This window comes from Garra rufa, chromosome 23 (assembly GCF_049309525.1).
Source record: "Garra rufa chromosome 23, GarRuf1.0, whole genome shotgun sequence".
In the NCBI taxonomy this organism is placed as follows: domain Eukaryota; kingdom Metazoa; phylum Chordata; class Actinopteri; order Cypriniformes; family Cyprinidae; genus Garra; species Garra rufa.
In genome coordinates, this window is record NC_133383.1 from 27,218,256 (window position 1) to 27,290,344 (window position 72,089).

General features: G+C 33.6%; 4 protein-coding genes across 4 annotated transcripts in view; 2 read left to right on the forward strand and 2 right to left on the reverse strand.

Annotated features, from left to right (window-relative positions):
* Positions 1-11,026: 11,026 nt before the first annotated feature.
* On the reverse strand, positions 11,027-28,149 carry LOC141299716 (uncharacterized). Its single transcript, XM_073830103.1, has 4 exons — positions 28,055-28,149; positions 26,853-27,569; positions 19,251-19,329; positions 11,027-12,289 (listed from the first exon to the last, which is right to left on the reverse strand). The coding sequence occupies exons 1-4, from the start codon at positions 28,089-28,091 to the stop codon at positions 12,208-12,210; spliced, it is 915 nt and encodes a 304-aa protein (XP_073686204.1). The 5' UTR covers positions 28,092-28,149; the 3' UTR covers positions 11,027-12,207.
* Positions 28,150-33,547: 5,398 nt separating this feature from the next.
* On the forward strand, positions 33,548-36,762 carry LOC141299667 (claudin-23-like). Its single transcript, XM_073830053.1, has one exon. It carries the CDS (start codon positions 33,648-33,650, stop codon positions 34,413-34,415), a length of 768 nt encoding a protein of 255 aa, XP_073686154.1. The 5' UTR covers positions 33,548-33,647; the 3' UTR covers positions 34,416-36,762.
* Positions 36,763-38,387: 1,625 nt separating this feature from the next.
* Positions 38,388-40,637, forward strand: LOC141299697 (claudin-23-like). Its single transcript, XM_073830079.1, has one exon. The coding sequence runs from the start codon at positions 38,802-38,804 to the stop codon at positions 39,606-39,608; it is 807 nt and encodes a 268-aa protein (XP_073686180.1). The 5' UTR covers positions 38,388-38,801; the 3' UTR covers positions 39,609-40,637.
* A 20,990-nt stretch (positions 40,638-61,627) lies between these two features.
* LOC141298992 (uncharacterized) overlaps positions 61,628-72,089 on the reverse strand; it is a 35,465-nt gene continuing 25,003 nt past the window's right edge. The window contains exons 21-28 of the mRNA XM_073829276.1: positions 71,962-72,089; positions 69,949-70,498; positions 67,892-68,017; positions 67,495-67,602; positions 65,846-66,079; positions 63,738-64,080; positions 63,539-63,650; positions 61,628-61,672 (exon numbers count right to left, since the gene is read on the reverse strand). The exon at positions 71,962-72,089 is cut by the window's right edge and continues 79 nt beyond it. Coding sequence (XP_073685377.1) covers positions 61,628-61,672; positions 63,539-63,650; positions 63,738-64,080; positions 65,846-66,079; positions 67,495-67,602; positions 67,892-68,017; positions 69,949-70,498; positions 71,962-72,089 — 1,646 coding nt within the window. The remainder of the gene's footprint in view (positions 61,673-63,538; positions 63,651-63,737; positions 64,081-65,845; positions 66,080-67,494; positions 67,603-67,891; positions 68,018-69,948; positions 70,499-71,961) is intronic.

Consider the following 72,089-nt stretch of genomic DNA (forward strand, 5'->3'; position numbering starts at 1 on the left):
TACTGTACTAGTGGTCTAAGAAAAAAAATAAAAATGCATTACAGTGTCATTGTGAAACAGCAAAGAAAAAGAAATATGGGCACAAAGGTAAAAATAAAAATTAGAAAGTCTACTGTCAGATTTTGTAACTCCTGCGTTGTCCTCTGTCTATATACAGTATGCTTTCCAATTGAAGGTTCAAGAGATGTACCTTTGAGCTATTTCAGAGAACTGCTTTATCATTGGTTGATATACATTATCTTCATTAGTGAAAGTCAAGATTCACTTGAATAATTCATGGCAAATTTACAAAAAGTCTAATAGAAATTTGTAGAATATATGATTGACAGTTTAGGACAACTAGATCAAAAATTTTGCATTTAGGTAATGACTTATACGATGAGCTAATGACTTGATGTTTTGAGGGGTCAAACTATTGCACAGAGAACTATATCATACATTTTGAGCAACATGACAATAGCAACTGATGATGTGGGAAACCGCAGACAAATGTATCTAATCAGTTGTATGAATGTACCAAAGCAATCACAACTTGATCAGAAGAATGAGAAGCTTTTTATGATGTGCACAAGAGACTAGATGATGTGGATGTTGAACAAGTAGTTTTGACAATTTCATTTCTGATCTGAGAAATGCACCAAAGTGACTGAGAAAAACTGTAAGCTGACTTTGGCTTCTTTTAGGTTCTGATTGGTGTGTGCTAAATTTGGACTCCTAGTGTTTCCACTTGGATTATTGTGTGCTACTTGAGCTCAAACTTCACAGATTGAGTGAACAATGTTGAATGCTTGTGCTTTCTAAATGACCACATGGTGTAAGCACTGAGAAATGTAGGGGTTTGTGTGTGAGGTTTTGCAGTAACAGTTCACCAAATATAACTCATGTGTCAAAGCAGGGAATAGTGTTTATTGTTTAGGGAAATGGGTGTGCTTTTTCAAAAATGGCGTTATAGTTTTGAAATTTTAGTTCAAAAGACTGGTTATAGTGTTTTAGCAATTGAGAAAAACTGTAATGCATCGTGTTTCCTTCTAGAGCATCAGTTTACAGAGCGTTTGAACCTTCTGTAACAGTCCCTCAGTTGTCCTCAGTGTGAAAAGATGGATCTCAAAATCAGTCATTGTTGGCAAGGGTTCAAATACACAAAAATGCTGAAAAACTAAAGAATCTGTGGGACCTGAATGACTTTTCTGAAGAACAGCGGGCAATTTAACTGTTGAACAACTATCACTAAACAAAAAACACAGCTGTGGATCATTCAGGTAACAACAGTTTTAAGAATCAATTGTAGTCTATGTAAACTTTTAAGCACTGTAACTTTTATAAATTCAACTATTATTTTCTCTTGTGGACAACGTTGTGTTAGTTTTTGGTTCCCAGAACATTCCCGGAACATTCTCAGGAACTTCTGGAAACCAAAAATTGTTAGCTGGGTTGCGGTTTCCTTCTTTAGTATATTCATGGGAACAAACAAATAAATAAGTGTGCCAACTAAATACAGGAGATTAGGTTAGATAAGATTAGATATATGTGTTGGTTGGTTCATAAATAAATGGGCTACCAAAAAAGTCAGTTTGTAAGTTTGGTGAGCAGTACAAAACAGTGTTTTCACCATGCCTCAATAATATTGCTGGCACAGGCACTGAATGTAAACAATGCCATTGAACTGAAAGGAACAACAAACTGGGAACTGATTATTGCTGCTGAAAATGGTCAGTTATCGTCATGTTTTGGGCTGTACTAATCGGTTGGACAGAGGAAAAACCTTTGGAGTACTGTATAGACTGCCAAAAGTCATAACAAATCAAAGAGTAGATTGCAAAAAACTGTCTGAAGAACAAAAGGCGTTTGTGGTTGGCCAAACTAAACCAGGATTTTCCAACGTTCATGTTTGTTCTTATCATTTCCAGTCAGGTAGGTGAAATATTAGGCTAATAACTTAATTAATACTGCTAGTATCTACCTTTACCACGGAACTTTAGTTTGTCCAAATATTGCGCCCTTACTAAGTCCTTCTCTATATGATTTAGCTGCTTCCACACGTTTTTTTCCTGTGGGTTAGACAGCATTAGCAGAACAACATATTCAGTAGTAACTTTACATTTACCGTGAAATTAAGGCTGTCGTTTACATCCAAGTATCTCCAATATAGCCTTGCATCCGGGTAACTGACCAAACTTGCGTAAGTTCAAATTGCCTGCGTGCCAATGTGCTTACTATTCATTCTAAATTATATGTGATATTAGTAATTTTCAATACTATTTAGGGCAGATAGGATGGATAGTATGCACATTGGGACGCAGGGCTAATTTCGTGAAAACAGAGGATGGTTTTAAGGCAGCAAAGCACAAAAACACAGCTATCGATGGAAGGTATTGTGATTTCTAACTCACAATTCTGTATTTTTTTCATCGCAATTGCGAGTTTATGTTCACAGACTTTTCTTCTGAGAATTACGTTTATGTCCAGCTATCCATTATAATTACGAGAATGGTATATTTACGATAGTGAATTCCACTCAATTACCTGCAGGGGGCCCTAAAGTCGCAAAAAATACACAGAAAAGTTAAAGAAGGCTAAGAAAAAAAGTTCACTAACATATTTTTTCACTAGTATCTTATTGAACACATTTAATTTTATTAATTCAGTGCTCGCCAAACACAAGTAACTTCCTTTTTTTTTACTTTAATGAAAAAAACATGTCCTCATGGTATTGTTTGTCAACTCTTATGGACAAATTAGGCAATGTGTAGAAAAAACAATAAATCATAAAAGAAAAAGAAAATCCTTGTTTCATTAGACAAAACAGACAAATGCCTGTCTTTACAGAACTGTTCACTAGGAGCAAATATTTTTCATCTGAAAATGTATTAAATACAATATCCAGATATATTATAAGGGTGGAAACATACATCAATAATGTTTATATGATTTTAACCTCCTGAGACCCGAGAGTTTGCCTGGTGTGCATTTTATAATTGTTCTATAATTGTTTTTGTACAGGAAGTAGTTTTTGCATAAAAGGATGTCCTCATGTGAGGACAGTGGGTCTATCATAACTTTATGGAAATATTATTTGCTGTTGGGGCCAGAAGGTCCTAATTAGTCAAAATTCAAAATTTCAGCTTAATACAATAAGTAGTTCTCTCAAAAATGAATGTCCTCATACAAGTACAGTGGGTCTATCTTACTGTATGACACAAATAGACTCCATTGGTAAAAAAGTTCATTTGACACATTTTCACAGTTTATTTGAAAATGTAAACATCAGAGTGTATAGCCTACATAAAATGTAAACAGCCTGAAACATGGCTAATAAAAAAGCTAAAGTGCAAACTGTAACTGTAACAGTCCAAAAACAGTTGAATTCAGCAAAGCAGCCTTTGAACAGTGGCTTTTTTTCTAACTAGCTCCCTCTATCTTTCCAGCCTGTCTGGAATAGCCCCTATTGGTCGGTGTGAAATGCTGCAAAGCAGTTCCGTTCACTTTGCAAGCACAGATGCACATTGCATGTCATGCATCGAACACGTGATTTCCCAGTGCAGCCTTGTACGGTGGCCGAGAGAGCTCAACGCGCTGCAACCTAAGAAAACGCATGCAAACTGAAAAAAACGACAACAAATAAAAAAGAACATCTTCATCAGTTTGACAACACAGGCGCTGCAAATCCTCGCAATGCAAACACAAATACGGAAACGCGCTGCAAACACAAAAAAGCGCTGCAAACACACGAACATGCTGCAAACAATAAAAAAGCGCTGCAAACACCAACAGCCACTCAACAAATAATCAGCTCCCAGATGGGTTATTAAGTTTAGATGGGTTTGTGTGTTTGCAGTGCTTTTTTATTGTTTGCAGCAAGTTTGTGTGATTGCAGCACTTTTTTGTGTTTGCAGAGCTTTTTTTTGTTTGCAGTGCTTTTTTTATTGTTTGAAGCACGTTCGTGTCTTTGCAGCACTTTTTTTGTGTTTGCAGCGCGTTTCCGTATTTGTGTTTGCATTTCGAGGATTTGCAGCCAAACTGATGAAGATGTTTTTTTATTTGTTGTCGTTTTTTTCTGTTTGCATGTGTTTTCTTAGGTTGCAGAGCATTGAGTTCTCTCGGCCACCGTAGCCTTGTGCTCTGCAACGCATGGGGTTTTTCAAGGCCACCATCTCCGAGTTGTCTGCAATTGCCATGAGCAGTCGTTCTGCTCTTGACAATGAAAGTTTCGCTGTAATGATAACATATTTTGTTGTAATTCTAGAATGATTTATCAGGATTCTAGCATGATTCACCTCGATAAACCATATTGTAGCATTATTTACTATGATTTACCATGTTTCAAGTGTGATTTACCATGATTTACTCTGCTCACACACACACACACAGAAAAATGTTGTTTTTTCAATGCTATTGCTATCCATCTAAATATTCCTAAGTTTAGCTAACCACATGGTAGAATAAATAACATTATATAGTCCCAATGTCCTCAAACGAGTGCTTCACATTTACTGATGTCCTCATATGATGCTAGAGACAGTATTGTACATAAATACATTTGTTTCATTCATATAACTTGAATAGATTTTTTACCTGGGTCATTTTTCTTTCGGGAACTGGTGTAGAACTTTTTTGCTGATATTCCAGCCATTTTCTTCTCACTGACAATGGTGTAATGTTGTGATATCACCACAAGATGGTGGGGGCAGTGTCCCTAAATGTGGCCAACTGCTCTAAGATTTACAAATTTGACTATCATTGTGGCAAGAGGCAAAATGTAATGTCTTCATATGAGGTCGCAGGGTCTCAGGAGACAAAATTTTGTTGATTTTTGTAAGATCATATACAGAGTTCACACTTTAAGTAACAGAACTGTAAAGAAAGTCCGGTGAACCTTTCAATTATTTTACCGCATCGTCAGCAATGTTACTCTACCTTACACTCTTAAAAATAAAGGTGCTTCAGGATGCCTTAGAAGAGCCCTTTTTGTCTAACTGATTTCATAAAGAACCTTTAATATCTGAAGAACCTCTGTTTCACAAAAAGTTCTTTGTGACGAAAGAAGGTTCTTCAGATTATAAAACGGTAAGAAAAAGATGGTTCTTTAAAGAACTTTTGACTGAATGGTTCTTTGTGGAACCCAAAAGGGTTCTTCTATGGCATTGCTGTGAAAAAAACTTTTAAAGCACCTTTATTTGTAGTTACTAAACTCTGAGTACTAACAGAGTTTGACGGTAACAGAATTGACCATTTTATTTATTTATTTATTTTTTGCCAAAAACATCACTTTCTAACACAAATGCTATGAGAACATGGCACGAATTTAATCATAATTAAAAGATGTTTAAAGAACACAAAGTATTCTGTTTTCCTTTTGATACTGTGGTAACAGTTTTGACACTTTATAAATTAACTCTTGGTGTTAGTACTTTTTAGAAAAAAAATATTTTTTTTCCAGAGAGAGCACATAAACTTCTCAGTGCTTCAGATCTTATCAGTGAGGGGAAAGTGACATCATTTCCTGTATCTTACATAGTTAGATAGTGGGAGATAATTCCACTAATTTGGGCAAAGTATAGTACGCTAACAGAGTTGACACAAGATTTAAGGACACACATTTTCATAAGGAAAACGTTATTTAAAAAACAACTGTTTTAGAACTAGTGACTATTAAATGACTACTTTTATAAATAATATGAATAAAATATTACCAAAAGAAAAGTACAATAAAATACTTTGATTACACAATTTACTATTTCAGACAAGAAGAAATCATCTTTTTCAGCTATTCAAGAAATGATTATATTGTTTTGTTCTGTAACATCTTGTAATTCATTATATAACACATTATAATAATTACAAATGTAACCATAAATTATAAATTATAGAATCATTCACATACAGGTGATAACGTACAATAGACATAAAAATATGTTATATTTTGGATGACTGTGACTGTAAATATAAAAGTTTAAAAAGTCAAATAGGTAAAAACATCTGATTTTTATATGATATAATATTAGGAGGCATCATAAACACTGAAATAGGCTCAAGGTTATGAGGTGTTAAAGTGGAGTGAATGCTGGGGCTTTGCTAGCACAGTTTGATGCTCGATCATGACAGCAATTAGCTCTCAGCTGTGTGTTAATGACAGGCCCACTTATTATCAGCCTATTACCAGAGCACACTGAAAAACACTTAGCGCTCATGACAATACCATCACAAGCACTGCGCAGCTAAAGGAGAACAGCAGGAGCACACCCTGTCTGCTCATCTCTCGTGGTTTACGTCAACAGACAATCACATTATAAAACTGGTGAAATCAAGGGGAAATTAGGTTTAATGTTAAAATGCTAGAAAACTGATCTGAAAACAGGAAGTTTTCAATTTCACATCTACTAATCTACTGGAATCGCTTTTTTCATGCATTACAAAGAGGAACAGTCAAACAAGCAATTATTATTAAGAAACCACAACTAGACCCTAGTGAGCTGGCAAATTACAGACCCATTTCTAAACTTCAGTTTATGTCTAAAATTTTTGAAAAAGTCGTGTCTGCTCAATTGTGCTTCTTCTTGTAAAAAAAAAAAAAGATCTCTATGAAGAATTACAGGCAGGTTTCAGGCCCCACCAGCAGAAACTGCACTTGTAAAAATTACAAATGACCAAGGCTGCATCTCATTGCTAGTTTTACTTTTTTATGATTTTATGATTATGACATACTTATAGTTCAATTGCAAAACTATACAGGTATTCAAGGACAGGCTTTAAGATGGTTCAGATCCTACCTGTCCAAATGCTTCCACTCTGTTTATTTAAATGGGAAGTCGTCTCTATTATCACCAGTAAAGTATGGAGTGCCACAAGGATCTGTCCTAGGTCCTCTGCTATTTTAATATACATGTTGTCCCTTGGTAATATTATTAGAAAATATGGGATTCGTTTCCACTGTTATGCAGATGGGTGCATCTCAATAAATTAGAATGCCGTGGAAAAGTTCATTTATTTCAGTAATTCAACTCAAATTGTAAAACTTGTGTATGAAATAAATTCAATGCACACAGACTGAAGTAGTTTAAGTCTTTGTTTCTTTTAAATGTGATGATTTGGCTCACATTTAACAAAAACCACCCACCAACAAATCAGAATATTTCATAAGACCAATAAAAAAAACATTTTTAGTGAACTGTCGGCCTTCTGGAATGTATGTTCATTTATATCTATATGTACTCAATACTTGGTAGGGGCTCATTTTGCTTTAATTACTGGCTCAATTCCACCTGGCATCTTTGACAGTGGCCTTCAGCTCATCTGCCTTTTTTGGTCCATCTTTTGGAGCTTTTGGTAGCTGGAAAATCAAATCAGCATTAAAAAAGCTGGTCAGCAGAAGGAAGCATGAAGTGCTCTAAAATTTCTTGGTAAATGAGTGCAGTGACTTTGGCAACTTCTTTGGCAATGAATGTTTGTGGCTTACCCTCCTTGTGAAGGGTGTCAATGGTTGTCTTCTGGACAACTGTCAAATCAGCAGTCTTCCCCATGATTGTGTAGCCTAAAGAACCAAACTGAGAGACCATTTTGAAGGCTCAGGAAAACGTTGCAGGTGTTTTGAGCTGATTAGCTGATTGGCATTAGCCTGGCGAGCCAGACTTACATCAAGATGTTTAGTCTGGAAACTCTCCATAGACGCGGCTTACTCCGAGGGGCGGGATAAACGGTTGTCTCTCAAAATCCCTATGCACGCAATAGGCTTTATGTCGAACGTCACATGACCAACCCCGGAAAACAGGTCTCATTGCTTCCGCTTGTCGGAGAACGTGTTAATAGCCGTAATAAATAATGGCGATATCGACGGACTTTTAAGGTAATCAGTTAAACAAGCCAGCTGTTTATTGTGGACGTTTCATTCGATATTTATATATAAATGTTAGTGAAAAGAATAAAAATTTAAAACTTTTATATATCAATCCACATATGTGATGGACATTGGTTATGATCATTTTTAGTGTCTACTTTGAATGAATCTTGAGTAAATCATGTTCATATTTAAAGAGGGATATGCAAAACGCGTGAACCGGAAGCAACGAGACCTGTTTAGCAGAAAACGGAAGCCTGTTGGGCATAACCCCTATAGGATAGCGCTTCAACCAATCAGACTCCCGTATAGCAACTGACATCGGCCGCTTCGAATGTCCCCCTGGTCGCCTTTGCCAAGTTGCATGGCCTTAAGTCCAAATTTTGTAGCCTCCTTTAACTGGTCCTCTATAAGCGCTATCAATGGTGAAACAACAATCACAAGCGGGTTGTGGCTGAGTCCCATGCGTTTTCCCACCAGCGGAGCTAATTGGTATATTAAGCTTTTTCCGTATCCAGTCGGCAAAACTCCAAACACATCTTCCTTTTTTAAAAATGACTTAAGTGCCGTTCTTTGCTCGTTTCTTAAAGAAAAACTTAACTCCAAGTCCTCCAGAGTCGCGGCCAAAGCCGATTCGAAAGACCGCTGTTCGACAGCTGCAGCCGCCATTCTTTGTTTTTCAAGTAGCAGCCGTCGCAACTCTGTCGTCATATGTTAAGCCCGCCCCGCCTACTCTATACGCGTTGTGATTGGCCTGACCCAATTTGGGTTTTTGCAGCTAGAAGGTCTATTCATGGGTACCAAAGACGTCACTTCCGCTATGCTCGCCGCCATGTTTGTGTCCGATATGACAACAGACACAGCGCATCTCAATGAGATTTAATAATAAATTGAAATAAGAAATTACTTTTTACTACTACTTCCCACACTGTGTATTTGACTTGATTGTATGTTTAGGACAAAAAGTGTAAATTGTTGTGAACGTAGTCGCTCGATGAAGGCTTTAAGACCTTGAAGAATCCTCTGCCGGCTGGTCACTAACTTACTTCACAGCGAACGGGACTCGCGCTGACGGCACTAATTCCCACAGTCCGCGCTTAGGTGTCGGCAAATTAGTTTTGGCGAATGCAAAAAAATGAGATTATTGAGCATAAGCGCAACATCCAGCAAGCCAAGAAAACATAAAATATACCTGAGGGAAGACGTCTTTCACGTCTTGTGTATTCCTAAAACTGGATCTCATTATTGAAGCACAAATTCAAGCACCAAAAGCATGAGATTTCTTTATTTAAAATATGCATTTTTATTCATTCAAGCTATATGGCTGCAATAACATTTTAGTTTAATTTAGTTTATTACACCACTTGTGCAGCCAGTCACAATTCACAATGGTACCATTTACTTGGGACGATGGTTTGTGTGTAACTTGTGTGCCATTTTTGTATGACAAATCATTTTTAGAGTAATTGTACATCAATAGTTTTAGCAAAACAAATATGATTATTTTTGAGAACCCTTTTACATGTATATACTTTACTGCAGGCGTTGCAATGACGAACGCTATGTAGTACAATAGTTTAGCGTTTATTATTTAATTTTCATAATTCACTAAACACCGCATAATCTAAAACACCTTCAACTATAAAACACTCTTGCTCTTAAGCCAAATGAAAACAAATAATTTACGGCATCTGGGTGTACTGTAAGTCACTATTCTCTGCATTAGCACTGTTTTGAACTTGCTCTTTGAATGCTTTCTTGTTTACTAAATCTTTGGACTTACGAGTTGATCGGTTCAAAATGATGTAATCGCAAAAAAATGTTTCTTTTCATTTTAAGGCATTATTTTCGTTATAATGTACTGATTCACAATCTTAGTCAATATTTAATTATTATTCCAGTACTCTTATTGTGCCGAAAAAAAAACCCTGCTTTGGAAAGCACCTGCGTGAATGACACCGGTACGCTATATGCATACCGACCCACTTCGAGCACTGCTGAGATCTAATAAAACTGTTGTTAGTTTTTTTTTTCTGATGACTGTTTTTACAGCTAACTGAACAACATATCCCGGGCATATTGTATACTTGTTGTGAACAGTCTGGGAGTTTTGTTGATCTTCCTCTGGTAGTTGCGGCTGCTGTGACCATAGACTGAAACAGGTAGCGCGGACACAAAAATGGCGGCGATAAACTACAGTGACGTCACATGGAACCTATGGATTGAGAGTGTCTAGACCCACCTGGCTGCAAAATAATTTTTGCTGCCGCTAGGGTGCGTCTAGATTTCTAGGCTAGATTGGCATATCACCATATTCAAATTTGTTGAGATAGTGAATTGTTGGGTTTTTGTTAAATTAAATTACTAAAATAAATAAACTTTAATAAATTCATAAATTAAAAATGTATCAAAGATAACACAAGTGACACAACATGCAGTTTTTAAATGAAGGGGTTTTTTTTTTATGAAGGGAAAACAAAAACATGGCCCTGTGTGAAAATGTGCTCAACCTCAGGCCTTCCATGATGTGAATGAGTTTGTTTCTTCATAGGAAGAGATTTGGAGATTTTTTTTTAGTGTTAAATCACTTGCTCACCATTGGATTACATCAAAATTCACCCATATATATTTATTTCGGACTGCTTTCACTTGTAAACGTTGCTTGATCTTGGCATATTTCTCTCCTGATTTAGTTTAAAAGATGTTAATGATAGATTTGTTTCTGCAAACGCACAGTTTTTTTTGTTTTCACAAGATGTTAATTGATGGACTGGAGTGGTGTGGATTACTTGTGGATTATTGTGATGCTTTTATCAGCTGTTTGGACTCTCATTCTGACGGCACCCATTCACTACAAAGGATCCATTGATGAGCAAGTGATGGAATGCTACATTTCTCATGCACATCTACATCCTAAATAGCCTAAGGGTTTAGCCAGGGGCACCGCTCGCAATTTTGGGCCCTATGACAAAATATAAGTTTGGGCCCCCCCTACCACAGCAAAGTAGATCTCTGGGGGCCCCTAAAGGGCATGGGCCCTTAGAATCGTCCTAACTTACCCCCCCTTAGCGGCGCCCCTGGGTTCAACAGATTTAAATTTTTTGGGTGACAAAATACAAAACAAATGGTCCGAGAGAGCAAGTGCACCATGTTCAGAAAAGAACTGTCAACCTCATAAGGTAAAAATGCATTTTATATGAGCTGCTTTATTCTCCATTCATTTATTTATATGAGTTTTTCCATTTTTGAAACAAAAATTTGGGACAGCGTCTAAATATAGTTTGTCTAAAACATCTTCATGGAAAGTGGCATGAAATATTAACCACACAGGGAAAAAGTCCTTTCATTTCGAACAAACATTCTGTCTAGTATAGTACTCATAATAAGCCAAAAAATCTCTTATATGATATATTAGCGATTTTTAATATAATAACATACACATCAACAGTTTTACACTCAGTTGCTGCTGCTTTAGACCAGTGATTTACACAATGCTCCTGTGGTTTGTACCATCCGTGAAACTAGAGCATTTGCAAAAACAGGAAACAGCGGCTGCTGTTAAACAGGTACAAAAACTAGGAGAGGAAACTAAATAAGTGGTTTTTAACATTCAAAAATACATTTCTGGATGTAGTAAACTGCTGTAGCACGACTAACTAAACCCGATCTCAAACAGGCCAGAACACCAGATGTTTTGTTAATGTGCCTCCATTTGCTTGATGGCTTATTTTTAAGTCTCTAATAACAGTCTTGACTGTTTAAATGCTTAATTGCATGCTGCTTGTGGATCCCTGCCATTACAATGACAAGGGGAAAAAATCTGTTATTGTCGAGGCTACAGAAATGTTAAACGGTCTTCGTGTTAAAACAGAGACTGTCTTTGGATGAATAGTGGGAGGCCACAGCTGAGGACAGAGCTGTAATTATAGTATATGATAAGGTCACTCTTCAAGACCAATAATGATCGCAAGTGGCCTGTTTGAGATCCAAGGCTTTGATTTAGAAAAATTACAGCTAATGTTAATGTGGTGTATTTACAGTTAAAAATACGATCATGAGACACAGCAAGCAACGTGAATAAGTCAAAAAATGTACCCAAGACAATACATAACGCAAACAAACAATCAAAAAAAGAAAGAAATTTCAAGGACATCACTTAAATATTTATTTCGAACAGGATCGAAGTGCCCCGTAACCTGCCTTCATAGTAATACTCACAGGAAGTCTTGCCTGTATTCTAACGTCTTGATGATTCTGGTCAGTGCATCATCTTATTTTGGGGCCAAAATACACAATCTGATGTTATCATATTCATTGCTAAACGACGTGTAGGTTGTTCTTCAGAAATGAATGTTTCTTCATGACAACTTCCCCATTTAGCCATCAAACATTGGGTTGAGAAAATTTCCCACAGAGCTGTGATCGCCATCATCCAACAGGCGTCCGTAAGAAGAGCGTCTGCAACACACACAAATCATAAGACCAGTGAAAATTAGCAATAATGATGAAAAATATAGCTGCAAACAGCAATTAGGGGGCCAAGCACTAGGCAAGGGAAGCATCAGAACAAGTGCAGCAATGAGGAACTGAAGCCATTTTAAGGTGATTTTTGTCAAAATGGCTGAAAAAACATAAAAACAACAACTAGTAATGCAATTTAATCGGTTATCACTTTTGACCACAAGGTGGCCCTGTCTCAAAACGTTTTAAATGCTTTCAGGTCATGGTCTAGATGGTACTTACAAAATTTTGTAATGGTACATCAATGCATTCGTAAAATGTAGCATTTACTATCATAATACTGTGTCAATTTCATGTTTTGTTTAATTATAGCGCCACCAAGATGCACAATTTTTTTTATGTGTCCTTAGAGTATGCCCATACATATGTGTGTCAAATTTGGTCAAAATATCTGATTTTGTGTCGGAGTTACAGATGTTTTTATACGTGAGAAGAGAAAAAATTACCGACGATTGACATTTTTTGCCGCTTACTATCAACATTTTGGCAACTGGGCATTTTTATTCAGAAAGTGCTAAAATGCAACATTGCAGAAACCATAAGGTAAAACCTGGCATGTTTGGTATTGTTGGACTTGGCAAGGATTCAGGAGTCAAAAAAGGTGACTCCTGTGAAAATAAGTCAACCACACCCAAAGTTAAAAGCATGCGAATATTTGGATTTTACCACTAAGTAGCGCTGGCCCGAAACTTCTCAGGCTCTTTCAGGGCATTGTGCTGATGACCCATACCGAGTTTTGTAATGATACGTCAATGCGTTCATAAAATGTAGCATTTTACTACGAAATTCAAAATGGCCGATGCCCAAAATGGCTGGCATGTGAAAATTGGGTATCATTTGACTCTGCATGATGCACCGAATCTAAAGTTTTGTGATTTTTGGCCAAACCATTCAGAAGTTATAAGCTAAAATAGAATTTTTTCCACTAGATGGCACTGTGCTGAAACTGTGCAGGTAGCCTCAGGTCATGCTTGTTATAACACACACCAAGTTCGGTCTCAATACGACGGACTATTGTGGAGATATGGCCTCACATCCATTTTTGCATGCTTTTCGTAAAATTAATTTGTGCATTATTCGAGAATAGGGCTGCAACAACGAATCGATAAAATCGATAAAAATCGATTACTAAAAGCGTTGGCAACGAATTTCATAATCGATTCGTTGTGTCGCGCGACGCAGAGACATTTGGTTGTTATTATATATATTTAAAAAAAAATTGAGCGCAGAGCGGAGTGGACACATTCGGTCTCTCTCCCGCACTGATGCCAGCAGAGTCCGGCACCTCATAAGCTGTGTTTCCATCCAAAAATGCGAATTTAACTTATGCGCAAAACTGGAACATTTGAGCATAAAGCACCGTTTCTACATTATATATATATGCTGCCCCGATTTATATCAAACATGTTTGATATTTAACCCTACTTTGGCTAGCGTACTTTCACAGCAGCCAATGCTCGATCGCAAAACAGCTGGTGTACGGGTCGTTGGATAGTGGAGATGGAGAAAACTACTTCTATAGTTTTTGTAACACTGTCTGTCTGTATAATGTTTCGAAAACATACCACAACCGTAAGGAGAAAGAGGAGCTCTGCTGAGGTGAAATCGTCTCAGTTTTGAATAGGGCTGTGACGGTGGCACGTTGTTTTTTTATATATAGCCTACACTTCAGTCAGCTAACAAGCAGCCTAAAAACGCTAAAATAAATCAAAGAAATAATATATTTAATTAAGAAAGTAGCCTAAGAGTATTAAATAGGTTATTAAACAAACATTCCTTGTAAAAATGTCCGACAGCTCATCAATTTTTGGCCGACTGAATTTCCAGTCCGACTGTCTTTTTTTCTCTTTCTCTTCCTCATTACACAGCTGCTGATTTTAATAGCAAAGTGATTACATTTATTTTCGTTCCTTTAGTTTATAAAGTTAATTTAGAGATATATTTGGAACACTTTTTGTTTGTTAAATTCAAGTTTTTGTTTTTTAAAGTTATACCTAGCAAACAGCGGCAGACAGATCAAAAGCCTGCTTAATTCATCGCGATTTAAATTAAAATCCATTGATATAAAAAACTTAAAACATATCACAATATTAGTTTAATCATTCAATCAATATAAATCCAAAGTTTGTGCGGAGAGAAGCGCGCTTTGCAGGACACGGAGACGCCAGTGCAATGTGGAATTTCTTTTTTGCTCATAAAGGTAAGAGTAATTTACCACCCGGGCCGAAACTGTAAAGGGTCTACCTTAGTTTGTGTGCACTAACAGTATCAACAAAATGTGCTCTTAAAGAAAACAAACAGAATACGCTTGATATCTTTGGTTTAAACAGGAGCGCTTCACAATAATTAACCGAAACCCAGGTAATTGCCTCACAAACACAATATCTATAGAAAGCTTTAAATTATTATTTTACTATAAAACGAAATAATTAAAATCGAAAAGAAAACTCTTTCATTAGCTAATCCATAAAGATGCATTAGGCATTAATGAGCAGATGGCAGGATCGTCAATTTCATCTTTGCAACACTGAATCAGAAAATACTAGTTTATTAATAAGTAATTCGAATATTTTCTTAATTTTTGCCTTGACACATTCATGGTAATTACTTTTGCTGGGGCTTTGAGGCCAGTTTTGCGTGCATTTGAATGCGGAACTCTTCCAGCTGGTCGCTGCTGATGGCAGGACACTAAACACCGCCATGGCAGAATGAATGTAGCAGAAAGTTAGTCAAGTTATCCCGTTCCAGCGTGCAAAGTCACATGACTTTTTTAATGCGCACTGAGGAATTTAATTTGAGAGGCTTCTTGATGGGAAATGCAGCATGTACACCACAGCAAGCCGCTGTCTTGACGGATAGTAATTTTAGTTTATTTAGTCTATATATTTGGCAGATGTAAAGCATACATGTGTATGTTTTTTGTGTTAGTCCATTTTTATTTTATTATTATTATTATTATAACAGTTCAAGGAGCAACATGTTCGTGCACTTTCTAAAGATTTTAGTTCTGTTTTTGAATAAAGGGTTGTAAATCCCTTGTTTTTTTTTATCCGATTCATCGATTAATCGAAAAAATAATCAACAGATTAATCGATTATTAAAATAATCGTTAGTTGCAGCCCTATTCGAGAACTGTTTGATTAATCAACACAAATCAACACAGAGACAATGAGAGACGATTATACTTCATATGCTGATATTAATTTAGTCCCCTAATATTTTCCTTGTGCCCTGAATATGGTGGGAAACGTATAAAAAGAAACGTATATTGTGCAAGGTTTGTTTCAGAAAATCGGTTCTTGAAATAAAGCTCTTAATTTTAATTGAAAACTGCAGTGTTATTAGGGGTTAAGAAAGTATTAATTATGATTTCAGGTGTTAAATGTGGGGACTGAAAGACAAGAAATGATGAAACTTCAAAAGGCTATACATTGAATAAATATGAGCGCTGCACGTTTCAAAGTAATTTGTTGCGCTGCTTTGTATACCAGTCTGACAGCGCCTCCTGCTGGAATTGAAACGCGTAGACTTGTAAATGTGAATTTTTTTACAGTCTATGATGTGATGGATCCAGAAGATAATGTTATAAAAATGTAAACGATTAAACAATTTAAACAAAGGCAGTAAAATATATGTATATGTCAAGTAATAAAATACTTGATTGATAATAATTGTTTAAATTAATATAATTGATTTATTCTTTGAAACTTTAATATTAATGTATGCAATTGCAATGCCTTGATTCTAGTAAGATTAGTACACAGTCATAGCCATAAAAGGAATGGTACTAATAATTGGCATAATTCTTTCGGGGTTTCGGTTTTCGGCCTTGGTTTCCTCTTTTTCGGTTTTCGGTTTCGGCCAAGAATTTTCATTTCGGTGCATCCCTACTTGTCAGTGAACTATGAGGGCAAAAAAATAAATATTATATAAATATAATTAAATATAATTTTATTAATAAATAAAATAATCGTTCATTAATCGTAATCGAGTTAAAATGTTCAATTAATCGAGATTTTGATTTTAGGCCAAATCGCCCAGCCCTAGGTGGCGCTAGAGAGTTTGAGTTAGAGACTCCAAATTTGCTATGGTTAATGTTGAGACTGGTTGAGATAAGTGTGCCAAATTTCACAACTTTCCTGCAAGTGGTTCTATGGGCTGCCATAGACTTAAAAGCGGAATAAACGGAAGAAGAAAAAGAAGAATGCCAAAGGATACAGCAGGTGCCATTCCATCTTCGGTGCTTGGCCCCTAATGAACATGTTCTCTGTTATAGCCTAGTATAGGGATAGTTCAGCCAAAAATGAAAAATTAATTACTCACCCTCATGAAGTTTCAAACTCGTAAGACCTTCGTTCATCTTCAGAACACAAATTAAGATATTTTTGATGAAATCCAAGAGCTAAATTCTCACAGCTAAATAACATTTCAGTTGAACCACTGATGTCACATGGACTATTTTAACAATGTCTTTACTAGATTTCTGTGCCTTGAATGCCTCAGTTGTGTTGCTGTCTATGCAGGGTCAGAATTGTCTTGGATTTCATCAGAAATATCTTAATTTGTGTTCTGAAGATGAACAGAAGTCTTAAAGGTTAAGTAATTAATGACAGAAATGTTTATTTATGGATTAACTATCCCTTTAATTGAACATTTAATTTGACATCAACTCAAGACAAAAATTGCAAAATATTTATTTTGTTTAAAGAAAATAGCATCTATTTTAAAATAATATATTTTTAGATTTTATTTAATTACATAATTTTTTATAAGATTTAGGCACATCTAATCTACAGTAATGGTAGAAAGTTGTCCTTCTGAAATTATAATCAGCAAACATTAGATTCACTTTATAAAAATAAATCCAACCATGTTGTATGTTATAAATATTTTACAGTTAGGCATAATGCAAGAAAAAAATATATGTATTTTTTCACACTTATTTCATAACAAACATAACCTTTAAAAATATATTCTAAATAAAAAAGGTAACAGTCCTATATGTAATTTATATAATGGGCCATTCTACAGAATTGCTGCAAACTGCTGTCCCACAAACAAAAAATCACATTTAAAAATGCATAAGTATTCAAATCTTAGATGTTTAGCATGATCCTTTTATTATCTATTGAAACACTCAATAATATTGTATTCCATTGTTGTTTTTGTATTTTAGTATGTTTAAGTACTGTTTTAGTATGTGGGTTAAATTCTGTAGTGTGATGAAATGGTGCTGTCATGACCAAAACATGGGATGTTTTGTCAAAAATAAAGTGTACTGAATTATCAATGAAGATGTTATGATAGTGTTTGGTTCAATGTACACTACATTGCCAAAAGTATTGGGACACCCCTTTCTAATGAACAGGTTTGACTACCGTTGTAATTTCCATCAGTACAAAACCTAAAATTTAAGCATATAATGATATTTTAAGGAATTGTCTGCTTTTAATTTTATAGCAACAGTTTGGACAGGACCCTTTTCTATTCTAACATGACAATGCCTCTGTGTATAAACCAAGATTCAAAAAGAAATGATTGATTCAGTCAGTGTGGAAGAACTTGACTGGTCTGCAGAAAGCAGAGCAATCTCTGTTGCAACAGTTTTGTAAGTGTCTAAAATGACTGTACCCACATGTACAAGTCATTGGTGTTTGGAGAAGAGTTTCTGGCTCAAGGTCTGCATTTAAAGTCACACCAGAGGTGTTCAGTTGGGATTAGGATTTGGCTTTCTGCAGACCAGTCAAGCTCTTCCACACTGACTGAATCAATCATTTCAATTTGAATCTTGCTTTATACACAGAGGCATTGTCATGTTAGAATAGAAAAGGGTCCTGTCCAAACTGTTGCTATAAAATTAGAAACACAATCCACTAGAATATCATTATATGTGACCCTGGACCACAAAACCAGTCTTAAGTCGCTGGGGTAAATTTGTAGCAATAGCCAAAAATACATTGCATGGGTCAAAATTATTGATTTTTCTTTTAGGCCAAAAATCATTCGGAAATCGTAAAGATCATGTTCCGTGAAGATTTTTTGTAAAATTCCTACTATAAATGTAATTTTTGATTAGTAATATGCATTGTTAAGAACTTAATTTGAAGAACTTTAAAAGTGATTTTCTCAGCATTTTGATTTTTTTGATTCCAGATTTTCAAATAGTTGTATCTCGGCCAAATATTGTCCTATCATAACAAACCATACATCAATAGAAAGCTTATTTATTGAGCTTTCATGTGATTTATACATCTCAGTTTAGTAAAATTTAACCTTATGACTGGTTTTGTGGTCCAGGGTCACATATGCTTAAACATTAGGATTTGCACTCACGGAAATTACTAAAGTAGTCAAACCTGTTCATTAGAAGGGGGTGTCCCAATACTTTTGGCAAAATATAATAATATTTTGTATAATTAAACTAATGAATCCCTGAGTTTGAAATCAGTATGATCAACTTTTTGCCTTTAACAAAGAAAAGTTGGATTCCTTATACAACAAATCTCATAAATCACACTTGAAATATTCTTAGAATTGTAACTGTTATTGATTTACCTCTGACAACTTTTTAATAAAATGGAAGAAAAATATATTTACAATACAGATGTAAGCAAAATCTTAACAGGTCAATAGAACCCTTCCAATTTTTCTAATTTTAGTAGTGACAAATTTGGGGAGATATTCCAAAACTTTCTGAAAATACAATATGAGAATTAACTGCACAATTACTAGAAAGTTGGAACTTACAAAATTAGCGGAAAAAGACATTTTTTCTGACTTTGAACCAATTCTGTAGAATAGCCCATACATAATCAGCTTTTCGAGATTTACCATAAGATGTTTGGAAGAAAATTACAGGAAGGAAACTACAAACGATTGCGCTTGATGCTTGACTCACCGTATTTTGAAGTAGTACGCACCAACAAGTAAAATGATCACAATGACGAGGAAGCTAATTACGATGACAGCGACACTTCCTAGAAAGAAATACGGACAAGATTTAGCTTGATGAACCATACATGACACACTCAGAAATTAAAGATGGTTCGGGTATATTACTAGAAAAATGACTTGCTTGTATTCAAGCAAAACAAAAAAATCATATATACACATGTGAGCCTGGACCACAAAACCAGTCTAAATTTGCACAGGTATATTTGTAGCGATAGCCAACAATACATTGTATGGGTTAAAATCACCAAATTTTCTTTGATGCCAAAAACAATTAGGATATTAAGCTGAGACACTGCACTTATCACCTTACTTACCCAGTTGATTGATTACATTGATAATGGCAAACATTTTTGTATTACAAGTTTTTTAATTTGTTAGGTTTAAATATGCAAATGAGGAATTGTTAAATTAAATATGCACTAATTTGCATACATTCCTAGTACACAAATCTAATTATTACACGGCTCTTTGGAATGCTTGATTCTGATTGGTCAGTTGAGACATTTGCAGGTTCGTTCTTTTCAAATAATCACCGCTCCAAAGTAATAACGCATAGCCGGTACTACTTGTATGTTTAAAATCCCTCCGTGCCAACAAAGATTACCGTTTGGCGCCATCTTGTGACAAACACTGGAAAACCACAATTAACAATGGAAAATTTCAACATTAATCTATTTAAATTGTCTTACTAACGTACATAGTTTGAATGTTAGTCACGTGGTACTATATCGCTCCGCGGAAGGATAAAAATGTTAATTTAAAACAAATATGCCAATAAAAGGTTTCAAATTCATATTCATGTCCAGTTTTCTTCCTTATGTGGCAAGTAGCCGTGTAATAAGCGGGATAATGTACAGGCAGCCTGTAGTTATCGCGAAATAAGCCCCTTCAGTGTGATACAAGACCCTCCGCTTCGCGTCAGGTCCAGATCACACTGTCGGGGCTTATTTCTGCGATAACTGAAAGCAGTTTCAAATTTCTTGTTTATATATTTTTTGACATATTAGAGTCAAATGTTTTTACAGAGGGAATTATCTCATTTTGTCACTCCATAGTTCAGAAAAAAATTAGAACAGACAGAAAACAATATATGTATGTATTTTTTCAAGCTAATTAGGCTATATGTGAACTAATCCCTCTGTAAAAACCTTCAGGATATAGACAGGAATAAAAATGCAAAGTTTGGTGTGTGTAAGTGCTACTGAAGTGGAGATTTATGGCTCAGAAAACTGCCTTTAAAAATATTGTATTGTATTGTAATTGAAATCTACTGACACAAATAGATAAAGTGCTATAAAAGAAACACTTAAAAAGGTCTTTTGGGTGTTTTCTTTCCACTAGTCTGAAAAAACACTTTATGAAAAACCAAAAAGCCCAAAATCTCAAACTTGACAGGTGCATGAAAAAACAGCAGTGTCTCCCCTTAAGTAAAGATCATGTTCTACTGAGATATTTCATAAGTTTCCTATCGTAAAAACTTAGTAATATATGATATGATTAGTAATATGCATTGCTGAGAACTTTAAAGGCAATTTCTTAATATTTAGATTTTTTTGCACCCTCAGATTTCAGATTGTCAAATAGTTATATCTCTGCCAAATGTCGTCCTACATCAATGGAAAGCTAATTCAATGTCAAAAAATGACTCTTATGACTGGTTATAAAAGTATAAAAGCCTTTCTGCTCACATAGAGTGGTCAAAAAATGTATAAGAAATTATTGCATTAATAAAATATCAATTTCACAAAAAGACATTTGTCGGGTTTGAAACAATAAAACATCTGATATAGTATTCAAAGTGAAGACAAAATTTGTTTTAATGTTTGTTATAGTTCACAGCTGTGGTTTCTCTACTGGGACACGTGTGTGAAAATCACTGCAACACTAGTTAACTAAACTTCACTGAGCAAAAATGACTTCTGAGAAAACCTCTAGCATTTATTTGCACTTATTATTCAGTGCTAAGACATTCAAGACAGTTTTAAGTGTGGCTGAGATGTCACTATCATTTTCAGCCACTGCTTTTCCAGTAGGTTCTCACTTACACTCCAGTACATTCCAGAATGAGCTGTCATTAAACATAAGCCATCAACGCAGTACAAAGTGCAAGCGTCACCTATTTTTAAGTGCTTATTAAAAAGGGTGAGGAACATTTTAACCTTTATTGGAAAAGGCTAGAGAACTGTTAATGGTTCAATCTGTATTACATATTAACTTCGGACTCTCTGAAAGTGTTTGGGCATCAGTGGTTTGGATGCGTACACAATAACAAACCCCATTGTGGAAAACACTAACCTGTGACCCAGCTCAGTCCAATCGATATCTAAGAACTTTGCATTCGACAATATAGTTTTATAACCATGACTGGGTAAATTACTGATTTAATTGCATCCGTTTCTGATTCCAGATTACATGACAAAAATTATAGTCAGTAACATAATGTAATCAGATTACTTCTGGATTACTTTTGACTTAACTTGTTTATCACATTGATTTGAATAGGATTATCTTGTACCATAACCAGTGTTGGGGGTAACGCATTACAAGTAACGCAAGTTACGTAATAATTTTTCCAAGTAACGCATTACTTTTTAATTGACAAGAAAATATCGGAGTTACTTTCCCCCCCATTTACTGATTAAAAGCTCTCCTGTCCCCATTTTGAGAGAAATTGTGAATAAGATGTTACTTTAGTTCTAGCACAGTATTCCTCAAAATGAATAAAAACAGTGAAATTCAACGCAAACCTGCAATAATTAAATTTGTTAAATAACACAAATATCCTTTATGTATTTAATCACCATTTTATTAACCGATGTCTTTGCTGCCGATCTTTGATGATCCAATTCATCCATACTATAAGCAAAAATAACATTTGTTTTCCTTTTTTTATTGCTGAAGAGTTAACATTTTTTCTTCTGCGGTCTACTGCACAAACGTGAATTTACTTTTCTCTAAACCTGAGGCTTTTGGTGTGAAGAGGCTTTTACATTTGCCAAAAAAATAACTTTTTATATTGAAAACAAACAAGCAAGCCCTGCCCAGATTTAAAAAGTAACGCAAAAGTAACGTAACCCATTACTTTCCACAAAAAGTAACTAAGTAACGCAATATGTAATGATGACCATAATGATGTAAAAGATTGCAAAGAGTACGAAAATATGTTCCAAAGTGCATTAAACATTATTTTACAGCAAGGTTTCCCATACTAGGGTTTGTAAAGGAACTGCACGGGGTTTGTGAGTTTAATAAAAAGCTAACAATTCATTAAATCATAAAAAAAACAAAAGTCCCTTCCAATGGCATTTCTTCAGACTTTGTTTTAAAATAACTGTTAAAATAAATCACTTTAAAAAAAGAAAGAATAAATATTTTTATTTACCTGCATGCCATGTGACCATTAATCAACATCAAAGAAACCGTGAACATGTTAAAGTGATAATTAATTATTAACATATTTGTTTTAAAATCTCAGGGGTACCTAAAGTAAAGTATATACTTAAAGCATGTTTGGTGACTAAGGTTTAGATGACAAAAAGTTTTGGAATGTCTGAATTTCATGTAAATAAGAAATAATGTGAATATATGCATTTTAATGAGTTTGAAAGACTTCCAAAGACATAATAATACATGGTTAAAAAAAAAAACACACAGAATGATAATTCAAATAAAATGTGTTCATTAGTAGTTGATGCAATGTTGAAATCATTCTTAAACCTGAAACCACAAAACTGAATGTATATAATCGGTAGACTACTTTAGAAAATAACATTTTAAAAATAAAAAAAGAGAAATTACGGAATAATTCATTGGTATTGTGTGAATAATATGTAATCATGTCATCAATAAAAAAGTAACTGTACACTCTTAAAAATAAAGGTGCTTTAAAAGGTCCTTCACAGCGATGCCATAGAAGAACCATTTTTGGTTCCACAAAGGTTTTTAAAGAACCATCTCTTTCTTACCTTTTTATAATCTGAAGAACCTTCTTTTGCACAAAGAACCTTTCATGAAACAGAAAAGTTCTTCAGATGTTAAAGGTTCTTTATGGAAACATTTAGACAAAAGGGTTCTTCTATGGCATCCTGAAGCACCTTTAGGAGTGATTGTGTGATTATGAATATTTTAAACTTACTCTAATTAGAAGTACTTAATTTTTGAAAAATCGATTACGTAATCCAGATTTCATGTAATCACCCTGATAGCACATGTACATCTCGGAGACGTCTATTTGGCGTCTGCATTATCATCTGGAAGACGTAGTTTGCCCATCTGCAATCTATTGGACGTTTCCTATCAGATGTCAAATAGATGTCTATAAGATGTCTTTAAGATGTTCATGAATTAGACTGTATGTAAAACTGACATCTTACACACGTCTGTCAGACGTTTGTACACAGCAGTTGCTTTCCAGATCAAGAGATCTTTAACAGACATACTGTACTAGGGCTGCACAATTAATCGAATTTCTAATCGCGATCACGATTACGGATGCCACGAATACGTAATTGTCCAAAGCCGCGATTACAAAAAAAAGGTTCATTATTCTGCGTGCTTTATGGAGTAGTTCACTTTCAGAACAAAAAAATGGACAGATAATGTACTCATGCCCTTTCTATTTTCAGTCATGAAGAAATTATGTTTTTTTAAGGGGAAAACATTTCAGGATTTCTCTCCATGTAATGGACTTCTATGGTCCAAAATGCAGTTTAAATGGAGCTTCAAAGGGCTCTAAATGATCCCAGGCAAGGAAGAAGGGTCTTATCTAGCAAAATGATGGATTACTTTCTAAAAGCATTTACAATTTATATACTTTCTACACAGAGTACACACAGAGCTAGACAATTTGAGCATTTGAGGTTAAAAAGTATATAAATTGTTTTTTTTTTTTTTATAACTGATTGTTTTGCTAGATAAAACCCTTCTTTCCTCGGCTGGGATCGTTTAGAGCCATTTGAAGCTGCATTTTGGAAGTTCAATCTCGAGGGCACCATAGAAGTTCATTATATGGAGAGAAATCCTCAAAAAATATAATTTCCTTACGACTGAAGAAAGACAGACATGAACATCTTGGATGAAAAGGGGGTGAGTACATTATCTGTCAATTATTGTTCTGAAAGTGAACTCCTTTAAAAGGCGTTTGAAGCATGTCACATTGTGAAAGGTGAATCCATATTGTTATCGTGGGCACATCAAAATACCTAGAAAAATTGCTTCTAACAAATTATTCTGAATTTTAAATGCATTTTAAGACAACTTTCCCATGAACTGGTCACAATGCACAACACCGCTGTACACTTTTAAAAATAAAGGTGCTTTAAAAGGTTCTTCACAGCGATGCAATGGAAGAACCATTTTTGGTTTAACAAAGAACCATTCAGTCAAAGGTTCTTTAAAGAACCATCTCTTTCTTGCCTTTTTATAATTTGAAGAACATTCTTTCCCCACCAAGAACCTTTCGTGAAACAGAAAGGTTCTTCAGATGTTAAAGGTTCTTTGTGGAACCATTTGAAAAGTGTAACTGTGTTATTTAATGAGCAAACAAGAACTAAGAGTTGTATTTTTTAACAAAGAATAAATAATAATTAATAACTTATAATTATGATAATTAATAATGTATGTAGCAAATGTAGCTATTCCTCATTGTGAATATTAATGCATTAATTATGAGATCTTACTGTAAAGTGATACCTACTGGTAAATAATTCTTTTGCACTTTAATCTTACTTAAACTTTGCTTTATTGTATTTAAATGTTATTTTTGTTACATGAAAACATGACTTTTTTGCTAATAAATTTCAATATTGTAATAATACCATTAAACATGAAAATTGATACCGGCATATCCCTATGCATATTGCATATTTTAACTTTTTTTATTTAACCCTTGTGCGTTAAAAAAAATAAAAGTTACACATAGGACAAAAATGTCCATGTCCAAAAACTGTCATAAAAATATGATTTTTAATATATTTTTTTCCACTTTCACTGATGTCGATTTTTTTTAACCAGCATCTGTTCTATCCATAGATACCAAACATTCATAAATTTTCAGAAATATAACCCTTTAAATGCGGGTTTGTTTGCATAATGCCACAGGTGTTTTTTTTTTTTAATGAAAAATAGTAGTAGTTTCTATACACTAAATGCTAAGCAGAATTTTTTTTCTTTGCTTATTAGATTCTTGGGTGCGTAAAGAACAACAACATTAATTTTGAGGCATTTATATTTTAATTTAGTGTTAGATTATTTTTTAAATGTTTATGCCAAATTTGAAAAAATGGCACAAAAATGTGAAAATGTAAAATTTTAAGTCTTGCCGATATAATGAATGCCTATTATCAAATATTGCATCATTGTATAGTCAAATGGCCCTGGGTTAAAAAATTGCAGTTTTAATGGGTTTCAATGTGGACATTTTTGTCCTCAAAGGAACACTCCACTTTTTTTTTGGAAATAGGCTCATTCTCCAACTCCCCCCGAGTTAATAAGTTGAGTTTTACTGTTTTGAAATCCATTCAGTCGTTCTCCTGTTCTGGCGATATCACTTTTAGCATAGCTTAGCATAGATCATTGAATCCTATGAGACCAATAGCATCGTGTTCAAAAATGACAGTTTCGATATTTGTTCTATTTAAAACTTGGCTCTTCTGTAGTTATATCGTGTACTAAGACTGGTGTAAAATGTAAAGCTGCGATTTTCTAGGCCGATAAGATTAGGAACTACACTCCCATTCTGGTGTAATAGTCAAGGAAGTTTGCTGCTGTAATATGGCCGAAGCAGGCGCAGTAATATCATGCAGCACATCGCAGCACAACGTAACCCACTGCATTTTAAAGTATTTTTTGTACGGAGGGTAAAATTTAAAATTGAATTTTTGAAGGAAATGATGGTGAAATATTAAAATTTAAATAAAAATAAACACCTGAGCCAAAATTTATGCAGTTGGCATTAACAAAAAACAAAACTGAAATGGACAAAAATGTCCATAAGGTCGCACAAGGGTTAAAGAAACCAAACCAACGTATCGTTGAAATTTGTGACAACGAGAAAAGCAATAGAAGTTTTTCAGGAAGAGTGTTTGTTAGTTCTTTTTCATTCGTATATAAAATCATGGCATGCAGTTGCTTCAAACAATGGTAGAAAGCTATTTAAATCATCGATCAATGTAAATTGTGATAATCGTAATTAATAATCGCAATTACAATTTCAATTATGATTTTTCTCATAATCGTGCAGCCCTAAGACATACGTGTGCTATCCGGGTGTTTTATGATGAATTTCATGCTAACATATCTCTTCTAGGAAGGCTTCAGAAAATATTGTGGCTAACCTCAATAATTAGGTTAAACAAAGTGGACTAACCCTATTTATGAAACCATATAGATAAGTCTCATAAGGAAACAAAACACATACACCTTGACCTACTTAAAATCAGGAACAGAAGGTCATGCAACATTCAAAACATTATGCAAGATCACATCAAACACACTGTATTCAAATATTAAAATTCTTTGTAATAAAATAAAATATGTACACTTTTACCTGAGCTCAGGGCTTCTGGATCCTTCTTTTCTTCCTCCACAGAATTTGTGTGCTTTGATTCAGTTGTTACCATATTCTTGGTTGTTTTTGTTGCTGTCTTTGTTGTTGTAGGTGTTAACACTTTAGAAGTAGAGGGAACCGTTGTAGTCGTTGTAATTACCGTTGTAGGTGTGCTTCTGGCAGTAGTAACCGGTTTTGTGTCTCCCTCCGTTGTTTTCTCTGAGGTAGGACTTTCTGAAGAGGATGTTGTATGAGTTTCAGTCACCAAACTCGCTGTGATTGTGGTCGATGCATCGGTTGCATTGGTTGTGTTGGTGAGCTCAGTCGTTGCTGGAGAGGTAGCTTTATCGACAGTGGTTGCATTTAATGTTGCATTTATTGTTGTCTGAGCTGGTGTGGTTGCATTTAATGTCGCATTTATTGTTGTCTGAACTGGTGTGGTTGTATTTAATGTTGCATTTAATGTTGTCTGAGCTGGTGTGGTTGCATTTAATGTTGTTTGAGCTGGTGTGGAGCGCTTTGTAGTGCCCAAACTCACACTTTGTGGGGACTCAGTTGTTGTTGCATCTGTACTGTGGCTCGTAGTTGAGTCAGTCGTTGATTGTGTCTCAGTGGTTTCTGCTGATGTCGATTCTTGTGAGGTAAATGCAGTTGCAGTTGCAACTGTAGTTGATGTTGGTTCAGTGCTCTGTGTGCTGCCTCCATATATCATCCAACCTGTCACAACACCACACACACAAAACAACCAAAAAAGCCAAGCTTACATTAATCTGCATGTCAACAAAAAACACTACCTGCTTTATAAAACTGAAAGTAGTTCTTAAACAGGAAACGCTTTTGTAAAGTACCTCAGTTCATTTCTTTTTAACCTTTGTAATACCACTATTACACATTATGAAAACTAAACTAACACGTATTTAATCAGTGTCACCAAAGCGCATGTTAGTATCACGTGTTTTGAATGAATTACTAGTGTAGCCTATTTAATAGGCACATTTAGACATTTCACGTTGAAATGTCGTTTAAGCTAACTACAACACCAGAGGTGCTGTAATTAAAATTTAAAGGAGTATAAAATAATTAATTAATTAATAGCATACGTATGTTCATAACTTACATAGCTTTAAATAATAAGTAGCTGTAACAGAAAACACAAAATGAATAGCTACTAAAAATGTGTCCAAAAGCAATTTTAGTCATACCTGCTAGTATCACCAACGTTGAAAAGTGCATCTTCATTTTCCTTCCTCTTTGACGTCTAACGCCGCGACTGTTTAACAGTTTCTCTATCGCACTGTAACACATGTGAGTGACAAGAAGGAAATTCACACGCACAGGTCGTGAGCGCGCAAGCGTGCACGCCTCCAGTCCAAACTGTGACCTCCTGTAATGAACAAATAAACAAACGGGGGCTTTCTAGACCGTGGTGTTATTAAAATACACAAATGCTGGTTTAGGCACTAAATACTGTCTGAAGAGATTATCGATGTATAATATGTAAACGTCAGAAACTATAAAAGTGTGAAGAGTACTATGACTAAAGCTCACCACTAGGTGGAAGCAAATCTAAGGCTATGCTAAAAGTTTATTGTGTATTTTTAAAAATGTACAAAAAGAATGCATGGTTAGAGTGAATTGTCATAGTTCTTGAAAGGAATTGTGGCTTGTTTCATCAAACTGTTATAAGAACGTTAAAGGTGCAGAATATTAAAATCAAGTGTTCATACACCTTGCAGAATCCGCTAAATGTTTATTATTTTAGCAAAATAAGAGGGATCATACAAAATGCATGGTATTTTTTTTATTTAGTATCGACCTTTTTTGCGTTGTTGTTTAGTGATAGTTGTTTATAAGCCCCTTGTTTGTCCCGAACAGTTAAACTGTCCTCTCTCTTTCAGAAAAGTCACTCAGGTTCCACAAATTCTTTGGTTTTTCAGCATTTTTGTGTATTTGAACCCTTTCCAACAATGACTGTATAATTTTGAGATCCATCTTTTCACACTGAGGACAACTCATATGGGGACTCATATGCAACTATTACAGAAGCTTCAAACGCTCACTGATGCTTTAGAAGGAAAAAGATGCGTTAAGAGCAGGGGGTGAAAACTTTTGAACAGAATGAAGATGTGTACATTTTTCTTATTTTGCCCTAAATATCATATCTTTGTAATTTAGTACTGCCCTTTGGAAGCTTCAGAAGATACTTACATGTTTCCCAGAGGACAAAATTTACTCTGATCTTCAAATTCCAAAAGTTTTCAAGTTTTCAGTTTTTTTTTTTTCTTTCTGGAGCATCAGTGAGTGTTTGAACCTTCTGTAATAGTTGCATATGAGTCCCTCAGTTGTCCTCAGTGTGAAAAGATGGATCTCAAAAGCATTCAGTCATTGTTGGAGAGGGTTCAAATGCACAAAAAAAAATAAATTGTGGGACCTGAAGGCTTTTTCTGAAAAACAGCAGGCAGTTCAGGACAAACAAGGGGCTCAACTATCACTAAACAAAACAAAACAAAAAAACAGCTGTGGATCATTCAGGTAACAACACAATATTAAGAATCAAGTGTATGTAAACTTTTGAACAGGGTCATTTTTATAAATTCAACTATTATTATTCTCTTGTGGACTGTGTAAACGTCTGTTATGTGAAATATCTTATTCAGGTCAGTACTAAATCAAAAATAACATGCATTTGGGTAAAATAATTAACATTTTGCGGATTCTGCAAGATGAATGTAAACCTCTGTTTGCAACTGTATATGAACATTGTGATAATATTTCTCTATTGCTATATAACAGCACTAGATGTTGAAAGACTTTTGGTCTTGATGTATCATCATTGAGACTATATAGTCAGGTTTTTCGCCATTCCAAACCACATTCCATGATGATCTGTTAAATTTTGTGTAGAGAGTCATATAGGTGGAGCTCAGTAGGAACAAAGGCCAAGCTGACTTTGTTTTGCAACTCACAAATGCATTATGCCAATATCTATGAACATCTAATTGTACAACCAGAACAAGTCGGTCAGAAAGCAGGAAGAAAACACCAGCGTGATGTGGTTTGCTAGTTTAAGATGACAAATAGGTTTCCTCTGCTCTGGGTGGTCTTCCGCTTAATCAGTTTAACACTGGCTGGGTAACCAGATAAACTATCTTTAACAAGCCACAAACAAAACCAATGGGTTTAAACTGGTATTTTGGGCTGGGAAAGAAATATATCACATGCATTTGTTCTGTCAGGAGGTTAGCAGTTTAGAGTGGTGCAATAGGAAGGAAAAATAGAACAGAGTCTAAACAGAAAGCATTGTAGCTTCATTCATGATTTAGAGGTGTGTTCAGGGAACGGCTGTTGTGTCAGAGTGACTGTTAACTGTATGTGCTGGATGTCATTTCAAATATGCTTTCATGGTTTCGAGTGAGCATTTCCATCCGCATTTCTATCTCCAAAATGATGCAACAATCAATAGAGAAAATGGTGATGTGTCAAACCTGTGACGTGTTCACAAAGCAGCACTTTTAATGCCTTTTAAGCAACAAGAGATTGCAACAAGACTGCAATATTAGTATCACTGAGGTACTATAATTTGTATTTACTTATTCGATTTTAGTTGTTAAGTTGTGTGTTTGAAGTTTAATTAATCTGATGATTTATTTAAAAACAGTTTTACAGAGAAATTGCTGTACATTTTACAAATAATTACAAAGCAGGTAACACACTGAATTAAAAACACATTGAAGAAGAAAAAATGAAATTAATTTATGAAATAAAATTATAAAATAAAATTATATTATGAAAGCATTTTCTCCAATAATATATTGATTTTTTTTTTATCTAAAAAGTAAAATGTTGAAATGTTGCCCTAACAACTACCTAAAATAATAATAATCATAAAAATTCTATTTTATTTATTTTATGGGTTAAAAAAAAAAGTCAAGACAGAAAACAAGACCAGCACTGATTGACAATTAATTACGTATTTAGATGACAGAAATTCAGAAAGATTAAAAGAATATATATATATATATATATATATATATATATATATACACACACACACACACACACACACACACACACACACACACACACACACAAACACACACACACACACACACACACACACACACACACACACACACACACATATATATATACATATATATGTACAATAAGTATAGTTGTATAATAGTTTCCTATAATAAAATAAAGCTCATATCTTCAAACTTTTCTTTTTTCATTTTTTTTTTATTTTATTTTAGCACAATAAACATTACTTTATTTTATTTTATTCTATTTATTTTCATTTAATTTCATTTAAAACATTTTTAATGGGTTTTAATACATTTTGTATGCTATTTATAATAAATATTAATTTGTGTTTTTTTACATTTGTTTTTTACTTTTTATTTTTCAAACGTTTTTTTTTAACAAAGTTAAAATGAGAATTGTTGTCTTAACAACTAGCTCAAATAAAATGTATTTCTTTCTATTTTATTTTATTTTATTTCATTTCATTTTCACTTTTTTATTTTTTATTATTGGTTTTAATACATTTTTATGATATTAATAGTGAAATATTAATTTGTGGGGGGTTTTAACATTTATTTTTGATTTAAAAAAAAATGACATTACATCAGCTTTAAAAAAAAGTTAAAATGAGAAATGCTGCCCTAACAAGCTAAAATAAAACTTTAATAAAATAAAAGTTTTATATATAGATATATATATTTTTTTCATTTCACTGTAACATTTTTTTATTTTGTTAATGGGTTTTAATAAATTCATTATAATCAAAAAACAAGTCACGACAGAAAACAAGACAAGCACTGATTCACAATGGTAAAGTATTTCGATGACAAACTCAGAAAGATTAAAATATCTTAAAAATATCTTCATACATGTAAATATAGATATACAAATTAAATGTATATAATTTTTTAGAACATTTTGTACAACATTTATAGTTAAATATTGTACAGTAAGTGTAGTTGTACAATAGTTTCCTATAATAAATTATAATTCATATATATTTAAATATATTATAAAATTATTATTTATTAAATTTCTTTCTTTTTTATTGTAGCAAAATAAATATTATTAGGAAATAAATTGTTAGGGGAAAAAACATAAAACATTACCCTATGAAAATAAGTTTATTTCTTTCTTCTTTATTTTCTATTCTATTTTATGTCATTTTAACATTAATTAATTAATTTTTTTATGGGTTTTAATGAATAAGTATTTAGATGACAGAAATTTAGAAAGATTAAAATATTTGAAATGTGTGTGTGTGTGTGTGTGTGTGTGTGTGTATACACATATTTTAGAGCATTTTGTATGATATTTATATCTAAATACTGTACAACTGTTCAATAAGAATATTTGTACAATAATTTCCTATAATAAAATAAGGTTTATATTTATATCCAATTATTATTAATATTATTAATTATTGTACAATAAAAATAATTTATATACATACACGCAATAAAATAATTTATATAGGCAACATACACGCATATATATATATATATATATATATATATATATATATATATATAATTTATTAAATTAATTTAATTTAAATTAATTTTCTAAAAATATATATATACATACACGCATATATATATATGCGTGTATGTATATTATTTATTTTAGAAAATTAATTTAAATTAATTTATAGTTAAATATTGCACAATAAGTATAGTTGACACTTATCAATATGAGCTCATATTTATTTAAGTCTTTTTTATTTTTATTTCTTGCTTTTTTTTATTTTAGCATAATAAATATTATTAGGAAATAAATTGTTAGGGGAAAAAACATAAAACATTACCATATGAAAATTAGTTTATTTCTTATTTCTGCTTAATTTTAAATTATATTTTATGTAATTTTAACATGAATTTTTCTATGGGTTTTAATAAATTAGTATTTAGATGACAGAAATTCAGAAAGATTAAAATATTTAAAATGTATGAAAAAATGTATATATATATATATATATATATATATATATATATATATATATATATATATAACAACATATAAATATACATTTTTTCTAAAATAATATATATTTAATTAAATATTGTACAATTGTAACAAATATATTCAATTATTTTTTTCTTTAATTTTTTTCATTTTACCATAATAAATATTATGCCACTTTTAAAAACGGTTAGAGAAAAACATAAAACATTAGAATACGAAAACAAGTCTATTTCTTTCTATTTTATTTTAAGAATTTATTTACTTTTTATCTATTTATTGTTTCAAGTAAAGACGCTGGTTGACAATGGTAAAGTATTTAGATGACATGAATTCAGAAAGATTATCTATATATATATATATATATATATATATATATAGACTATTAATTATTTGTTAAAGATTGTACAATGAGTATAGTTGCCTATAATTAAAAAAAACACCACCACATTACCATACGAACCGATCTCAATGATCTATTAACTATAACTTTATAACTTTATTATTAACGAATGACTTCGCGATGATCACCATCAGCACCAGAGTCTCTCCTCGATGTTTCGCGTCGCGCGTGATGTCACACCCAGTGGGCGGGGCTCCACAGGTGCGCCTAGAACAGGTCGTCGAAACTTGGAGAGGTTTTGATGTTGACAAGCGCAGCCAGTCACGTGACATTCAACAATAGCCGGAGTTCATGAGATCCTCCCACGACAAGTTTCTGCTGCCCGGCTACTTTTCAAACAAACGGAAACAAATCCATCCATCCAGCAAGACTTTCTCTAATAATCTCCCAAATCCATCATCGTCATGCGAACTCCTGGGATTTTCATTTTCGGGATGGTGCTCGCTCCGTGCGGGTGGATCCTGGAGCTGACCAGCACTGTGGCACCCGCCTGGCGGACGGTCAACAACATCCCCGGAGAACCCAGCGACTTGGTTCTCCAACAAGGATTATGGGACATCTGCAAAACTTTCACATCGTCCCGGGATATTCTGTGCAACCAACAGGACACACAATACTTCAGCGCTCAGATCATCCAGATCGCCAGAGGTTTGATGTTATCGTCGCTGATTCTCAATCTCATTGCCATCGGCGTGGCATCAGCTGGAGTCCGATGCTGGACTGATACTCCGAACTGGACGATCGCAGGGGTCGGAGGTGTCCTCATATTCATCTCAGGGGTCCTCACTATCATCCCAGTGGCTTGGTACACTCACATCATGACCTCCATCTTCTCCGCATCCACCGATGTTCGTGTGGGATACTGCCTGGTGCTGGGCTTCATCGGTGGCATCATGGAGGTTCTCGGAGGACTGGTGATGTCCATCGGCTTGTGTCACAGTTGTGGCGGTCGGAAGCGCGATGAAAGGCCGAGGACATTCGCGGTAAAGCCCGCACGCAATCCATCTCCACCGCGCAGAGCGCCCACGGTCTCCAGCGTCAGCAGCGTCAGTAGCGTCCCGTATTACTCCAAACAAAGTGAGATGGACTTCACAAGAGCCAAAAGACAACAGGAGGACAGACCAGCGAATAGTACTGCGTATAAAGCACGACCTTACGACACAGATTTGTGAAAGAACAAACTTTATATCTGTGAACAAACTGGACGGAACAATCCTCACTATGGTAGCTATATGAGTTTACCGATCAGATGAAATCAGTTTCTTTTTAAAAAAAAAAATCACATTTCGTCTAGTGACTTTTCTTAAATATTAGATTAGATAAATAATTTACTGTTGATTATTGTGCAGAAATATTTATTTTGTACATGGTAGGCTACTTTTTGATTTGTTTACTTTTATTACCTCAGAAAAAATTAGCTTAGGCTAGGCTATTCAAGTCATAAATTGCCTAAAACTGGATTTTTCTGAAGCAATACGTTTTTTTTTCTTTTCTTAAGAAATATTAACATATTGAAATTTGTAACCCTGGACCACAAAACCAGTCTTAAGTAGCATGGCCCTTATGAAAATTATCCATGGTTTTATTATAGTAAAAGCGTAGTAACCATGTTTTTTGGAATGTTGATTAGCCTACCATTTGCATAGCCATAGTTTTACTTGAAATACCATGGTTAAACTATGGTTAGTGTAGCAAGACCATGGCTAATCTGTGGTTACCATGATTTAACTAATGTTTTTTTTTTGTTTTATTTGTAGTAAAACCATGGTTCATTTTCGTGTGGGTGAAAATTATTATTTTTATATTTCAAAAATCATTAAGATATTAAGATTATGTTCCATTAAGATATTTTGTAAATTTCCTACTGCAAATATATCCGCATTTAATTTCTGATTAGTATGAATTACTGAGAACTTTATTTGAACAACTTTGAAGGTGATTTTCTCAATATTTTGATTGTTTTGCACCCTCAGATCGCAGAATTCCAAATGTTGTCATATCCCAAAAAAAAAACATCAATGGAAAGCTTATTTATTAAACTTCCAAATGATATTTAAATCTGTTATTTGTAGTAAAACCATGGTTAATTTTCATTAGGAGGTCATTAGGTGAAAATTAAAATAATAATAATAATAATTTATGCCAAAAATCATTAAGACATTAAAATGATGTCCCATGAAGATATTTTGTAAATTTTTTACTGTAAATATATCCAAATTAAATTTTTGATTAGTAATATGAATTACTAAGAACTCTATTTGAACAACTTTAAAGGTGATTTTCTCAATATTTTGATAGTTTTGCACCCTCAGATTGCAGATTTTCAAATAGTTGTCCTATCCTAACAAACCATACATCAATGGAAAGCTTATTTATTGAGCTTTCAGATGATATATAAATCGCATATAAAGACTGGTTTTGTACTCCAGGGTCACATTTAAAGTAAGCAAGTGCCTTATAATTTACAATGAAAAATGATGTTTTGTACACTGAAAACGGTAAAAGGAAGTGGCCCAAAGTTTATATTGTTGTTTATACTTATTTTTATTGCCGGTCATGTGTTTTATGTTACATTTTAGGTTGTTTAGTTCATGTTGAACATTATTGTAGTGTGTGTGGGTACTGCCTCTATGCTTTTATCAGCCGTGGTTCTTGGAAAGGCTCTTTTGATTAGGCCTAACTGTAATTCATTAAGTGACCTTCTGTTTTACCACCTGTATTATCATGGATGTTATCGGTCACTCACTATATTATTTTGGCGGAAACCATGGATGCTATCATAAATATTGTACCTGGTTATATTTTGAAGTTGTACTGAAGAGCACTAACACTAGTTTGGTTACCCTTTTCCTTCACGTAAGAGTGGGTGTGGCTTCTGCCACGTCCAGCTATGTTCAACTGTACAAAACAGCTTCTTTTGCTGTTTGATTTCACAAATTGCTGTGTCTAACCATATTATTTGAATGTATTATCTGAATTATGAACACACTGGTTTGTAGTGCAAACAGTTTTACAGTTTACTGCCCGTTGTTATACTTCTCGTTATTTCCCTATAGCGACTAATGAACTGAAAGCCTCACCCACTTCCGTGTTGAAGAAAAAGGTGGATACATTGCACTTTATATTGAGGCTCTCATCGTAGTGGCAGTACCTTCAAAGTCTTTTCATAGCACTCTGGGCTCTAATGTGTAAATATGTAACTTATCAGGAACCTCTTGAGTTTATACAGTTGTACAAACTACAAAAAGCAAATACATTCTTCTGAAGGAAGCTAATCTTTGTACAGCCACTGCTTACTGGCTTTGAATGTTTGCAGAAATGTATGTCACTGGTGTTTACTATAGACAGAACGATATGCAAAATACCTTTGTGGAAGTTTTCGTCAACAGTTGTAATTGACGTCCACTCATCAAATTTAATGCAAATGATTGAAGGCTGTTTACTTTTGTGTATTTTTATGATTGTGATGGACGAACACTGCCCTTGTATATTTACCTGAATTAATATAATAAAAATAAATTAAAAATGCTGATTTTGAACAAATGTCAAGTGCAACTTTGTTTTCTTATAAGATTTTGAATGTTTTTTTTTAAAGAAGTCTTTTCTGCTCGACGAGCCTGCATTTATTTGATCCAAAGTACAGCAAAACTGTACAATTTTGAAATATTTTTACTATTTGAAATAACTGTTTGCTAGTTGAATATATTTTAAAATGTAATTTATTCCTGTTATTTCAAAGCTTAATTTTTAGCATCATTACACCAGTCACACGATCCTTCAGAAATCATTCTAATATTCTGATTTGCTGTTATAACATTTCCTCTTATTATTTTGTTGAAAACAGCTGAGTAGAATGTTTTCAGGTTTCTTTGATGAATAGAAAGTTCAGAAGAACAGCATTTATCGGAAATAGAAATCTTTGGTAGCATTATAAATGTCATTATCATCCCTATGGATCCAATTAAAACCTCCTTGCTGAATAAAAGTATTAATACTATATTTTTTATCTAATATTGATCTTTGAATCTTTCTATTCATCAGAATCCTGAAAAAATTACTCAACTGATTTACAGTATCTCACAAAAGTGAGTACAACCCTCACATTTTAGTATATCTTCTCAAGGGACAATACTATAGAAATGAAACTTGGATATATTTTAGAGTAGTCAATGTGCAGCTTGTGTAGCAGTTTAGATTAAATGTCCCCTGAAAATAACTCAACATACAGCCATTATTGTCAAAATAGCTGGCAACAAAAGTGCCAGAGTGTCTTGCAGAGACAATTCAAACTGTGCTCTCGCGAGACCTCTGGATTTCCAGGGTAAGAGAATTGTACTTAAAGCACCAAATTTTAACTGCTCTAATACAAGATACACAAGTTTGTATGGTCCTGTCAGGCAGACAAAAACATAAACATGATGAATAGGACATGTGGCTTTGCATGGATAAACAACATACTGCTGTTATCACGTAGGGTGTACTCACTTTTGTTGCCAGCTATTTTGACAATAATGGCTGTATGTTGAGTTATTTTCAGAGGACAGTAAATCTATACTGCTATACAAGCTGCACATTGGCTACTCTAAAATATATCCAAGTTTCATTTCTATAGTATTGTCCCTTGAGAAGATGGTTGCTGAAATGTAAGGGGTGTAATCACTTTTGTGAGATACTGTAATTATTGATAATAATAAGAAAAAATGTCTAATGAAAACAGCAAATCAGTATATTAGAATGATTTCTGAAGAATCAGGTAACACTGAAGACTGAAGTAATGGTGCTGAAAATTCAGCTTTGATCACAGGAATAAATTACATTTTAAAATATATTCAAATAGAAAAGAGTTATTTTAAAAAAGTAAAAATATTTCTAAATTGTGTTTTTGCTGTACTTCAATCAAATAAATGCAGGCTTGGTGAGCAGAAGAGACTTCTTTATAAAAAAAAAACATTAAAAAATCTTACTGTTCAAAAACATTTGACTGGTAGGGTATATTTTTTATATTTAATTTTCTTTATTTATAAGCCCATATTCTATAATATTTAAATACACAATTAATAAAAAAGTAATATGTCTTGTCTTTGGCTTTCATTAAAAAAAAAAAAAAAAAAATCAGTTTCAAAACAAACCAAAAAGGCACAACACATTATTTGACCAATTATCAACTGAATTAATCCATTTCATCAATGAAATGAAAAGGCAAGTGTGTGAATGAGAGGAAAAAAGTGAAACCTTTTAAGACTAGGTGATTGAAACTATCATAGACAACTTGATGAAACACCTCTTTGTTATTCCACTATAAACATCTTTTCCTTGAGACAACTTGCCCTAGTCTTCCCTATTTATCCCCTAGCCCTGCATATGGGTGTTCCAGGTTAATCTAAAACAAGACATGCAGCGAAAACCAGTTTTGTCTGTATTTGAACCAGATAGTCAACACTCCGCCCTTCAGATGCTGATCAGATGGAACCACCTCCTCCAAGTTTCAGTATGTTTCTTCTTAAGCACTAGACACTCTCGACTCGCTTCAGAAGCGGACAGCAGCTCAACCCTCAACCATGCGGACACCGGGGATCCTGATATTCGGCATGGTCCTGGCGCCCTGCGGATGGATCCTGGACCTGACCAGCACAGTCGCGCCCAACTGGCGGACCGTAAATAACCTGGCAGGCATGTCTTCGGATGTGGTGGTGGAACAGGGAATCTGGGACACCTGCATAACCTCCACAATATCTAGAACCCAACAGTGCAGCCAGCAAGGCAATGACCTAACGTATTTCAACAGCCAGATCATTCCGATCGCTAGAGGAATGATGGTGGCGTCGTTGATCGTAACAGTGCTCGGCCTGATCCTGGCAATACCTGGAGTCAGATGCTGGAGGGACAAACCCCGATGGATGCTGGCTTCTTTGGGTGGCCTTCTTATCTTCTGCTCTGGAGCCCTGACCATCATTCCCATTGCGTGGTACACTCATATCCTAACCAGCATCAATTCCACCTATGTCAAGAGAGACCCAAACAGAGCGGATGACATCCGTGTGGGATACTGCATCATTTTGGGCTACATCGGAGGCATTATGGAGGTCCTCGGCGGTTTTGTGATGTTCCTCGGGATTTGCTCCTGCTGCGGCGGACGCAACCGCGGAGAAAAGCCTCGAACCAAGACTCAACGGCCGGCTCTGGACAGACCGACGCCTCTGCCAAGGGTCAATGTACCGAGAAGCTTCAGCAGGAGCCCTGAAAGCAGCGTGCCGTATTCGCAGAAGTCACTGGATGACGACTTGGACTTCCCGAGAGCCAAACCCAGAGACAGAGGATCCGTCAACACGTCCTACACCGGAAGACCTTACGATGCTGATCTGTGAAATCATTAGAGCTTAGTTAGTGCATACTGTGAAAATTTTGTAAGCGGTAACCTGATAAAGACCTGATAGGTGTTTGAACAACTGCACTCTTGAAAATTAAGGTTCTTTGCTGTCACTGATGGTTCAGATTAGGACTTTGAACATCCATGGTTTTGATTTGTAGGTTTTGTTTCACTGAAAGGTTCCTTGGGGAACCCAAATTGGTTCTTCTATGGCATCACTGCAAAAACACGTTATTTTAAAGAGTGTAGATAAGCTTGAGTGTCTTTTTTTAACTTCTACAAGTATTTTGCATGTTTACAACAGTTGCTAAATAGTTGTAAATAGACAAACTGTAACTTTCTGTCAAAATTAACTCATGCATCATAATGGAAGATATAAGCTAACAAGAATACTCCAAGACAAAAACGAGCTCATTTGAACAATGAATTGTGCAATATTTTCTTTTGCTGAGGACAAACAACCTAAAGTTAGTCAAAAATGTATCGGGGCTTTCTGTGATGCTGTGTAACTAGTAATACTGGTTGTTTCGGTTTTATCTCCACTGCATGCTTTGCAGCATGTGGGTCATGTTTGTATTGTCAGGTGAGCCTTGAGTCATGTGAACAATGAAGTGATAGACATGAAGTATATTGCTCAACAAAATGAAGTATGTTGTAGTCAATTTAAACCTATATTGTAAAATATATAATTTTTGTGCCAGTTTTCTTCAGTTTTTCCTAAGATTGTCTGCCAAAGCATACTAAATAATCATCTATTTCTTGTAAAGCAGTGAGCAAACAATGTAGCTTCAGTCTGGAAGTGTCAAAACACACTTACCTTTTACAAAATTGACTGCAGACCAAAACATGAAATGTATTACAACAATAAATGAATAAAGTTAATCATTAACTGTAGATACATATAAGAGCAGCAACTCGTCAGATCATGTTATGTTTCTCATTGGGTTCAAGGTTACTGTGGTTTCTAAACAGCAGTTTTTCATCTTTTAAATCTCAATGTAATGGTTCTTTATTTTAGTTTTTTTGTATTAAAGTACTATTTATTAAAAACAAACACTGTTGTATGTGTATTGATAACTACTGTGCAGTACATACACGTTGCAGAATCTGCAAAACGTTAAATTAAAAAAAAAAAAAAAAAGAGGGATCATACAGAAGGCATGTTGTTTTTTATTTAGTACTTACCTGAATAAGATATTTCACATAAAAGACGTTTACATTTAGTAATAAAATAATAGTTGAATTGATGACCCTGTTTAAAAGTTTATACTTGATTCTTAATACGGTGTTGTTACCTGAATGATCCACAGCTGTGTTTTTTTTTGTTTGTTTGTTTCATGATAGTTGTTCATGAGTCCCTTGTTTGTCCTGAACAGTTAAACTGACTGGTGTTCTTCAGAAAAACCCTTCAGGTCCCATTTTTGTGTATTTGAACTTTCCAACAATGACTATAATTTTGAGATCCATTTTTTCACACTGAGTACAGCTGAGAAAACACAATGCATTAAGAGCCAGAGGGGGTGAAAACTTTTGAACAGAATCAAGTTGTGTAAATTTTTTCTTATTTTGCCTAAATATCATATTGTTTTTCATTTATTATTGCCATTCCAAAAGCTACAGAAGGTACTTACATGTTTCTCAGAAGACAAAAGTTAAATATACCCTTATCTTCAAATTAAAAAAAATAAAAATAATGCATTGTGTTTTCTTCTGAAGCATCAGTGAGCCTTGAACTGAGTCCCTCAGTTGTCCTCAGTGTGAAAAAATGGATCCCAAAATCATGCAGTCATTGTTGGAAAGGGTTCAAATACATAAAAATGCTGAAAAACCAATTTGTGGAACCTGAAGGACTTTTCTGAAGAAAAGCGGGGGGTTTAACTGTTCAGTACAAGATACTCATAAATGACTATCACTAAAAAAAAACAAAACAGCTGTGGATTATTCAGGTAACAACACAGTATTAAGAATCAAGTGTATGTAAACTTTTGAACAGCATCAGTTTTATAAATATAACTATTATTTTATCTTGTGGACTATATGTAAACATATTTATGTGAAATATCTTATTCAGGTCAGTACTAAATAAAATAAAAGCATGCATTTTGTACGATCCCTCTTATTTATCTTATATATCTTATTTTGGTAAAATAATTAACATTTTGCAGAGTCCACAAGGTGTACGTAAACTTTTGACTTCAACTGTGTATATACGGGTATTAAAACAAGTATATATCAAACTAAATGTGAAATAAAATATTTTTTCAATTATTTATATACTTATTTATAAATTAACATGGATGAAAATACCTTAATTGCAAAATGTCTATAACATGTCGCAAAAAATATAGCAAATATTGTTGAAGTATGACTGAGCAGTCAAAATATAATTACATAAACATCTTTATTCAAAAATACTGTACAGACAATCATGGTAACAGTTAAACAAGGCTGAATTTAATTGACTGAGAGCTATTGTGAAACTCTAAAAGTAAAATAAAGTAAAACCAAGACTCATAAAAAAAAAATGGTGTGACTGTTTTCTATAAACCCTTGAAAGAGATTCTTGTCTGTGGCTTATCAGTCCATGAAACTGGACGGGTTTCAGTTTTTCAAACTCACCAGTCAGGACTGAGCTAAATATAACACCAGAAAAACAGCTCTGAAATGCCTGGCGTGTTTCAGGAACTAGTCAATGCATGTTTAACATGATTTACATGCATCTCCCCTGCAGGTACGCCAACCCAAATCATGCCTTGAAATCATTTGAATGTGCTGCGGACTTCACGTATTTCATATGCAATAGTTTTCAGTTAAATGTTAAATTCAGTTAGAGCTTCTTTAATACTTACATATGTACACCAATTGTATAAGATGACATATACACATATATATATATATATATATATATACACACACACTTACAGTAAGTGTGAGTAAAGTTTTTAATTGGCGTGTAAGTGCTTCATGTGCTGATGGTACTGTTCAAAGAGGGAAACAAAGAGGGAGAGAAACAGAGTGAGTTCTCTTATTATGTCCACAATGGAGTTCATGTGAGTCATTGTGATGTAGAAGGACAAACCTATTTTACGGCACGCTTCATTAAAACGTTAAGGATGCGCTCCATTTGCCATCTGGGCTTCTTCGGCTGCCTTTTTTCTGTGAACAAAGCGATAAAATCCGTTTACAGACTTTTCCGTCAGTGAAAATCATGCAACACTGAAATCAAGATGTATAGCTGCATATTTGGTTTCTTTCAGCTTAGTTAATCGCGCAAGTTTCAATAGCATTCAAAAGTGTGTATGATAAAAAAGTAAATAAGAAAAGATTGGTTCATGTGACTATTGATCTAATAAGGCAATACAGTGATCTGTCATGAAACATTAAAGAGCCACAAAATGGTATTTTGTTTGAATTTCTTAAAAAAGACAACATTTTAAAGCTGAGGCCTTGTTTTAGAAATAACCTGTCTTGTCTGTCAGCATGTTGTCAGTTTCCTCTGTTTCAGTTTTTTTTTCACTGTGTGAGAACAGCATTGTTTGTCAGACATAGCAACAGTAACTAAGGAGGGTGGGTTTTTCCTAAGGGTCAATTATGGATTACAGACTCTTATGTTGGCCAGAAGCAATGGTTTGGAGTTAAAAACGCTTTAATTATATATTTGTTTCTTACAAACAAACAGCTTTTATCTTCTCAAGATGTTAATTGATGGACTGGAGTGGTGTGGATTATTGTGATGTTTTTATCAGCTGTTTGGACTCTCATTCTGACGGCACCCATTCACTGCAGAGGATCCACTGCTGAGCAAATGTTTCAGTTTAAAGGTTGCATTCATGTTTAGAGTTGGGGGTAACACATTACAAGTAACAAGAGTTACGTAATCAGATTACTTTTTTCCTAGTAACTAGTAAAGTAATGCATTATATTTTTAGTTCACAAGAAAATATGAGTTACTTTTTTTTAATAAGTAATGCCAGTTACTTTTCCCATTTATAGACTGACAGCTCTCCTGCCCCCATGTTGAGAGAAATTGGAAGTGCGCTGTGTACACCTGATGTTTAGTTCTTCCTCAAAATGATTGAGGATTCAGTATTCCTCAAAATGAATAAAAACAGTGAAATGCAAACTCAGAATATGATTATGTTAAATATAACAAAAATCTGTATTTAATCAGATTTTATTAAAGGGTTAGCTCATCCAAAAATGAAAGTGAACCCATTATTTTACTCACCCTTCAGGTGAGTATATGACTTCCTTCTTTCAGAGGAACGTAATTTGAGTTATGTTGACGATTATCCTGGCACTTCCAAGCTTTATAATGGCAATGGACAGGTGTTTCTCTTCATCAGTCCGAAACAAGTCCAATAAAGTGCATAATAAAACTCCCATTCCGGCGTAATAGTCAAGGAAGTTTGCTGCCGTAATATGGACACAGCAGGTGCAGTAATATCATGCAGCGCCTGGGTAACTTCCAACGAGGAACACTCCCTGTGCATGCAGTGGGTTACTTCCTTGACTATTACGCTGGAATGGGAGTGTAGTTTCTAATCTTATCGGCCTAGAAAATCGCATCTTTACATTTTCCACCGGTCTTAGTACACGATATAACTACAAAAGAATCAAGTTTTAAATAAGACAAGAATTGAAACTCGTTGGTCATTTTTGAACGCGATGCTATTGGTCTCATAGGATTCAATGATCTATGCTAAGCTATGCTAAAAGTGATATCGCCGAAACAGGAGAACGGCTGAATGGATTTCAAAATGGTAAAACTCAACTTATTAACTCGGGGGGAGTTGGAGAATGAGCCTATTTCCAAAAAAAGTGGAGTGTTCCTTTAAAAACTGCAAATCTGTTGTGGTGTAACGATTGAGAAAAATGTATACACACCTTAAAGGAATGGTTCACACAAACATGAAAATTTTCTGAAAATCCTCAGGCCTACATCCAAGATGTAGATGAGTTTCTTCACTAGATTTTGAGAAATGCAGCATTCCATACCCTTGCTCAGCATTGGATCCTCTGCAGTGAATGGGTGCCGTAATTCATAATAACGCTTCCTCCAGTGGAAAAGGAAAATAAATCTTTCGTTGTCCTCTCATATCAAAACCCACCAATACATTTGTTTTGTAAACTGGGCATATTTCTCTCCTGATTTAGACGAAATTACCTTTTCAAAGGGGGAACTGTCATTATGGATTATAGATTTGTATTTTAGCAACAGTTTGAAGTTAAAAACGTTTCTTACAAACACACACCTTTTGGCTTCTAAACATGTTAACTGGTGCACTGGATTGGTGTGGATTATTGGGATGTATTTATGCTGTTTGGAGTCTCATTTTGACGGCACCCATTCACTGCAGAGGATCCACTGGTGAGTAAGTGATGCGGTGCTACATTTCTCCAAATCTGATCCCATGAAGAAACAAACATCTACATTTTAGATGGCATTGCATTGCATTTTAAATGTAAAAAGAAAGAAATCCAAAGTCTCACCTCTTCCTTGCCTTTATCCTTCGCCGGAAAAATGCCACCCCAAACAGCAGGATGATAAAGCCGATGATGCAAGATAGGACGCCGAGGGTGAGTGGTACAGACAGAGCGTCGTTGATGGTTTCGTTACAGCTTTCTCCGATGTAGCCCAGTTTACACTCACAGGTGGGCTGCTTGTCCACAAGCACACATCTACCATAGCTGCATATTATATGATCACAGGCAGTCAGATGGCGAGACACGTTACCATAATCACTGGCAGGACCAGTCATGTTGACGCTCTGAAGTGAAACAAGAAAACACACGCAAACTACATAAGCAAATGCTGTTTGTGGAACAGAGACTCAGAGCAAAGCAGGCACAAATCAAGCAGAGACAACAAAGTTGTGTAAAGTACAGTAGGGTAAGACGTGGCAATTTTACAAAGCTGGGCTCTAGGTAATTACGTATAATTGTTTTATAAGATCTATGTTTTCAAATGTAATTAGAAGAAATTCTACAGAAATATGACTCATTAAGAAAGTGGTGCAATGAGAATACTTAACCCAGTTTAGGGGTAATGCATAAGCTGAATTAACAGACATAAATGGTGATGTACGGTTTGTTAGGATAGGACGATATTTGGCTGATAAACTGTTTGAAAATCTGAAATCTGAGGGTGCAAAAAATCTAAATATTGAGAAAATCACCTTTAAAGTTGTCCAAATGAAGTTCTTAGCAATGCATATTACTTATCAAAATGTTTGGTTACTTTTGGCCTAAAAGAAAAATCAATAATTTTGTCCCACAGTGTATTTTTGGCTATTACTACAAACATACACGTGCTAGTTACAAACGGTTTTGTGGTCCAGGGTCACATATACGATTGTTTTTATATAACATTTTTAAAAGACGTCTGATAAAACTAAAACCAAAAGTTAAAATAAAAAAATAAACGTTTGTGTACATACAGTAATATAAGTGTGTGTACTGTGTGTTTATTATGTATAATATATAAAAACACACACATGCATATATATAGGAGTATAAATACATGTTAATATTTTCAAAAATTAAATTTATACACACACACACACATTAATAAAATCTTTTGTGACATTGTAAATGTCTTTACTGTCACTTTTGATCAATTTAATGCATCCCTGCTGAAGAAAACATTAAATTTTTATTTGAAACAAACACTGAAATAAATATTTAAATAAATATTATAAAATACATAAATATAGCACATATTAAAACTAATAAATACAATACATGCCTTTTGGTGTCCTGTACAAAAATAACTCATTGGATATGAAAACTTCATATAAAAATGACTAAGAAAGTGTGTGTTTTATTGGGCTAAGTTTTTATATTCATAACAAAATTACTTGGCTCTTTACATAGATTTACTAGATTTTTTTTTAAGTTTTGTGTAGGAGGATGTATATTATTTTGCTATGTCCCATGCACTGTTCATTAAATTAGAATGAGAGTTGAATATAGTCAAATCAAAACATTTTCACATTTTGTTCTCCTATTAATACATTTAGTTAAAACAGAGATTACTCAATTTGAGTGTATTGACCATAAAAATTTTAAATATTTTTATTTAATAAAAACAAAGAATTTGTTCTGTGAGAAAGTAGAAAAAAGAAGTAACTCTAAATGAATGTAAACTTTATTACTTGCACACTGAAAAAAAATATTTAGCTAGTTTTTGCATGCATATTTTTTTAAATAAAATTTAAGTATGGAATTAAGTAAAATCTACTTAACTAAGTCAAGTAAAATTAGCAAAGGAAATAACTCAATTTAACGTGCACAGTTAGAGTTTGATGAGTAATTTCTACTTAATTGTTTTAAGTTCACCCTCCAGTACCCAAATACAATTCACTCAGCCACCGTTTGTAAACTTTAACGTCATAACACTGAAAAATAAATACTATTAAAGCACGTGGTTCACGTACAAACATGTACGGAAGCAAGTAAACAGCTCCTTATTGTTTTTAAGGTTATATGTTGACTCAATGTAGTTACTAACCAAATGAACACAAAGACCTCGATACTTGGCACATGATACACAATGACGCTAACAATCAATAAATAGTTTTTGAGTATAATGGGTCATTTTGAGTAGAAAATGAACTCTAGATGTTATAAAACAACAAAGGCAACCATAAAACAGTGTAAATACATCTCGAAAACAGCAAAACATTTGGGATGAGGCAACAACAGGATCATTTACCTAAACTAAACTAAAAAAAAATTCCAAGTACGAATAGAAAATATACGTATAAGTTCACATTTTAAATTCTACAAGCTTAAATCAAGTACTAATGTTGAATTTACTCTTTTACTGAATTATTTAATGTAGAATTTACATTTGTTTTTCTGTATTATTTACTTCCCCACAAAATCGTTTTTAAAAGTGCAGGCAAATGTAGCTACAGTCAAATGAATCATGTACAGTACAAAAACTAACACATGCAGACATCTGAAATACACAAGATGCCCCCGAACAGTTAACAGGTAATGAAAGAATTCAGACAGTCTGTGAACTTGACGCCAGCTTAAAGCCCTCAAGTGCACCCATAAAATACAGTAAGAAACGACTCCCTAAGGCGAAAGAACATGCAGTACACTTTTAAATCTACTCACCATTTTCCAAGTGAAAGGTGGAAAACATACACCCAGAGCTATGATTGGAATGCAAAGGTGTAGGGGTTTACCTGTGTACAAATGAGGAAGCGATGGCGGTAGACATGCCTTTAGAACTGATGAATGCATTAAGACTGAAAGAATACAGCAGTGTTCCCAAGCAGAAAAGAGACCCACCCATTGAGCACAACACTCAGTGAAACTAAACTCCTGTCAGGTAACACGTGGGAAAGGAGGAGAGAACGTTCAGCTTACAGGACAAATAAGGGCTGATGAAGAAGATAGCACCGCAGTAACAGTTTTGACGGCATTTAAATCAGTGTAGGATTTGCCATGCGGGTGCAGCACACAGTTCCGGCGAGCGTCCCGTTCTCCACCCTCTTTCTAGACAGAAACGCCTAACGTCACGTGAGGGCTGTTGGCAAATTATGTATCATCCTTCACGTAACATTTGTATTTCAATGCAGGTGTGTTTTAAACTCAAACTTAAAGCAGAAGTCCTCTTCCAGAACAAAAATGTACAGATAATTTACTCACCTCCTTGTCGTCCAAAATGTCTTTTTTTCTTCAGTCGATGAGAAATTATGTTTCTTGAGGAAAACATTTCAGGAATTATCTCCATAATGGATTTCAAGTTTGAACTTCCAAAATGCAGCTTCAATGACTCTAAACGATCCCAGCCAATGAAGAATTGCCTTATCTAGCAAAATGATCGGTCGTTTTTTAAACAAATTGACAATTTATATACTTTTTTTACCTCAAACGCTAATCTTGTCTAGTCTGCGTGAACTTTTTTCCCGGTTTGATAAGACAGTTAGGGTATGTCGAAAAAGTCTCTTTATCTTCTTCAATGTCAAAATCGTCCTACATCGCTGTTTTACCTTTTTTTTCCTCTGTAAAGGGCGTTTGATCTTCTTTGCATGTTTACTTTGTAAACACTGGGTCTGAACTTCTGCAGCAATGTAGGAAGATTTTGAAGTTGGGGAAGAAAATGAGATGGGAGTTTTTCAACATACCCTAACTGAATTGGCCAGAGGAAAAAAAAAAAAAAAACAGGTTACCCAAATTTAGACAAGATGAGCGTTTGAGGTTAGATAAGACCCTTCTTTCTCGGCTGGGATAGTTTAGAGCCATTTGAAGCTGCATTTAAACTGCCTTTTATACTACAGGGCCATTGAATGCTTGAATCTGATTGGCCGACGAACGTTCTAGAGGTGTGCATTATTTTCAGGGAAACGCAGGGCGAACGTAGTTCCAGGCAGCTTTTGACCGCAGTACATGTCTATATCACTTCGTCACACGATTTCAGTTATTTCAAAGGTCCTTACAGCCCAAAACAAAAAAATAACCAAAAGCTACAGTGACACTGGCAAAGCTAAAACATACGGTAAACAACACGATAAAACCGACACATTATGTCCATGTTTTTTCCACAATATTACGTTTTATTATGTATGGAAAGCACATACTCTATTTCTCTCGCTCTCTCTCACTCTCTTGTTAGCGCATCTCTGACGATAAACAACTTAAAAACGACATGACAGTTTTCACGCGAGGTAACAACGGCGTGGTCTTGAAGAAAATGAACTTAAAGTTTAAAGGTTGTATCAGCGATTTCTAGCCTGAAACATAAAGTGTCAAATTCAGCTGACCTTTCTTCACGATCCGCTCGCTGCCTGCCCCATAAATTGTCTGTGAAAAAACCGCGTCTCTCTGGTCAGCCTAGGGTCTAGGTTAACCTTTCCACAGATAAACAAACAGTGTTCCAACCAATCAGCGTCAGGGGTTTGGTGTTGTGGACTTTCGCTCCGCCTCCCTCACATCCCTGCACCAGTAGGAAAGTCCACAACACCAAACCCCTGACGCTGATTGGTTGGAACACTGTTTGTTTATCTGTGGAATAGTTGATAGCGCCGATTGTTTTTTTTGGCATATCTCGGACCCTAGGCTGACCAGAGAGACGCGTTTTTTTCACAGACAATTTATGGGGCAGGCAGCGAGCGGATCGTGAAGAAAGGTCAGCTGAAATTGACACTTTATGTTTTAGGCTAGAAATCGCTGATACAACCTTTAACTGTCAGTAGAGACAATGCTGCCAGTCACCTTTGAGAGACACACAGACTTGAGAGAGGTAATTTACTATCTTAAACTCTCTCCCCCCTCTCTTGCCGTCCATCTGCTTGTCTGTCGGTCTGTAAACTTCATTATTAACTGCATTAGTTTGCTATCAACGGCTCAAGCGTCGTTACTAGGTCTAAAATGACGTTTTGGAACTAGCAACGAAGCTGTTGGATGAGCTGCGTAAGAAATTAATCCTACTCACAATAGCTTTTTAAGGATAAAAACCAGACGAATGTCTTGAAATATATCATCTAATCGATGTCTTGAGGTGTGATAACTGTAGTATAAGCGGAATAATTGACTTCGAAGTCAATGATTCCTTACTTAAAAGTTCAAACTTGGGGGCATCCATTATATACAGGTATGTGCCACAAAATTTGAATATCGAGGGAAAGTCCATTTATTTCAATAATTTGTTTCAAATAGTGAAACTTGTATATGTTATATTAGTTCACTACACACAAAGTGAAAATTTTCAAGACTTTATTTGCTTCAATTTGAATGATTATGAATTAAAGATAAAACAAAAAAAAAAAACAAATCCAGTATTTCACAAAATTAGAATATCATGACAAAGTTCAACATTGTAGGTTCCCATTGTGTCCCAATCTAGTCAGCTAATTAACGCAGAATCATGGGGAAGACTGCGGACTTGACGGTTGTGCAGAAGACCATCATTGACACCCTCCACAAGGAGGAAAAGTCTCAAAAGGCAATTGCAAAAGAAGCTGGATGCTCACAGAGCGCAGTATCGAAGCATATTAACAAAGTGTTAAGAGGAAGGGAAAAATGTGGCTGGAAAAGGTGCACAAGTGACAGGGATGACCGTAGCCTTGAGAGGATTGTCAAGCAAGGGTGGTTCAGAAATCTGGGGGAGCTTCATAAGGAGTGGACTGAGGCTGGTGTCAGTGCATCAACAACCACCACAAACAGACGTCTGCATGACAGCGGCTACAGCTGGAGAATTCACTCCTGAACCAAAAACAACGTCAGAAGTGTCTGTGCTGGGCAAAGGAGAAAAAGTACTGGTCTGTTGCCCAGTGGTCCCAAGTGAAGTTTCCACAGTCATTGATGGTTTGGGGAGCATGTCATCTGCTGGTGTGGGTCCATTGTCTTTTATCAAGTCCACAGTCAACGCAGCTGTCTATCAGGAAATTTTAGAGCAATTCATGCTTCCTGCTGCCGACAAGCTTTTTGGAGATGATGATTTTATTTTCCAGCAGGATTTGGCACCTGCCCACAAAGCCAAAACTACCAGTACCTGCTTTAATAGCCATGGAATAACTGCATTGATTAGCCGGCAAACTCACCTGACTTAAACCCCATTGAAAAAAGGGGTATTGTCAAAAGGAAGATGAGGAAACAGAGACCCCGAAATGCAGACCAATATCAAAGCAAGTTGGGCTCCATAACACCTCAACTGTGTCAAAGGCTGATCGCCTCCATGCCACGCCGCCTTAATGCTGGAATTAGTGCAAAAGGAGGCCCAACAAAGTACTGAGGACATAATACAGTACATTAACACACTTTTCAGAAGGCCAACATGTGTTTAAGATCCTTTTTTATTGGTCACATGGAATATTCTAATTTTATGAAATACTGGATTTTTTTTTTTTTTGTCTTTAATCCATAATCATCAAAATTGAAACAAAGGCTTGAAATATTTCACTTTGTTTGTAGTGAACTAATCTAACATGCAAGTTTCACTATTTGAAACAAATTATTGAAATAAATGGACTTTCCCTCGATCTTCAAATTTTTGGGCACATACCTGTAGAGATAATTCCTGAATTTTTCCTCAAGAAACATAATTTCTTATCGACTGAAGAAAGAAAGTCACAAACATCTTTGACAAGGGGGTGAGTAAATTATCTGTACATTTTTGTTCTACATTTGAGAAAGAGATTTCTATAATTATGTTGTTATCAGCTCATAATCTCATGACTGCGACTGAATCACTGACTCAGTTCTCAAATTCAACTTACTAAGTCCCATTCGCTAAAGAATCATTCAGACTGCTTTTGTCAATGTTTGTCAGCGCTAATAATATGGTACAATTATCTCAAAATGTGTTTAAATGTATTTTTATGTAGCCTACAGACATGGGTTAATTGATTTGAACTACCATAAGATGAGGTAGAATATAATTGTAAACGTGTAATAAAGAGACACTGCACGCTATAAAATATGACACAGTCATTCTTGAGAAGTGGGACAAAATTGAAAAAATAAAACCTGTAATATAATTTTTTTTAACAATTCAAAACACAATTTCATGTTAGCTGACATATTGCACTTTTACATGTGACCAACAATTCCACAACAAATATAAAATATCATAATGAAATACCATCAAAATATTCATCTGACGGAGGTGACCAAAACCTGAATTTGTAGTATTTGTTTTATTTTTTAAAACTAATAGCAGTTATAATTGCTGGACATGTTTTGTCCCATGTCTCAAGAATCACTAACCAGTGGCGCTCTTTCCTCTTGCTTTTTCTCTCACTGGCCTCCAAGATTTCTGGGATATTGTATCTAATTTGTGGGCGTCAGTGAGCCACTATGAATATGCGGGAGACTCCCGGAGCTTCCGGGAGAGGTGGGATGTCTGTGACACAGAGCTGCATATCAATTCATTGCTCAGCTGAGTCGGTTCTCAGGTTCGTGTCCGAACTCGCACCGTGTACGCCCGGCTTACAGAGTCGAAATCGCTTGTGAATCATTCTTTTGATATTTCAAAATTTAGAGACAAATTAGTGAACATAATTTTTATGCTGAATCTATACTGCTACAGTCATTTCAAAACGTGTTTAAAAATGCTTTATTTTGAATGAAGTAATGTAAAATGTACTTAAGTAATGTAAAATGAAGTAAAGAAGTTTGGCCTTGGTTGAAGTAAAAGGGAATCTGTTTGCACACTCGCAGAATCGAAAGTTGTCACCTTTGGTTTGTGTTCAAATTGCAAAGAAACTTTTGGTCTTGCTTTTCAATGGATTCTCTTTTTCTTTTTTCCTTCCTTAATCTCTGTGGGAGGTGAAAAATAGAGAAGCCCGTTTCCATCACTTAATAAATTACAATTATGACTTTTTTTCTCAATTACTTTTTTTCTCAGAAATGTCAGATATAAACTCACAATTGTGAGTTATAAAGTCAGGATTGGGAGATATAAATTCGCAATTCTGAGAAATTAAGTCAGATAACTGGCAATTTTGACTTTTCCCCCTAAAAATTAAGTGACATAAAAACGCAATTCTGATTTTTTTTTTCTCAGAATATATTTCTCAGAGATAAAAACTCGCAATTGCGAGTTACAAAGTCCAATTCTAATGAAAGAAAACATGATTATTTTTAGAATAGTTTATATTTAGCAATTCTGACTTTTTTCTCAGAATTGTGAGATATAAACTCATAATTCTGGTCAAAATTGTGGGTTTCAAGCCTTTTTACTTGCATTCGAGAGTTTATCTGAGAATTGTGAGATATAAACTCGTAATTCTAATGAATAATTGACAAAATTGTGAGTTTCAAGCTTTTTTTTACTTGCATTTGAGAGTTTGTCTAAGAAATGTGAAATATAAACTCGTAATTCTGAGGAAAAATTGACAAAATTGTGAGTTTCAAGCTTTTTTTACTTGCATTTGAGAGTTTGTCTAAGAAATGTGAAATATAAACTCGTAATTCTGAGGAAAAATTGACAAAATTGTGGGTTTCGAGCTTTTTTTTACTTGCATTTGAGAGTTTGTCTGAGAATTGTGAGATATAAACTCGTAATTCTAATGAATAATTGACAAAATTGTGAGTTGAGCTTTTTTTTACTTGCATTTGAGAGTTTGTCTAAGAAATGTGAAATATAAACTCGTAATTCTGAGGAAAAATTGACAAAATTGTGGGTTTCATGCTTTTTTACTTGTATTTGAGAGTTTGTCTGAGAATTGTGGGATATAAACTCGTAATTCTAATGAATAATTGACAAAATTGTGAGTTTCAAGCTTTTTTTACTTGCATTTGAGAGTTTGTCTAAGAAATGTGAAATATAAACTCGTAATTCTGAGGAAAAATTGACAAAATTGTGGGTTTCAAGCTTTTTTACTTGCATTTGAGAGTTTATCTGAAAATTGTGAGTTTCGAGCTTTTTTTTACTTGCATTTGAGAGTTTATCTGAGAATTGTGAGATATAAACTCGTAATTCTAATGAATAATTGACAAAATTGTGAGTTGAGCTTTTTTTTACTTGCATTTGAGAGTTTGTCTAAGAAATGTGAAATATAAACTCGTAATTCTGAGGAAAAATTGACAAAATTGTGGGTTTCAAGCTTTTTTACTTGCATTTGAGAGTTTGTCTGAGAATTGTGAGATATAAACTCGTAATTCTAATGAATAATTGACAAAATTGTGAGTTGAGCTTTTTTTTACTTGCATTTGAGAGTTTGTCTAAGAAATGTGAAATATAAACTCGTAATTCTAATGAATAATTGACAAAATTGTGAGTTTCGAGCTTTTTTTTACTTGCATTTGAGAGTTTATCTGAGAATTGTGAGATATAAACTCGTAATTTCTGAGGACATTTGACAAAATTGAGTTTCAACCTTTTCTTTTATTGCACTTGAGAGTTTATCTGAGAATTGTAAGATAAAAATTCATACTTCTGAGGAAAAAATTGACAAAATTGTGGGTTTCAAGTTTTTTTTACTTGCATTTGAGAGTTTATCTGAGAATTGTGAGATATAAACTCGTAATTCTAATGAATAATTGACAAAATTGTGAGTTGAGCTTTTTTTTTACTTGCATTTGAGAGTTTGTCTAAGAAATGTGAAATATAAACTCGTAATTCTGAGGAAAAATTGACAAAATTGTGGGTTTCAAGCTTTTTTACTTGCATTTGAGAGTTTGTCTGAGAATTGTGAGATATAAACTCGTAATTCTAATGAATAATTGACAAAATTGTGAGTTGAGCTTTTTTTTACTTGCATTTGAGAGTTTGTCTAAGAAATGTGAAATATAAACTCGTAATTCTGAGGAAAAATTGACAAAATTGTGGGTTTCATGCTTTTTTACTTGTATTTGAGAGTTTGTCTGAGAATTGTGGGATATAAACTCGTAATTCTAATGAATAATTGACAAAATTGTGAGTTTCAAGCTTTTTTTACTTGCATTTGAGAGTTTGTCTAAGAAATGTGAAATATAAACTCGTAATTCTGAGGAAAAATTGACAAAATTGTGGGTTTCAAGCTTTTTTACTTGCATTTGAGAGTTTATCTGAAAATTGTGAGTTTCGAGCTTTTTTTTACTTGCATTTGAGAGTTTATCTGATAATTGTGAGATATAAACTCGTAATTCTAATGAATAATTGACAAAATTGTGAGTTGAGCTTTTTTTTACTTGCATTTGAGAGTTTGTCTAAGAAATGTGAAATATAAACTCGTAATTCTGAGGAAAAATTGACAAAATTGTGGGTTTCATGCTTTTTTACTTGTATTTGAGAGTTTGTCTGAGAATTGTGGGATATAAACTCATAATTCTAATGAATAATTGACAAAATTGTGAGTTTCAAGCTTTTTTTACTTGCATTTGAGAGTTTGTCTAAGAAATGTGAAATATAAACTCGTAATTCTGAGGAAAAATTGACAAAATTGTGAGTTTCAAGCTTTTTTTACTTGCATTTGAGAGTTTGTCTAAGAAATGTGAAATATAAACTCGTAATTCTGAGGAAAAATTGACAAAATTGTGGGTTTCAAGCTTTTTTACTTGCATTTGAGAGTTTGTCTGAGAATTGTGAGATATAAACTCGTAATTTCTGAGGACATTTGACAAAATTGAGTTTCAACCTTTTCTTTTATTGCACTTGAGAGTTTATCTGAGAATTGTAAGATAAAAATTCATACTTCTGAGGAAAAAATTGACAAAATTGTGGGTTTCAAGTTTTTTTTACTTGCATTTGAGAGTTTATCTGAGAATTGTGAGATATAAACTCGTAATTCTAATGAATAATTGACAAAATTGTGAGTTGAGCTTTTTTTTACTTGCATTTGAGAGTTTGTCTAAGAAATGTGAAATATAAACTCGTAATTCTGAGGAAAAATTGACAAAATTGTGGGTTTCATGCTTTTTTACTTGTATTTGAGAGTTTGTCTGAGAATTGTGGGATATAAACTCGTAATTCTAATGAATAATTGACAAAATTGTGAGTTTCAAGCTTTTTTTACTTGCATTTGAGAGTTTGTCTAAGAAATGTGAAATATAAACTCGTAATTCTGAGGAAAAATTGACAAAATTGTGAGTTTCAAGCTTTTTTTACTTGCATTTGAGAGTTTGTCTAAGAAATGTGAAATATAAACTCGTAATTCTGAGGAAAAATTGACAAAATTGTGGGTTTCAAGCTTTTTTACTTGCATTTGAGAGTTTGTCTGAGAATTGTGAGATATAAACTCGTAATTCTAATGAATAATTGACAAAATTGTGAGTTGAGCTTTTTTTTACTTGCATTTGAGAGTTTGTCTAAGAAATGTGAAATATAAACTCGTAATTCTGAGGAAAAATTGACAAAATTGTGGGTTTCATGCTTTTTTACTTGTATTTGAGAGTTTGTCTGAGAATTGTGGGATATATAAACTCGTAATTCTAATGAATAATTGACAAAATTGTGAGTTTCGAGCTTTTTTTTACTTGCATTTGAGAGTTTATCTGAGAATTGTGAGATATAAACTCGTAATTTCTGAGGACATTTGACAAAATTGAGTTTCAACCTTTTCTTTTATTGCATTTGAGAGTTTATCTGAGAATTGTGAGATATAAACTCGTAATTCTAATGAATAATTGACAAAATTGTGAGTTGAGCTTTTTTTTTACTTGCATTTGAGAGTTTGTCTAAGAAATGTGAAATATAAACTCGTAATTCTGAGGAAAAATTGACAAAATTGTGGGTTTCATGCTTTTTTACTTGTATTTGAGAGTTTGTCTGAGAATTGTGGGATATAAACTCGTAATTCTAATGAATAATTGACAAAATTGTGAGTTTCAAGCTTTTTTGTACTTGCATTTGAGAGTTTGTCTAAGAAATGTGAAATATAAACTCGTAATTCTGAGGAAAAATTGACAAAATTGTGAGTTTCAAGCTTTTTTTACTTGCATTTGAGAGTTTGTCTAAGAAATGTGAAATATAAATCGTAATTCTGAGGAAAAATTTACAAAATTGTGGGTTTCAAGCTTTTTTACTTGCATTTGAGAGTTTGTCTGAGAATTGTGAGATATAAACTCGTAATTCTGAGGAAAAATTGACAAAATTGTGGGTTTCATGCTTTTTTACTTGTATTTGAGAGTTTGTCTGAGAATTGTGGGATATAAACTCGTAATTCTAATGAATAATTGACAAAATTGTGAGTTTCAAGCTTTTTTTTACTTGCATTTGAGAGTTTGTCTAAGAAATGTGAAATATAAACTCGTAATTCTGAGGAAAAATTGACAAAATTGTGAGTTTCAAGCTTTTTTTACTTGCATTTGAGAGTTTGTCTAAGAAATGTGAAATAAACTCGTAATTCTGAGGAAAAATTGACAAAATTGTGGGTTTCAAGCTTTTTTACTTGCATTTGAGAGTTTGTCTGAGAATTGTGAGATATAAACTCGTAATTCTAATGAATAATTGACAAAATTGTGAGTTTCGAGCTTTTTTTTACTTGCATTTGAGAGTTTATCTGAGAATTGTGAGATATAAACTCGTAATTTCTGAGGACATTTGACAAAATTGAGTTTCAACCTTTTCTTTTATTGCACTTGAGAGTTTATCTGAGAATTGTAAGATAAAAATTCATACTTCTGAGGAAAAATTGACAATTGTGGGTTTCAAGTTTTTTTACTTGCATTTGAGTTTATCTGAGAATTGTGAGATATAAACTCGTAATTCTAATGAATAATTGACAAAATTGTGAGTTGAGCTTTTTTTTACTTGCATTTGAGAGTTTGTCTAAGAAATGTGAAATATAAACTCGTAATTCTGAGGAAAAATTGACAAAATTGTGGGTTTCATGCTTTTTTACTTGTATTTGAGAGTTTGTCTGAGAATTGTGGGATATAAACTCGTAATTCTAATGAATAATTGACAAAATTGTGAGTTTCAAGCTTTTTTGTACTTGCATTTGAGAGTTTGTCTAAGAAATGTGAAATATAAACTCGTAATTCTGAGGAAAAATTGACAAAATTGTGAGTTTCAAGCTTTTTTTACTTGCATTTGAGAGTTTGTCTAAGAAATGTGAAATATAAATCGTAATTCTGAGGAAAAATTTACAAAATTGTGGGTTTCAAGCTTTTTTACTTGCATTTGAGAGTTTGTCTAAGAAATGTGAAATATAAATCGTAATTCTGAGGAAAAATTTACAAAATTGTGAGTTTCAAGCTTTTTTTTACTTGCATTTGAGAGTTTGTCTAAGAAATGTGAAATATAAACTCGTAATTCTGAGGAAAAATTGACAAAATTGTGAGTTTCAAGCTTTTTTTACTTGCATTTGAGAGTTTGTCTAAGAAATGTGAAATATAAACTCGTAATTCTGAGGAAAAATTGACAAAATTGTGGGTTTCAAGCTTTTTTACTTGCATTTGAGAGTTTGTCTGAGAATTGTGAGATATAAACTCGTAATTCTAATGAATAATTGACAAAATTGTGAGTTTCGAGCTTTTTTTTACTTGCATTTGAGAGTTTATCTGAGAATTGTGAGATATAAACTCGTAATTTCTGAGGACATTTGACAAAATTGAGTTTCAACCTTTTCTTTTATTGCACTTGAGAGTTTATCTGAGAATTGTAAGATAAAAATTCATACTTCTGAGGAAAAATTGACAATTGTGGGTTTCAAGTTTTTTACTTGCATTTGAGAGTTTATCTGAGAATTGTGAGATATAAACTCGTAATTCTAATGAATAATTGACAAAATTGTGAGTTGAGCTTTTTTTTACTTGCATTTGAGAGTTTGTCTAAGAAATGTGAAATATAAACTCGTAATTCTGAGGAAAAATTGACAAAATTGTGGGTTTCATGCTTTTTTACTTGTATTTGAGAGTTTGTCTGAGAATTGTGGGATATAAACTCGTAATTCTAATGAATAATTGACAAAATTGTGAGTTAAGCTTTTTTGTACTTGCATTTGAGAGTTTGTCTAAGAAATGTGAAATATAAACTCGTAATTCTGAGGAAAAATTGACAAAATTGTGAGTTTCAAGCTTTTTTTACTTGCATTTGAGAGTTTGTCTAAGAAATGTGAAATATAAACTCGTAATTCTGAGGAAAAATTGACAAAATTGTGGGTTTCATGCTTTTTTACTTGTATTTGAGAGTTTGTCTGAGAATTGTGGGATATAAACTCGTAATTCTAATGAATAATTGACAAAATTGTGAGTTTCAAGCTTTTTTTTACTTGCATTTGAGAGTTTGTCTAAGAAATGTGAAATATAAACTCGTAATTCTGAGGAAAAATTTACAAAATTGTGGGTTTCAAGCTTTTTTACTTGCATTTGAGAGTTTGTCTGAGAATTGTGAGATATAAACTCGTAATTCTAATGAATAATTGACAAAATTGTGAGTTGAGGTTTTTTTACTTGCATTTGAGAGTTTATCTGAGAATTGTGAGATATAAACTCGTAATTCTAATGAATAATTGACAAAATTGTGAGTTGAGCTTTTTTTTACTTGCATTTGAGAGTTTGTCTAAGAAATGTGAAATATAAACTCGTAATTCTGAGGAAAAATTGACAAAATTGTGAGTTTCAAGCTTTTTTTACTTGCATTTGAGAGTTTGTCTAAGAAATGTGAAATATAAACTCGTAATTCTGAGGAAAAATTGACAAAATTGTGGGTTTCATGCTTTTTTACTTGTATTTGAGAGTTTGTCTGAGAATTGTGGGATATAAACTCGTAATTCTAATGAATAATTGACAAAATTGAGAGTTTCAAGCTTTTTTTACTTGCATTTGAGAGTTTGTCTAAGAAATGTGAAATATAAACTCGTAATTCTGAGGAAAAATGTATAAAATTGTGGGTTTCATGCTTTTTTACTTGCATTTGAGAGTTTATCTGAGAATTGTGGGATATTAACTCGTAATTCTGAGGAAAATTGACAAAATTGTGAGCTTTTTTTACTTGCATTTGAGAGTTTAAGAAATGTGAGATAGAACTCGGAATTCTGTGAGACAAACTCTTAATTCTGAGGAAAAATGGTCAAAATTGTGAGTTTAAAGCTTTTTTATGTGCATTTGTAAGTTTATTTGAGAATTGCGAGACAAACTCGGAATTCTGACTTTAATATTCGCAATTACTTATTCACAATCTCACAATTCTGACGAAAGTTAGAAATCACAGTTTCGACAAAAAAGGCAGAATTATAAGATAAAAAGTCGTAATTACCTTTTAGTGCTGTCAAATGATTATTTTCGATTAATCACATTAAAAATAAATGTTTGTTAACATAATATACAAATGTATACTGTGTATATTTTTAATGTATATATAAAAACTCATACAGCATATATTTTTTATATATAAACATTGTTCTTAAATACATGTGTATTTACAGTTGAAGTCAAAAGTTTACACACACCTTACAGAATCTGCCAAAATAAGAGGGATCGTATAAAATGCATGTTATCATGTTTTTGAACAGGGTCATTTTTTTTTATAAATTCAATGTTTATTTTCTTTTGTGGATGTCTTTTATGCGAAATATCTTATTCAGGTGAGGACGAAATAAAAAATAACTTGCAAGTTGTATGATCCCTCTTATTTTGGTCAAGTAAGTAACATTATGCAGATTCTGCAAGGTGTATTTAAACGTTTGACTTAAACTGTATATATGCATAATAAATATACACAGTATACATATATTAATCACTTGACAGCACTACTTTTTAACATTTATATTCAGTGGCAGAAACAGGCTTCCATAGCAAAAGGAGAAGGCAGATCATGATGTCAGTATATCCTTAATCAAGGTTGTGACTGCTAAATAAATAAATAAAGCCTAAATGTAACCTTGTCATGAATATATTGAACAAATTTGAATTTTGTCCCACAAACTGTGATGTCACAAAGCCTGATTCACACAAGAGAGCCTGTTCCTCTTGTTTAGGTTCATGTTTCATATGGGGGATGGGGTGGAGTAACAGAGAAAGTATTGAAAGTAGGCCTGGGTTTGCATAACCAAACAAGACTTTTGTGCTGTGCATGGAAACAGACTGAAGCCCAAGGAGGAACAGCAGGCTATTTAAAGAAGCGACTCAAATGACCAAGCAATAAAGCTTTGAACTTAAAGAGTTATAGGAAAATACATAACTATATAACCAGGAGGAATGTTCATTTGTAAATGTGTGATAGAGAGATATCTATTGCACAACACAAAAAAGGACACAGGACTGCAGATCCGCTTCTTGCATAAAAGTACCTATAGCTTCAGGCTATAATTAATCCTAATGGCTTTAATTAAGACCAATCAAAACTAGACTTTGTTTGGTTTCATTATCCCATTAGGTTTCTGTTCTGGCATTAAACCCTGTGCAGATTCCTTTGTGAAATACTGTGTAAATATTTCTTGAATTCCAGGTAAGGTACCTGCCATTTCGACATCTGTGGCAAGTTTATAGACCAGCGCTTTTCATGACCCAAGACTTTGCAATGTTTAAATCAAATCCCCTTTTTTATGTTACACTTTTTTTTTTATTGAAATAAGAAATTAACCACACCATATTTCTTGCAAAGTCATCGTTTTATTTGACAAAAGAAAAGCATTAGCTGACAACAGTGGCGGTAACAGCTGGAATAACAGCCGGAGCCTATGGGAAAGAGAGAGTCATAATGAAATGAATCATGAATGAATTCTGAATCAACTTTAAAAATTATTAAATCTGCATACCATAAAAAATAAATAAATAAATAAGTTTATTCCCAGACCTATATGACCACATTTCCTTTGTGGAACACAAAAGTAAACTTTAACAAAATGCCCAGACTGCTTTTTTTGGTAGTTCTTAGGTTTGGAAGGAAAAAAGTTCAGAAGGAAGAAACCAAGGAAGAAAGTTTGGAAAAAAGGAACAAAGAAAGATCAGAAGGAAGTAAATTTGAAAAGAAGGAAGTTAAGAAGGATGTCCAAAAGGAAGTTTTGTAGGAAGGATTTAAGGATTTTTGAAAAGAAGGAACAAAGGTAGGACGTTTGGAAGGAAAAAGGTTGAGAAGTTCGGAAGGAAAAAAAAGGTTGGAAAGAAGGAAGGAAGTTTGGAAAGAAGGAAATAAGCTCAGAAGGATGGAAGTCCAGAAGTTTGAAAAGTAGTAAGTTTGGAAAGAAGGAAGGAAGGAAAGAAGGAAGGAAGGAAGGAAGGAAGAAAGTTGGGAAAGTAGGAAGGAAGTTTGGAAGGAAGCAAGTTTGGAAAGAAGGAAATAAGCTCAGAAGGATGGAAGTCCAGAAGTTTGAAAAGTAGTAAGTTCGGAAAGAAGGAAGAAGAAAGGAAGTTCGGAAGAAGGAAGGAAGGAAGGAAGTTTAAGTAAAAAAAAAATTCTGATATTTGAAAGAAAGGAAGTTTGGAAAGAAGCAAGTTTGGAAAGAAGGAAATAAGCTCAGAAGGATGGAAGTCCAGAAGTTTGAAAAGTAGTAAGTTCGGAAAGAAGGAAGAAAGGAAGTTTGGAAGGAAGGAAGGAAAGGAGGAAGAAAGGTAGTTTGAAAGGAAGTTTGAAAGGAAGAAAGTTGGGAATGAAGTAAGAAAGTTTAGAGAGGAAGTAAGTTAGTTTGGAAGTAAGTTGGGAAGGAAATTCAGAAGTTTGAAAAGAAGGGAGTTCAGAAGAGTGGAAGTAAGTTCAGAAAGAAGGAACCAAGGAAGTTCAGAAGGAAGAAAGTTGGGAAAAAAGGAGGTTTAAGTAAAAAAAAAAAAGAAATTTGAAAGTTAGTTTGGAAGTAAGTTTGGAAGGAAATTCGTAAGTTTGAAAAGAAAGAAGTTCAGAAGGGTGGAAGTAAGTTAGGAAAGGAGGAAGGAAGTTTAGATGGAAAGAAGTTCAGAAAGAAAGGAAGGAATTTTGGAAAGAAGGAATGAAGTTTGGAAAGAAGTTAGTTAGCTCAGAAGGAAGGAAGAAAGGAAGTTCGTAAAGAAGAAGTTCGTAAGAAAGAAGAAGTTCAGAAGGTAGAAGGAAAGTTAAGAAAGAAGGAAGGAAGTTAGTTCAGAAAAAGTTTGGAAGGAAGGAAATTCAGAAATAAGTTAGGAAGTTTGGAAGGAAGTTCGGGATGAAGTACAGAAAAAAGGGAGGAAGGAAGAAATTTTAGTCACTTTTTGCTTTGCAGTCCCAGTCTCACATTTTTGGCTAAATAGATTATTATGAAACAAAGCGATTCACAAATCATCTGGATAAGACCAATTAAAAAAAAAAAGTAAATGTTTCTATGTTTTAATTTGCATATTTCATCCTACTTGTTTGTAAAGTTCCATTTTTTTTTTTTTTAATTTTCAATTTATTTGTGAATTTGATAATCTATTTATCCGGAAAAAAAACAACAAAAAAAAACAATTGTAATCCCATACCATATTACTGCATGCAAAACAGCAGTATGAGCATTGTTCAAATGTCTCTTTTCACTCACACACACACACACACACACACACACACACACACACACACACACACACACTACAAAGAGCATAGAAACCTCATTGTACCTCTTCAGGATCATACAACTCATTAGTAAAGTTTGAGAAGGTTGTGTGCTCTTCCACATCAGTCACAAGCATCTCTTTTTCAGTAGACTCTTCCCTTGCTGCTTGTGCCCTTCTGTAAATAGAATATAGGGGATTGTATGATATAATAGATGTTGATTTTATGAAGCACATACTTGTATATATTTAGGAAATGACAGACCTCCTCTTGAGGATGACAGCGGCAATCAGAGCACCTCCGAAGAGAAAGGTGAGTGTGAGCGCGAGAGCAGTGCTGCTGGAGGTGGTGTTCTGACAGAGATTCCCGCTGTATCCATCCTCACACTCACACTCCGGCTCACCCTTCACAATCACACACGTTCCGTGACCACTGCAGCGCTCCGCTTCACACGACTCACTGCCCACTTTCTGCACCACAACACTGCCGTCTCGAGATGGGGAGAGTTCGACAGCAGAGCCAAGGGGCGTCAGACGGTTTGATGTGGATTGTGGAGCGCCGGGTCCAGATTTAGATTTGACACCTGGTTTGATTTTCACAAGGTCACCTGTCAAGCAAGACATGGTTAACATAATTCACAAGTAATCCACGCCACTCTAGTACAGCTTTTCCCTTCACAAAACATTAATTGATGGGATGGAGTGGTGTGGATTACTTTTAGATCATTGTGATGTTTTATTAGGTGTTTGGACTCATTCTGATGGCACCCATTCACTGCAGAGGACCCATTGGTGAGCTGGTAATGTAGCTATGCAAGTTTGGAAGTAAGTTCAGAAGGAAGTAAAGAAAGGAGGAAGAAAGTAAGTTCGAAAAGATGGAAAGTAGTATGGAAGGAAGCAAGTTCAGAAGTTTGGAAGAAAGGAAGGAAGTTTAGAAGGAGGGAAGAAACCAAGGAAAAAGTAAGTTTGGAAGGAAAGAAGTTTGGAAGAATGTCCGGTCGTCAGAAGGAAGTTTGGAAAAAAGAAAAGAAGTTTGGAAGGAAAGAAGGAATTTTAGATAAAAGTTTTGAAGGAAGTAAAGAAAGGAGGAAGTAAATAAGTTTAGAAGGAAGGAAAAAAGAAAACAAGGAAGAAAGGAAGTTCGGAAGGAAGTTCAGAAGTTTGGAAGGATGGAAGAAAGTTTGGTTGTCAGAAGGAAGTTTGGAAGTTCAGAAAGAGGGAAGTAAGGAGGTTTGGAAAGAAGGAAGGAAGAAAACAAGGAAGAAAGTAAGTTCAGAAGGAAGTTTGGAAGAAAAGTTTGGAGGGAAAGAAGGAAATTTAGAAGAAAGTTTGGAAGTTCAGAAAGACGGAAGTAAGGAGGTTTGGAAAGAAGGAAGGAAGAAAACAAGGAAGAAAGTAAGTTCAGAAGGAAGTTTGGAAGAAAAGTTTGGAGGGAAAGAAGGAAATTTAGAAGAAAGTTTGGAAGTTCAGAAAGAGGGAAGTAAGTAAGTTTGGAAGGAAGGAAGGAAGAAAACAAGGAAGAAAGTAAGTACAGAAGGAAGTTCTGAAGTTTGGAAGAAAGTTCTGAAGGAATGAAAAAACTTAAGTTCGGAAGGTCAGAAGAAAGGAAGTTCGGAAAAAAGCTTGGAAAAAAGAAAGTAAGTTTGGAAAGAAAGTTCAGAAGGAAGGAAGTTCGAAAGGAAGTTTAGGAGTTTGTAAGGAAGGAATTTTAGAAGGAAGGAAAGTTCATACAAAGATGAAAGTAAGTTTGGAAGGAAGTTCGGAAAGAAGGAAGAACGGAAGTTCGTAAGGAGGAAAGGAGGAAGAAAGTTTGAAAAGAAGGAAGAACAGAAGTTTGGATGGAAATTCAGAAAGAAGAAAGAAAGTAAGTTTGGAAAGCAAGTTCGGAAAGATGGAAGTTCGGAAGTTTGAAAGGAAGGAAGTTTGGAAATTTGGAAGGAAGAAATTTTGAAGTTTGAAAAAGAAGGAATGAAGCAAGTTTGAATGTTTGGAAAGGAGGAAATAAATTCAGAATAAAGGGAAGAAGGGGGTGCCAGGTTTAGATTTGGATTTGACTCCTGGTTTGATTTTCACAAGGTCACCTGTCAACAAGCAAGACAATAACATCACAATAATCCACAAGTAATTCACACCACTCCAGTCCAGCTTTTCACTTCACAAGACATTAAGTGATGGACTGGAGTGGTGTGGATTATTGTGATGTTTTTATCAGCTGTTTGGACCTTTCATTCTGATGGCACCCATTCACTGCAGAAGATCTATTGGTGAGCTAGTCATGCAATGCTCCATCTCTGTAATCTAATCTGTACATGTAAAATTAAAAATGGGAAACTGGAGAATAACAGTCATTCAGGAGAATGGAGAATCACTCACACTCTTCATCTGAGCCGTCCTGGCAGTCTGGGATCTGGTCGCAGAATTTGGCTGCAGGGATGCACTTGAGGCCATCTCTGCATGCTTTACTGCCCACAGGACACTTTAGGTTGGAAACACATTTGGTTTTGTTCACAGAGAGGTAGTCCTGCGCACAGCGACATGAGTGTCCACCTGGATACGGCAGACAAAGGTGACTGCAGCCCCCATTGTTTTCAGAACAAACATTGGTTCCTGGTCGGGGAAAGAAAAGTAGACAAAAACAGATTTTAAATACACAATTAGACAAGAATAACTGACTTTAGAGAGAATTACAGTACAGTTCACTCTGGCACAGAGATGCAACCTATGTTCAGACTGAAATACTAGCTTACGCACTACAACCTAAAAAAAAAAAAAAAAACATAATTAGCTAAAAATATCTTAATCATTAGGCAATCTAAAATAAATAAAATCTAAATAAATAAATACAAAAAAAGATAAGTGACAGAATATGATAAGAACATAAAAAAAATAGATAAAATAAAAAGTTAATTAAATAAAAATAAATTAAGAAAGAAAACAATTAGGTTCTAAATAAAAAAATACCTAAATAAAACAAAGAAATTTAAGCAAAAACTGGAAAAAGTAAGAAAAATATTAAAGTAAAATAAAGAAATATACAATAAGAGAGACAATAAACGTAAAACAATTTGTATGAAGAATAAAAAGTTTATATTATATATAAAAATATTTATATATTTTTTTTTACTTTTACTTTCTTTTATCTTATTTAGTTAACTTTTATACACTGTTTATTGTGTCCTTTTTATTGTATATTTCTTTAACTTAATATTTTTTCTTTTTCTTAAATTTGCTTAATTTTCTTTGTTTTATTTAGATTTTTTTGGTTTATAATCGAATTGTTTTCTTTATCTTATTTTACTCTTAGTCTTATTTAATTAACTATTTTATTTTATTTTATGTATGCATGTATTCATTTACTCTTATCATATTTCACTTATCTTTTTTGTATTTATTTTTCATTTAATCTTATTTTACTTTTGATCTTAATTGGTTAACTTTATTTATTGTAGATTTCTATCTAAATAAATTTTTCCTTTTTTAGCTTGTTTTTCTTTCATTTTTTTATTTATTAATTATTTAATTTCCTTTATCTTATTTTACTTTTATTCATATTTAATTAACTTTATTTTTATGCATTTATTTACTTATTTTAATCGTATTCTGTCACTTATTATTTTGAAAAAAGAAAGCAAAAAAGAGAAAGAGAGGGAAAAAGTAATCAAATAAATAACTTAATGTTTAATGTTTAAATCTAAATTCAACAGTGTAAAATTGACTTTTGTCAGACCAATCAAAATTTATTAAATCTATTTTTTTTTTCATTACTATGGTTTATTCATCAGACTGAAATGTAAGATTTTGATCTGGCCATTTCAAGTATACAGAAAATGTATCACTGTATACAATATACATACAAAGAATGGTTTGGAAAGGTATATGCACTTCTGAACAGAGTGAGTTTGTGCTGGACAGGTTCTTCAGTGAAAAGCTAGAGTTAGGGGTGTGGGAAAGTAAAAGGAGAAGTCTAAATGTGTCTTTTGTGTGGCCAAGCTCCCACAAGGACAAAAGCAGCAGGGAAGTACCTTTCTGACTGGACCTGCTGTAAGCCTTTAGCTCTATGACGTTTGCCTTCACCTCAAACCACATCTGTTTGGGCTGGAACCCATCCGTGAACCACACTTCAGCTGTGCCTGTTTCAAGAACAAAAACTCTTCTCAGCATTTAGTGATATTCCATTGTTTTAATCTGCATTTCATAAAACAACATCAAATTGAAGTTCCAACTATTAAATGTATAAAGTACTGTCCAAGCTTCACGAGAGTTGCTTGGGACTTTTAAGTTCTCTTGAATGAACAGTTTTTTTTGTAAAAAACATTTAAAGGTTGAAAGACTTGAAGTTGATGGCTTCATGCCATCTAGTGCTTCCACACAGAACTGCATTCAATAGAAACTAGATTTCTGGAGGTTTTTGATTGTTACCGTTGTCCAGCGTGATCCAGAAGTAGATGTTCTCAACACGGGCAAAAGACACAATGAAGGCGGATCCGGTGCTGTACTCCTTATAATCAGAGCCATCGATGTTAATAGAGCTGATCACTTCATTTCCTGGGATAAAAGAAAACGCATTATCGACTGGTTTGTAAGAGATTTCTGCAGCATAAAATAAGATTTTTTACACTTTCTTTACAAAGAAAACTTTTAACAAAAATAAAGTTTAAGAGTGCAAGAGGGTTGTAGATTAAGCCTAATTCAACATAAGGCTAAAGGCAAAATGTTACTTTGTAGTCATAGATAAACTTCTTTCTCAAATGAAAATAAATAAACTGTATTAGGAGTTCTGATAATAATAATAATAATAATAATAATAATAATAATAATAAAGATAATAATAATAAAAATGTGTATTTCTTAAATTAAGTGTTTTAAAAAATTAAATAAATGTAAAATAAAAAGTATTAGTGCTTTTATAATATTAATAATAATAATAATAATAATAATAATAATAATAAAAACATTTTCCAAATAAATTACACTAAAATTAGTGTATTTTGTAAATATATGAAAATAAATGTAAATAGTGCTTTTACAACATTTTTATTCATACTTTTAACAATAATAATAAACAAAATAAACAAATGTAAAATAAAATGTATTAGTGCTTTTATAATAATAATAAATAATAATAATAATAATAATAATAATAAATTTTCCTAATTAAACTAAAATTAGTGTATTTTCAAAATAAATGAATATAAACAAATGTGAAAAAATAGTGCTTTTACAGCATTTTCATATTTTTAATAATAATAATAAACAAAATAAACAAATGTCAAATAAAATGTATTAGTGCTTTTTTAATAATTAAATAATAATAATAATAAAATAATAATAATAATAATTATTATTATTTTTCCAAATGAATTAAATAAACTGTATCTCCAAAATAAATGAAAATAAACAAATGTAAAAAAATAATGCTTTTACAATATTTTATTAATATTTTTCTAAATTTTCAACTCAACTAAATTAACTCACAACAAAACTGTTTATATTTATTATTATTATTATTTTTGTTGGGTTAATTTAATTAAAAAAATACACATTTATCTTATAATAATTAGAGCTATTATTATTACTACTATCACTATTGTTGTTGGAAAAAGCACTTATACATTTTATTTGTTTTACATTTGTTTATATTCTTTCTTATTTTGGAAAATACATTGTTGTTGCTGTTATTATTTATTACTATTATTATTATTAATATTAAATAAAATGGTTTTGTTTTAATTTATTTGAAAAACACACATTTATATAATAATAATAATAATAATAATAATAATAATAATAAAAAAACAAACTTATTTAAAATCTTGCTTTTTTTAAATGTTTTTTTTCATTTATTTTGGAAATACACTGCTATAATTGTACAGTTTATTTTTATTACTCTAGTCATAAAATACATTTTAGTTTATTTATTATTTTCATCAGAAAACACAATATTATTGTTTATACATTTGTATTTTTCAACTAAACTCACAGCAAAACTATTTTAATAATAATTATAATATAGTATTTCCCAAATTAAATAAACTTAAGTGTATTTTATAACAAGACTAATAATAAAAACAACTAGCAATTATATAAGTGTATTTTCAAAATAAACTTAATTAAACAGATGTACAAATATAAAACAAATGTAAAAATAAATAGTGTATTAGTACTATACATGTGTATTAGTTTATAATCAGTAGTATTAATAATACATATTATTATTAGTATTATTATTATTGATAAATATGTATTTTCCAAATAAATTAAAGTAAACAACTGTACAAATGTAAAAACAAATAAAATGTATGCTTTTATAATAATAATAATAATAATAATAATAATAATAATAATAATAATAATAATAATAATTAAACTAATTAAATTAAAAGAAACCTTGAATGGTTGAATGGTGATTTTAATATGGGGGCATTAATCTGTACCCTATTTGTGGAAAGTGTAATTTGATTTTCCATTTAACGTACCAATATCAGCCCAATACAGTGTTGTTCCTGTCTCAGAAAAGCCAAGTGAAGCCGGCATCTTTGCTTTGCTCCAGAGCAGCGTGTGATTGTTCCCATCCATGTGAGCGCAGTCCACCTGAGGCAGAGATTCGGCTCCCCTCCGTCCCACTGCGGTGAAGCACAGCCGCCCCGTGGGAGGGTGCAGGGCGATGGAGATGGTTCCCTCCAGCTCAGCCTGCAGCACCACACTGGTGTATATTCCTCCAGGGGACGTGACGTAAAGCTGGGGGCTCTTGACGCTGCTCCAGTACAGGTTTCGGGTGACCCAGTCCACAGCGAGAGCAGTCACCAGGTCCCCTTTGAGCTGAAGAACGTGACCGATGGGTGTGAAACCAGAGCTGCTGAGTTTCAGCTGAGCTACTGATCCCCGTCCCGCGTCAGCTACGGAAATGGTGCGCTCCTTCAGGAGCAGATCGAAGTCTGAGGCTTCATTCACGGCAGGAAGAGACAAGGAGCGGTGCTCCGGCCACGACTTCAGGCCGACCTCTGAATTAAGACTCTTAGTGAAGATCTGAGCAGGGGAAGACAATTAACAACGGCTCAATAGTAAAGGATCAGTAAAAGCGAAGCTTAATCATTGGCATTTGTGCATTATTTTGGAAAAAAATTAAAAAAAAAAAAAAAAAAAAATCACACAAAAATCTGATATCTTAGCTCAAAATAAAATAAAAAGAATATATTCACACAGAAAATCAGAATGGCCCCATAATTATTTCTCATTTATCTTAGCTAAAAATAAAAAATAAAAATATTATATATATATATATATATATATATATATATATATATTCACACAGAAAATATTGGCATTTGTGCATTATTTTGAAAACAAAAAAAAACACAACGAAATCCCTACATTATCAAAAAAATAAATAAATAAATAAATAACAGAAAATCAGATTGACCCCATAAGTCCTCATTTATCTTAGCTCAAAATAGAATTAAAAAAATATTCACACAGAAAATCATTTGGCACATTTGAGCATTATTTTGAAAACAAAAAAATTAAACAAAAAAAAAATCCCTACATTATTAAAAAAAAAATAATAATAATAAAAAAATAATAAAATAAAAATAAATAAATAAATAAATAAATATTAACAGAAAATCAGATTGGCCCCATAATTCCTCATTGATCTTAGCTCAATAAAATAAAATAAAATAAAATAAAATAAAATAAAATAAAAAAATATTCACACAGAAAATCAGATTGGCCCATAATTCCTCATTGATCTTAGCTCAAAATAAAATAAAATAAAATAAAAATAAAAATAAAAATAAAATAAAATATTCACACAGAAAATCAGATTGGCCCATAATTCCTCATTGATCTTAGCTCAAAATAAAATAAAATAAAATAAAATAAAAATAAAAATAAAAATAAAAATAAAAATAAAATAAAATAAAATAAAATAAAATAAAATAAAATATTCACACAGAAAATCAGATTGGCCCATAATTCCTCATTGATCTTAGCTCAAAATAAAATAAAATAAAATAAAATAAAATAAAATAAATTTACACAGAAAATCAAATTGGCCCCATTATCCCCATTTATCTTAGCCAAAAATAAAAATAAAATAATTTAAAATATAATAAAATATAGCCCCATGATCCCTCATTTATCTTAGCTAAAAAAATAATAATAATAATAAAATAAACATATCATATTCATATAGAAACTCAGATTGGCCCCATGACCCCTAATTTATCTTAGCCCAAAAAAAAGAAAAGAAAATCAAAATAAAATAAATATTCACACAGAAAATCAGATTGGCCCCATGCTCCCTCATTCATCTTAGCTAAAAAAAAAACAAAACGCAAACATCAAGTTTAATAACCACTAAAGCGCCAAACTACGGACTGCAGCTTTAATAAAAGTAATTGTAAAGGTGGTACTCTAGAATCCGTTCTGGTGACAAATTGTTCTGTGTTACGAAAATGCCATTCAGTCATTCTTCTGAAGTGGAGTACCTGTGTAATCATGGTAGGAGACAATAACATAAGGAAAGAAGAGGAGGAATCCACAGGTGGGCCGCAGGTGAATCCGTCCGCTGCTAAGAGACGTCCTGTCGGGCAGCGACAGGCCGCTTTCAACCCCG

Excerpts from the sequence above, each read along its gene's own strand:
- LOC141299716 (XM_073830103.1), bottom strand. The coding sequence starts at position 28,091 with ATGAAGATGCACTTTTCAACGTTGGTGATACTAGCAG. Across the intron at positions 27,570-28,054 it reads AACGTTGGTGATACTAGCAG|GTTGGATGATATATGGAGGC; the intron begins GTATGACTAAAA and ends GTGTTGTGACAG. Across the intron at positions 19,330-26,852 it reads TCCAGAAGCCCTGAGCTCAG|GAAGTGTCGCTGTCATCGTA; the intron begins GTAAAAGTGTAC and ends ATTTCTTTCTAG.
- LOC141299667 (XM_073830053.1), top strand. The coding sequence starts at position 33,648 with ATGCGAACTCCTGGGATTTTCATTTTCGGGATGGTGCTCGCTCCGTGC.
- LOC141299697 (XM_073830079.1), top strand. The coding sequence starts at position 38,802 with ATGCGGACACCGGGGATCCTGATATTCGGCATGGTCCTGGCGCCCTGC.